This window comes from Alosa pseudoharengus, unplaced genomic scaffold (genome assembly GCF_046254945.1).
Source record: "Alosa pseudoharengus isolate Yale_2024_CS ecotype anadromous, Long Island Sound unplaced genomic scaffold, YU_APseudo_1.1 YU_APseudo_1.1_scf_23, whole genome shotgun sequence".
Classification (NCBI taxonomy): domain Eukaryota; kingdom Metazoa; phylum Chordata; class Actinopteri; order Clupeiformes; family Clupeidae; genus Alosa; species Alosa pseudoharengus.
The window spans coordinates 28,829,830-28,901,918 of record NW_027468685.1 but is presented as its reverse complement, the minus strand read 5'-3'; the positions used below and the strand labels follow the sequence as shown (position 1 = coordinate 28,901,918).

The window sequence follows — 72,089 nt, the reverse complement described above, 5'->3', positions numbered from 1 at the left end:
AGATTAAATGTATCTTTATGATGATGCGCCGTTAGTAGGCTACGTAAAGGCATGCTGCACACATTTGGTTGGGCTTACGAGCCGGCCAAAGATAGGTAGGAAAGGTAGTAGCCTAGGCTGATGCATTAGTTGTGTGCCACCAAAGATTTTTTCACCGTCACTTGTTCTGTTATCAACATTCCTCTTTGGCTGCTACTATTTGTGATGCACTCTGCTTTCGACACTCATTTACATTAGATTCCATTCTTTTCAATACAACTCCGCACACCAGCATCACACTTTGCCGCCGTGTAAATCACGATTCAGTTATATTTGGCAAGTTTCTTATTTTCAACTGAACTCAAAGATAATGAATATAGTATGAATATAATATTTTCTGTTTGTTATGCCCTTTATAATGTGTGTAGGCCTAAATTTTGTGCATGCACTTCTGCGGTAGCATTTATTTCAGTTTATATCAGCTATATTTCTGAAGAATATATTGTGTTGCCTCAGGTCTGCTGCATATCTTTTGAAATTTGATTTGAAATAATCAAATAGAAGTTAAGTTAATAAAGTAACTTGCTTTGCTTTAATTCGAATCCCAATCAAGATACACAATAATTGCTTTATTTTTAATATGGACTCCTGGAAAGTTCAGAAATGCAAAATAATAGAATTTTAATCATATGATAAAATATGTGATTAATTGTGATTAACTATAGGAATTCAGCGATTAATTGTGATTAAAAATTTTAATCGTTTGACAGCACTAGATTAAAGTAATGGCAAAATCTATCATTTAGCAATTATGTTTAGTATTTGAGCTCTAACAATTCTACTGTGTTTTCTGTAAAAGACCTAAACACTTAATGATCCAAACATGCATAATGTATGTATGTTTGTGTGTGTGTGTGTCTCCAGTGCCGTGCACACACAGACTTCTTGGGCACTTATTTCACAACATGGGGTCCCAACCTCAGAAAGTTGCTAAGTCAGCATGCCCCGCCCCCTCCCTGGAGAAAAATGTTGAGAAATAAATAAATTAGAAAGACGTCTGGCAGGTTTTGCACAGAAAAACTATTTGGTGGCATCCTAGACTCACATCATGGCACTACATCTCATTTTACTGAGACTGCCCCCCCCCCTTGCCCCCTGTGCACACATATGTGTGTGTGTGTGTGTATGCACATGTGCACGTGTGTATGTTTCTGTGTACGTATCACATGCATGTGTGTTTGTAGCTTTTAGTGTTAGAATGTTTGTAAGCATGTGTGTGTGTGTGTGTGTGTGTGTGTGTGTGTTTTCATATCTTCCCCTCTGATGCCTAAACTGTATGCAAAGACTCTCAGATGTCTGCCTCATTAGGAGACACATCAAAGTTATGGAGCGGAGTCACACAGCATGCCCTCACATGCACCCCCCCCCCTCCCCCTCTGCTCTCCGAGGTGAGCTCCCTGACTGACTAACCCTTATTAGCAACACACAACACCCTAGTCACAGCCAGCACCCAGGAGCCTGCGGCCAATTAGAGATTTCTCACCCACAGACGATATCCATGACGGCCAGCATTGACAGGAGGATGTAAAGAAAGTTGGATATAACCAAGTCATCATTTAAGAGTCAGGGGTGACTGTGTTTTAAGTTAAAAAAAAACCTGGATGTGAGGTATGGTTTTTAAAGTTTTACAATTTCTATTCCAAAGTTTCCTATTCAGCAGAAATGCTATATTTAAAAAAGCCATATTAGATGATATATGAAACTACTGGGGACAAAAGACCTTTTATGACCTAAATCTCTTTCATACTAAGATCATTCAGCATAGATAGACAAGGTGCAGCATGGCATTAAAATGGAAATGTTATTACCTGCCAGTCATCATTTTAAGAGTCAGAGGTGATTATTTGTTTTAAGTAAAACTGGGTGTGAGAGCTTATTTGAAAACAGGTAAGGCTTTCAAAGTTTTACAATTCCTATTCCAAAGTTTCCTATTAAGTGGAAATGTACTTACTATAAGCCATATTAGAAGATATATTAAACTACTGGGGGAAAAAGAGATTTTTATCTCTTCAACTTAGATAGACCAGGTGCAGCATGGCATTTAAATGAAAAAGTTATTACCTGCAAGTGATTCATTCAAGCCATTTCAAAGTGCACATTGACCACTTGCAAGGCAATCATTTTTCCCCATACTTATGGTGGGTGTCTTACTGCAGTAATGGAGCTTTTAACTAAAGTTTGTTGTGCATGTGCTTCAGTAAGTTCAATTTAGTCAAGGACATACTGGCAAGACTGCTTCTCTGCAGTTTTTGGGTGACTTTGAGAAACTCAAATGAGTTAATAATTAACAGTTGATTTCCCATTAGGTGTCCCCCACCAACGCACCGAAGCCATGACATAGTGTTGTCTAGGCAGCAATTTCACTAATCTAAACAAATCAATCTAACCATAGCGGTGACCAAAGCAGTGGCTTTCTTAATCTATTTAAATCATTTTACGTTTCTAAGACATGCCCATGAAACTTTCATGTGTGCACATGAAACACATGAAAGTTTCATGTGAGCACATGAAAGTTTCACGTGAGCACATGAAAGTTTCGCGTGAGCACATGAAACTAAACTTTAGCAAAACTTGTTTTATTGCTCATGTCCCCTTAGGGGCTCTGTAATATATTCATACACTACACACAATGCATAATTTATTAAGCATTTGTAAACTATTAGTAAATGATTAGTTAATCATTAGTAAAGTATTGCTCATACATTATTTCTTATCAATAAAGCATTTGCACAGTTATAAATCGTTTGCATATAGTAAATATGCCTATATCTAAAATGTGTTATCCCGATTCCGGAAGTAAGTTTCTAGTTATTTTTTCTTCCATTGAGAACTGGATTATAAGGCATAGAATTGTAACCACCCATGGTAGACTCAAAACCAGCTATGTCATGACCAAAAGTTCATGGGGCATCAACCTTGTTTTGAGAAAAATGTAATATGTTATTCGCGATTTAACAGAAAAGTACCACACTACCCAAAATCCTAACATGTAAAAGCCGGTAAAAGCAGAGCCTTGATTGGTAGAGATCACCGTTGCCATGGAAATGTTTATGCGTAAACTCCCTCCACTGCAAGTTTATTTACTTGCTTGTATTTCTCAAACCAAGATGGAGGTAGAGGCAGTCAGAAGCGATGTGTGGACATCCAATGAAAACAGATTTTCTTACCTTTGAAAGTTGAATTTACTCAACGTAAACGGTAGGAAGTTAGTAATTTTTTTGTCTTACATTCAAAAGGAAGCATGTATCGTTATCTGGAAAATGTTCGAAATGTATGCTTTCACTATGGCTGATGGGATGAGTAGTCCCTATGCTCGGAAATTAAAATATGTACAAAGTCTTGTACCTTAGCCTTTTTTTGTTTTCTTTGCTTAAAATGAGTCAAGTCATGGTCAACTGGTCAACCTTAGGCAGGGTCTACAACTCTTTATATATATGGATTTTTCCGACGTTCATTGGAGAAATATATGGGAAACTACTTCCGGAAACTAAGCTCTCTCAGAGGAGGGGCAGGACTGTTAAAGAAATTCATTACTTTGATTCCTTCCCTCTCAAAAAACTTTCCTGCACATATGTACATTGCAAAGAATAGTTAATTAAAAATGCATAAATTGTATCTATTCTCAGTCTTTCTGTCAGTCTAACTCATCCATGTCAGATAGATATGGATAGATACACACACACACACACACACACACACACACACACACATGTGTATGCACACACAAACAGACAAAAAGAAGGACCTGATAACGATACCCTCCATTCCCTATCATCAGTGAAACAGTAAGTGAGCTCTCCAGACTTTAGTGATTAGCTGATAGCTCTACAGATATTTATTATGGCTTGGGTACAGATTAGAGGATTAATCTAATCACCGTGACACAGCAATACCTCCTTGTGTCAGCAGAATTCAAGTTATCTTGGATGTTGTTATCTCGAGTGTCACTATTAACCCAAAGTTTGGCTGAACTCCTTCATATGAATACTGAGTCTTTTTTGAGTCATTTGCAGAACTGGATTTTCTGAGCAAACAAACCAAAAAAAAGTCACAAAAGGGGAAGTGTGGCTCCTTGGCGATGGAATAAAACTTAGTGCTGACTGACTGCAGAGCGTGGAATTCACGCCTACCAGATGCTCTCTCTGTGCGAGTAAACACCAACAGCGGGCTTGCCCGGAGTCTGCCCATGGCTAAGCTCACAATCACTGCCATCTGACAGAGTGGTGTGTGTGTGTGTGTGTGTGTGTGTGTGTGTGTTTGTGTGTGTGAAAGACAGAGCTAGAATGTGCATGTGTGTGTGTCTATGCCTGAATGTGTGTGTTTGTGTATGTCAGTCTGTTTGAATGTCCTGTGTGTGTGTATGTGTGAGTGTGTGTGTGTGTGTGTGTGTGTGCGTGCATGAGTGTGTGTACTGTATGTGTGTGTGTGTGAGAGAGCGAGAGTGAGAGAGAGAGAGAAAAAAAAAAGAGAGAGAGAGAGAGAGCAAAAGAGAAAGAGACCGACAGGGAGGCTTTGTGTGTCTATGGATGTGTGTGTGTGCTCTTTAAGACAAATCTTTTTGCCAGGAGGTGTTAGGAACCACAGCCCGTGTTGGCAGATGGGCTGAGAATGTGTGTGTGTGGGGCAGTGACTGGAGCCACCAATCCACTTGGGAGGGGTGGGGGTAGGTTCCTTTCCCTTTCCCCTCTCTGCAGGGCATAATCCCAAAGACACAGTGCCCTCTCACTGTCTGTACAAAGGGTCAGCCTCTACGCTTTAAATCACCGGACTAATTAACTAGCCGTAACATTAAAATACCCTTACAGAGCAGGAGGAGAGGGGGAGGGGGTAATGAGAGCCTGATGTAGACGCATTTAGAGTTCACTCTCCCCGTCTGACCTGAGGCCAGTAAAATATGTCCTGTCTTTTGCTGAGTCAGTGTTTTGTATTGTAATTTATTTATTTATTTTCATGGGTCAGCTCTGTCGGCTAGTCACAAATTCGGTGACATGGTGTTGACATTGCATGCTTTCTCTCGCCCTGAGAGAGACCCACAGACTTTGCAAAGTCAGGCACGTGAGTGTGCGGAACGCTGCTCGGCTTGTGAACAAGGCTGTATGCTTGTTCCGTAGGGCTTAGCTCCATGTGCTCTGCAACACCGCCAGTTTTTAATGGCGCCATATAAATAAATGAAATGTCATTGAATTGATCGACAAAGAGACAAAAAGCCCAACAGGTCTGGCTTCAGAAGGCATAACGCATTAGCATTGTCTAGGTGGAGAGACAAAACAACACCTCAGCAGCCATGCTGACAAGGGCACAGAGGATGCTAAATGTAATATAGCTACGAGACACCCAGCTCTGCCCTGCTGTGTCTGCATGCACATCATTACAGGCCTGAGCATGATCAACAACGTACAAAGAGGAGCTATTTCCACCATCTCCCTTTGCTCCTGTGCAAATGTATCCCTGTTTGCTGTGTTCAAGAAACATGATCTTCCCCTCCTTTGATGATGTCTGAGAGAGGTCCTTCACTCATCAGAGAGGCCATCTTTGTTTGTTATTGTTATCATAGAGATGGACGAAATGGAAGTTCCGAGGTGACTGCATAGTGTTTGTGTTGGGGGGTCTTTGTTGGTCATTACGGTTCTGTCCTGTCCTCTCTCGGACCTCTTTCTCTTTCTATCTCTCGCTCACACTTGCGTCAGTCTCCGCCAAAGAGCTTTTAAGTGTCCTTAATATGAAGGCAGATATGCGCTACTATCCTTTCATCCATCCACATGTACACACACACACACACTCACACACCTACGCGCGCACGCACACACACACACACACACACACACACACACACCACACACACCTTTCACCGTAGATTGAAACGCCATCCCAGATGATGGAGGATGCTCCAGCTTGTAAATAACTGTCTGTTTATCTCTGACCAGCGGCCACTTTCATTCTCCAGGGTTTGGACACACGCTTGGGCCTGTGCCAGCTTCAGTACTTGCCAAAGCTATCACAACACTCATCACAAAACCCTGACACATTGCGAGAGATATATCGCCAGACACACACCCCTTAGCACAGACATTACCTAATCATGTTGCTATTGTGTAGCTTTTGTTAAGACAAACACCTGTTTTCTGTCAAATCTAACTGTCAACACCACCCAAAAAATAAATAATGGCAACACTCCATGTGGTTAGAGGTATAGGATTAAACCATCCATGCACAGCAGAGGCAGCAGGTGTTAAAGATGAAATAAAGCTCATTTTCCGTCCTCACCATCAATTATCATCCGTCACAGCAGAATAAACAGAAATCATATTAAGAGTTTCAACTTCAGAGACAGCCAGAGGAATTTGTTTACATGTTGTCTTAACATATTGACTTTATCTTAAAAAAATGGAAGTAAAATGTTTAGTATATTTTTCCTCAGATGAGAAAATAAACATTTCTCCACTTTTTCAAGTCCTTCCCCTCCTGTGGACGAAAAGCCTCTTCTGTCATAACTCTTTCTCGACCAGCAAAGCTTCAGACCCGAGCCCAAATAAATCCTTAATCCTTCATAAGGAGGCACCTTAATCCTACCACTCCATAATACCACAACGCTGACATTCCATCTGCCCTCAAACCACCATCCTCTCTCTCTCTATCTCTCTTACTCTCCATCTTTCTCTCTCTGTCTCTTTCTCTCTCTCACACTCTCTCTGTCTATCTGTCTCTCTCTCACTCTATCACTCTCTCTGTCTTTCTCCCCCCCTCTCTCCAATATGAATGTCATTCTAAGATGCTATTGCAGAATTGTTAAAAGTTTCTTTTCATCCTTTTCTTTCTGGTTACAGCTAGTCATTGCTCTATGATGTTTCTCTATACGCACAACCAAAGGAACATAACAAACCAACACAACAGGGACACACATGGGGAGTGTTTCCTTTACATCCTCCGGCCTTTGATGTCTGAGAAAGGACACCTGGAGCTGAGGAACGCTGCAGGCCCACACTGTGCACACCAACAGAATGTGTAGCACTGAGAGATGCTACACTAGCCTTTGACATCTCACTGTAGTCTGTAGCAGGTGAACATACAGACACAAAGAACAACAGTGTGGGTTTGTAGCCACACACTTATAGTAACATGAAGATAGATATGTGCTACTATCCACTGATCCATCCACATGTACACACGCACACATGCACACACGCCATACACAAAAACACACACACGGTGTGTTAGAGTCGAGGATAGTCCTATCACAGTTTTTCACAATTGTTAAAACACATTTTTTGAAACCTTCCACCCTTTTCACACAAATCCCTCTGACAACCTCTGCGAAACCGAACAATCACATCAAAACAGTTGTACCTCTGTGCTCCAAACCAAACATTCAGATCATCTCACAAAGCAGTCAACATGAAAAAACTACTGAACAGTCATTGAACACTACATCAAAAAATGGAAAACACAGTGTTCAGGGCAACTCGTATAGCTCCAGGAGAAATTGCCATTGTTTACAACAGGCTACATTTTGCATTCAAAAAACAAAACAAAGCAAAAAGATTCCATAACTCAGTGGATTTACTGTAAATCCAGTAAACATAATGTATTGAGAATGGGGGTTTGTGTTTACAGTTTTGCGAAAAGGGTGGAAGGTAGCTATTGTGGAAAAACTCTATACTGGAAAAGACAGGCATTTCAGTACTGTAAATGAGAAGTAGTCTACAGCCTACAATATACTCTGAATGCCTCACTGACTTTTTGTCCAGTGTTGATATGAACCTGCACTGCTCAGCAACCTGTTCACACTCTGAACTAGCTTATATTGGTTGTGTAACATCATTTGAAACAAGTGTGATCAATTTTGAGTTGTGGTGTTTAACGTATGGCATTTGTGCTTTCTTTGTATTTACCTTTTGCCACTTGGTTACCATTATGCATCACAATACAAAATGTGTTTTATTGCATGAGAATGTGTAGAGTTTTGCAAAAAGAGTTTAGACCTGCAAATTGTGTATTATATGTGAAAACTGTTTAAGGTTTTGCCAAAAGGGTGATTGATTCAAGAAATGTGTTCAGGCAACTGAGAATGTGGTTCATAGAATGTAGTTTAGTGTTTTAGCAACTGTGAATACTGTAGTGTACATATGCAGTGTCCACTGTGGCCAGATGGCAGATTTAGCTCAGCTCACCAGTGAAATGTCCAGTAGTGATCAGAGAGGTCACTTGGGGGGAAAGCCCAGTGGTGTTCCCACTTAGTCTTCACTTCCTGGATTTCCATTACTCTCTCTCTTTCTTTGTTCATCCTATCAAAATAAAAGCTTTTAGGTATACTTAAAGAGAGAGAGAGAGAGTGCAAGAGAGAGAGAGAGAGAGAGAAGCCTACTCATAAATTGACAGAGAAAACATAAACTCATAGAGAAACAAAGTGCCTTGCACTTTCTTTGCAAAGTGCTTAAAAACACATTTATGTTCCCATCACCATCCCAGACATTATACCTAAAAAAAAGCAGCAGGGTTTTAATGGCAGGAGATTACCAAGGTTACAGCTGTGCACTTGCTTGTATGTGGTGCCTCATACGGTGTGCAGTGAGCGTGATGGATGCCATCGTCACGTTTCTCTCTACACCCTAACGAACACATTCGAGTTTGAGAGCTGAGCTATGTTCATTCACAGCAGCTATGTTTATTGCATGCAAAGTGGTTCATCTCCATCCACTACCTCAGACGTGAAGTGCTGTAACAGGTGGCTGTGAAGGAGAGTCATGTCATGCTGCAGCCTCTATGGTCTAGACACTATGGTGCTCAAAACAATGAGGCTGAATGGAAGCAGAAGATACACAGCGGTTAGTGCCTATGACAGAAATAAAATATGATGCGACGGAGAGACATTACAGGATGTTAAGCTGAACATGCACAAAAACCCCCAACAGATGGCAGAAGATAGATAGCGGAGGTGAAAAGATAATTCAAAAATAATATTGGTGCAAGCCAGGGTCCAGCAGAGGTCTTGCTAGAGGTTGATCCTTTATGATCTGCATCTAAAAGTAATGCAAAAAGGCCTGGCTATGAGCCCAGATAGGCTATACCAGGTCAGATTATTAGACTGAAAGACCATACCAATACAGTCACTCAGCTAGCAGAATCTGCTTTCTTAGAACATTCTAAATGATGCTATCTTTGATAAGATAAATGCACATACATGTGTAAATGTATGTATGTTAATACATGTATTAATATACATGTTCACTGTACCAGTATATAAGTGAGTAAGAGTGTTGTGTGTTGCATCCAATGTATTCTCTGTCACTCACTCACCAAAACAAATGTCTCCATTTTGAGACAATAAAGGTTAATCTGATCTGATCTAACTTGTGTATCTGAAGACCTTTCTCTGACTCACAGGCCTATGTAACAATATCAATTGTGCCCAGTTCAGTGTTAAACCTCCCCTTGTGCATGAAAGGTCCAAAACAATAGATGAAATTGGTGTGAATTATATGTTCAGTAAAGTTCTGGGTATTGCTTGGCCTGAGAAAAACAAATCTTCATTCAAAATCACAAACTGGGCACTGCACCATTCACTGTGCCCTGCATATGTCTTCTCTGCAACAAGACGATGGTGTTTGTTTGTTTGTTTATCTATCTTACAAATAATAATTTCCGACCTCTACTGGATTAGTACAGAGAGTACATTTGTCTCAGTGTGTCTGACAGTGTGTAGAATAACAGCCCTTGGATTCAGTCCTGATAGACAACAGATGGGCTATAAGCAGTAGCCACATTGCACTAGTATCCTGCTGAAACTGATGTGACTGTCAGTTGTGTCGTTGTGACTAAGCAACAATCTGTACGTGCATGCAGGCTTTCCAGCATGTCTCCGACAACAGACAAGCAATGATGTTAGAGCAAAATGCTTGGGCCTTGTAATTTGACCCAAGAATATATATGGAGTAAGTATTGTACCATTTTAATGTTTTTGGAAAGTCTTCAATAAATCATTCACATCTACATCATAAGCTTATCTTGCAGGTAAAAAGAAATAAACACTTTTAGAAGTATGTTTTCTAGGTTTCAAACCCTTAACCTGTGTATTGCTGGCTATTTGGTCTACCAGTTAAAATACCCTTCTCTAAACTAGTCTAGTCTGGTCTTTGGTAGTCTTTAATGCTGGTCCATAAAGCAAGTCATGTGGGCACTAGTAATGCTGATAATGGGAACAAAGACAGCACAGTTGTAATGTCTGACGTGTGTATTTTCCAACGCTTGTAAAATTGGCAGAGTGGACGTGTGTGTCACACACCCTTGCCAACAGCAGGTGGAGAGTGAACGCAAAAGCCTGCAACACCATATGGCACCAGAGACACTCTCATCTCGCTCTCAGAGTGGACATCCACAGGTAAATGTGTGTGTGTGTGTGTGTGTGTGTAATTACAAATCCAATGCTGACTCCCAATTAACATCTTTTACCCACCCATGACACCTGTGTGTGTGTGGGGGGGGGGAGAAGTTTACAAGTTTGAGGCAGTTTACAAGAGTGTAAAAAAGACAGTAAGGAAGTGAGAGGTTGAACAAGAAGAAACAGAGAAAGGGAGGGAGGAAGGGAAAATGATTGAAAAGGAAAAGGCAGACACATTGAGAAGAGTGACAGACATGCAGAGGGAGGGATGGAGGGAAAGAGAGCCAGAGAGAGGAGGGAAAAAGAGGGCTACGTGCCCTCCAAATGGCTCTTTACAGATCATCGGGGCAACAGGCTCATTACCTGCCCCCGTGGAGTAGGCGGAAAGTGGCCAGGTCAGTGGTGGAGGCGGGCAGAGGGTGGCTGAGCGGCGGAGTATGGGCGGCAAAGAGGATGCAGCGCACCACATAATCAGATGATGAGTCGCATGATGAGCTGTCGGAAGAAAACAAGAAAGAAATCACAAAAGAAAACAGGGGGGGGGGGGGGGACCTGACACAAATAGCTTTTCATCTCTGATTGCATTTCTTGTCTCTTGTCTCGTCCATTAAACCATTAATCAAATCCTGCATTCATTGTGAAGGACCTCAGCTCTTAAATGTCTCACTGTCTCTTGTGCATTGGAAATGAGGAAGGCTGGCAAGTTCTCTGAACTGTGTTGATATCATAATTACGGCTTTTCAAATGACATGAAAGATTGGGGATGGTCCCGTACTTATCACATAATCACAACTGTATGAAAGAATTCAAATCAAAACATGAAGAGATACAGAAATAGCATTGGGTGCACCAAACATGTAGTCAAATTAACCAATGACCCCACGTACCTCCACATTAACACCATGCAAGTGATTTTGTCTGAATTAATTTACAGTGCAGGAAGTGAATACATGTATTTTTGTATTTATTTTATTAATCCTGTTAATACATTTTCCCTTTATTTCCCTGATTGCTGCCTTCTGCATGGTACAAACAACTGATCTATGGAAATGTGTTTATTTGCATTAGGGCTGCGACAATTGATCAATGAATCGATTAGTTGTTGACTATTAAATTAATCGGCAACTATTTTGATAATCGATTAATCGGTTTGTGTCATTTTTTAAGGGAAATACATTAAATTTCTCTGATTGTAGGTTATTAAACTTTTCAGCCACTTACTCCTCTCTGACAGTGACCTAAATATCTTTGGTGTGTGGACAGGACAAAGCATTGGCAGACATAATCTTGGGCTTTGGGAAACAACGATCAACATGTTTTCACCATTTTCTGCCATTTTATCGATTAGCCTACTAATCGATTAATCGAGAAAATAATCGGCAGATTAATGAAAATAATTGTTAGTTGCAGCCCTAATTTGCATATGCAGCTGGGGGGTAAGATCCACCACAGTGGTCAGGACCCATGTCAAGACATTCTAAAGTGAACTGCCCATTCAGTATCTTTCGCTGCATTTGGACAGAAAACCAAGTCCAGCTGTTGTATTGTTGTGTTTCTTTTGTGTGTGTGTGTTTTGGTGGTACTTCTTCTATTCAGCATATCTAGTTTGCAGCCAGTTTCACTGTGCACAATGCAATAATCTGCCTATAAAACTATTCCTAAAGTGGCATGGATCTGTTAAATTAGTGTGTGCTGTGCTATCTAACAGCATATATGCATACGGTCACAGTAGGCTTCAACATGTAATTTACAACCTAGCTCACTGGTGCAAATATTTAGGATTTGTTGCCTTGGACCCACCCTATGGAAAAAAAAACATGCCATGACATGCTTAGCTAGAAATTCCTGGTGTTTATGTGCCGTTGACAGTCAGTCTCATGCTAATAAATCGTTCTGCTAATCTGTAGACGTGTGTGGACATGAAGGTTAAGGAACCGTGCACACATGCTTGACTCCACGTCTCACTCACATCGATCTTCATGTACCCACATGAGCCCGTACATGTGATAGATGGACAGCACGCATCACTCATTCATGACAGCTGGTGCCTTTCCATACATCAGGGATGTCAAAGTCAAATACATTAGAGGGCCAAAAAAACTAATTTGCTACAAGCCGAGGGCCGGACTGGTTCAATGTTTATTAAAACATATTAAAATGACTGCACGTAACCTATTGAACCAAGATGTGTACTGTATTTTATTTAATGATTAAATGAATAATGACTGTGACTGAAGTGCGGGCAAAGTTTGCACAGAAATGTACGATTTTTCCCATCCTCACCGACCTTGTCATAAAACTTGTTTAAATGATCATACGATGCCTCCTTGCTGCTTTGTCGTCTACATCAGCCTTTCTCAAACTTCTTTGACCTGAGGCTCAGTCAAGGCATACTTTGGGGTCATAGGGCCCACCTACATGAACCCACCCCCTCCTCCCACCCCCCATCAAATTATCATAATGATATCACAATTATTATTATTTTTATACTATATTGCTATACATGCACTTCAAAACAGTCAATGTTTAAAGTGCTAAGATTGTTCACAAAAGTTTGTGAAAACATGCACATCAGAGTACTGCTTTACTAATGTAAAATATAATTAGGCCTACAATAGTTTCCTTGTTTTTGCATTGTTGCATGATGCTTGCATGAGAAATACTTCTCAAAACAACAGCAGTTATATGGGTGCCGTTGTTTTGGGATGTTTCCCTCATGCAAGCATCATACACTGATAGAATATTTATATGCTAATTACATTTCATTTGAATGCCTGAATGTAAGGATTCAGGAAACACAATACCAGCTTTTGTGAATGGTAAATGGCGTATCAGATCATGCGTAATGTAAATCACTGATCTGGAGATCTTTAACTATCTTTAACTAAGACTAATTAATAGCTTTTGGCTGATTTTAATACTTAATGCCAAACAGTGTTTTATATAGTCTGTGCTCTGTTTTTTATGGAAGTTGCATAAATCCACGTCGTTCTATTAAATGTCGTTTCATAATTAAATAGCCTTCCAATAGGTTGAAGCTTAGCTTTGCTACCCACGTGCACACGCATGCATTGAATAAACGCCCATACCACGACTTAATTCTATGCCTCTATGTTTGATGACACCAAACAAGTATTTCCTACTAATTGCAGAAATGTTTGTTTTCTTTTTCTGTCCGCGGCTCCTTGATCAATTGCGCAGCAAATTATCAGACGATGGCCCGGGAATAATTTCACTCTGCAGACCATTGTCCACATTGCGGACCGCGGCCCATAGTTTGACAAATGGTGACCTGCATGCTGCCATATCGTTTTGCTTTACAAATTAAGTAGTCACTTCTGTTGCTATACAACCCTAAACAAATGCTACGTGGTCTGTTTTTAACATTTCTCTAGTTTTATTGCATTGTATTCAGCTCCAAAAGTCGGTTCAGTCACAATTCGGCCGTGTGTGTGTTTCTGAAAATAAAACAGATAATAAGTACGTGCATGACTACGTTAAATAAACCACTGCCTATTTAGAGCATGTTACATGCATCACTTAATGACAGTTATCTGAAGAAATGCGCCTTGTAGGCTAAGCTAGAAGCTAAGAACAGCGACTTTGCTAACGTTACACCAAGCATCACATCAGCTAACATGAATTTGATAAAATCCCTTCCCTAGTTTGTAACGTTATACATTAACGTTAAACTCAAAATGTATGTGCTACATAATTCAGCACATTAACGTTAAACTCAAAATGTATGTGCTACATAATTCAGCATGTCTGAATTATGTAGCACATACATTTTGAGTTTAACGTTAATGTGCTGAAAAAGGGTTGTTAACGTTAAACTCAAAATGTATGTGCTACATAATTCAGCATGTCTGAATTATGTAGCACATAGCCTACATTTTGAGTTTAACGTAACAACCCTTTTGAATTATGTAGCACATACATTTTGAGTTTAACGTTAACAACCCTTTTCCCAGTTTATGAAGTTGTGCGTCTATGAGCCAAGTAGACATATGGTTCTACTTTGCTCATAGACGCACAACTTCATAAACTGTATGATATGTTGCCTTAGACTACGGTAGGCAGCTACTGCTAGAGACTAGATAGATACTTTAGTCATCCCCAGACGTGTAACGTGAAGTCGTGCATGGATGTGATGTCTCCGTCCTGCAGGCGGTAGCCAGAGCGCTCTCAACTCTGCCATGTGTTAAACCAACGTCCTCCCATCCCGGTATAACGTTATTGTCGGGTCCTTAGGAGGTATTTGAAATGACCAAATGCAAATGTCATCCGAGGGACCTGACGGTGACGTCCCCAGAAAGTCCTGCACCGGACTTCACGCAATAACCCGATAACTTGCTCCAGACGTCAATAAGGTCACCTGAACGTCCGCTAGAGAACATGACGTTCGGGACCAATCGGGGACGTCGTGAATGTCGGCATAAGGTCCGGGGGACGTCCCTTGTTTGTCGGGAAGGCCTTTTTACGGTGTGTTTTAGCCGGGTTTTCGCGTGGAAGGCTCTGTAGAAATCTGACACCCTATTCAACGAAGTTAAACTGAAAGAGCGTGCAGTTGTTACATAACTGGCACCAATGTTAACTGGCTGCGTCAGTGACGTTTAACGAGTGATGACGTTTGTTTGACAGATGTGGGCTTGCAAATTTGTCACTTTCTGGTGGAAACTGGAGACGAACAAATACAAATATGCATGACATATTTAAATGTCAAAATTGTCTGTAGTACGCTACATGCACTGGACCATGAATATGCCACCAAAAAAATAAATACAAATAGTCTAACAACTCGTGGGTATCGAACCTGCTTCCTAAATGAAACCATTTACATGATAACCATACATCTATGTACCTGCGCCACAAACCAGCTGATAAGTCATTGTGAAATGTAATTGACTTAGTCTATACAATTTGAAGAAGTCAGCTGGCAATTGTAGCAAGTTAACACTGCTGATGGTACATGTTGTCTTGCTACAGCAGTTGCCCAAGCCAGTAGGTCTTCAAAGTATCATGGTTAAGTTTTCACTGACTGCTGGTCAGGCTCTCTGTGGCCACCTAGTATATGTAGCCTAAATTGAGGAAGCGTTGCTGGTCTAAAAATAAACTAGATGTACCGCATAGCGGTACAAAATATGACCGCCGCTCAGTCCTGTACATCCGTTTCGCGAAAATAAATCACACTTCAATTTGTCTCCATATTTTACTCCATCCCCCACTCTTGAAACTTTTGTGTATGCTTGTTTGGCATGCCTGAGTGTGTGTGTGCGGCTGCACAGAAAGTAGCCTACTGGGGCTGAAAAGGTGAATAGATTGTAGAATAGCCAAAGAAGATGTAGCATTGTTATAAAACCTTTAAAATCTCTAAACAATCACAAGTAGGGCAGTTCATCACAGTTCATCCATTGCAACTGGATTGATGAAAGGTCACTTACACCTGTAGGCTACATTGTATTTGGGAAAAGCAAAAGGTATCAGCATAATGTTATTTATTTATTTATTTATTTATAAACAAAAACATCTCTGTCAGTTCCATGCAGTTTTCAACAGCTATCAAAAACAAAGGTAATTTTTGGATGGATGGATTTTTTGTGAATGTTTCTTCTTCTACATAAGATTTTAGTCATCTTTAGTTCATGTAATACTTTATTGTCAATGCACAAATTAAGTAACAGTAGTCTGAAACGTGATTGTTAATGCAGAAATTAAGTAACAGTAGTCTGAAACGAAATGCTGTTTTACATCTAACCAGTGGTGCAAATAACTGACATGTCCAAATGGGCCTTGATGAAATGCGTCGCTAGACTGTTCATACACATTTTAACGGGCCAAAGTTGAAGAGGTGTCGTCCATTATTGTTCGTGCAAATATAGGCTGATTCATGTTCCCTTTGCACTGTGTAACTGAGGTCCATGGCTAGTCTGGCTTTCAACAGACCAAGCTCAATCTTTTAAGAAATCAAAAAAAAAAAAAGATTTTTTTTCACCCAGCCTAGTCCATAGGCACCCGATATTGTTTAATTTTCCGATTGAGATATCCACGCTCTGGCTATTCTAAATGCAAAAATGCATCAGGGAGTTATGACAAAACTGTAACTAACAAAGTAGATCCTAATAGAAAGCTGTTAGCTTCCCTAAGCTACAGGTAGGCTTATAAGGTAGGCCTATTTACAACATAAATTGTCAATAGGCTATGCTGGCGACACAAATAAAATCTCCTTTGGAAACCAATGGCTTACGCCTTACAGTATCAAGCGGACTTAAACTGCCATATCGTGGCGAAAAGTTGTAATTCACGCAGCTCCATGAGTCAAGGAAAGCGCGAATGAAGTAGCCACTTCTAAATGGGACCCACTACACAGTAGCTTAAGGTGTGTTGCTAAAGCAGCCATAATGAAATGAAGGTGTCATTGTTTGGATACTTCACACACACGTGCTTTTTAATTTCACAGCAAGGCCGTAGTCATGATGTCAACATTGGGGGGGACCAAATCTGTGGTGGGGTCTGAGGGCCATGCAAAAAATATTATTAAAAATCACAAACAAGTTGTTACGTCGTTTTTTCCAACTTGTGTGCCGTCGCCACATTTGATTCCTACGTTTTGCCTGCATGGATGCGCGATCGAGTGCGCATCTAAATAATATGCAAGATGCAACAACCATTTCTAAGAGGCCTATAAACAGGGTAATTCCTGGCATTAGTACCAGCATATGAATGCATTATTTATATTGTAAGACATGTGAAAGAAATGAATGACACAGGCTTGCACAAATTCATCATTTAAAATAAAACTTTTCACTTTCGCTATCATTGCGAGAATAGGTTACAATATGGAAAATGTTTCAAAGTTCCCTTTGAGTCTGATCGGCTCCAAACATGTATGGGATTTCCTTAGCCTGTGCACCTTTCCAACAAGTTTTGTGAGAATTGTGAGCTTTTGCGATATTGTTGCCAGCCCTACCTCACCGCAGTAGGGTCAGAGAGGGTTAAAGCGGAGCTAGTACAGTAATCAAGGATCTTTGGTAGGGTGCAGCAAATGGAAGCTTTTGATAGCGCACGCCACTAATGAAAAACTAGGGTGACCAGATGTGCTCTTTTTCCAGGACATGTCCTCTTTGAGACCTTACAAATCGTCCAGAATTTTGTTATTCTAGAGCCTCAAACGTGTTTACAGCGAAATTGCATTGCGTTTTTCCTCTGTCGTTCACAAATAAGTTCAAAATAGCCCTTTGAGGCAGTGTTTTCTCTTATGTCCTCTTTTTCACAAACTAAAAAGAGGACACAATCAGGTCACCATAGAAAAACGGAAAACCACCAGGACAAACCACTCAGGGGTGTAGGCTACTCTGGAACCATCACTAGGTCACTAATTTGTGCGTTATTTATGTTTAATTACATTTCAGATGATGGTGGTTGTTGGTTTCCTGTAGAGTTTTTTTTCTTTATTTATTTTTCTATGTCCGTATATTGGGGGGGACATTTTGGTCATATTTGAATATTGGGGGGACACGTCCCCCTCAATGTCTATGGTGACTACGGCCCTGTTTCACAGACAACTACCAAGCTGGAATCAAAGCACATCGATTCCCCTCTCACACCCTGCACACACTTAAAACAAAATAAACAGGCGTCTCAGTCTCACGCATGTATAGGCAAAACTGTATCAGACCGGTGTAACGTTGGTAAATCTTCCATTGCACAGAATGATTTTTGTAGCACGTGCAACAAATGACAGTCGAAAGATACAATTACAGTGCTGCTATCAATTTGCTTGGTATAACCGCATTTATAGTTTTCTACAAATGCAATCAATCAAATTGGCCTCCATCACTCAACCAACGCTAACGGTAACATTACCTAGGTCCTTATTGATATTATAAGATTAACGTACCTGCAGTAAAAACCAAGCATGTCCGATAAACATCCTCAGATTTATTTCGGCTTCAAGAAGAAATGGGAATTACATTTCATGTGAACATCATCCTATCCTTATTAGACGTTCTCTGCGGTAAACTACAGTCCTAGGAAGCGTCCAACCCACTTTTAACTTCCAACAAAATTATGTCTCACTGCAACGATGCGCCATCTAGTGGACAAACGACTACTTATCGCCAATACTGGAAATGCAGCCATTATGATGATGATGAATATTTATTTTGGCTTTCTTTTAATCCCACTGAATTTGTAATTATGTACCGGCCGTTCTAATACCGATAGTATGTGGGTGCCTGTGTGTGTGTGCATGTGTATATGTGTGCACCGCCATCTACAGGCCAATGAGTGTACAGTCACTAAATGTACACATAACCTCATTTTTTTTAGACCCCCCCATGGATGAAATTCTACGAAACTTGGCATACCCCCAGAGAATGCCAGGTCAATCATACACATAAAATTTGGTGCAGTTCTGAACATCTTAACTGAAGATAGGGGCGATTAAAGCAGAATAATATTGCATTTTCATTTTTTACTGGGGGGGATCAAATCACAAATGAGTGATTATGGGCCAGATTGATGTGGGCCCTTGAGACCAACATACCATAAAAGAACACGTAATGGGGAGGATTGAACCCATGTCGACTGCGTGAAAAAGCAACATATAGGCATTAACCTGTTGTGCCATAGGAGAAACACAAATGTGTGAATTGGTAGGCTACTGTAAATAAAATATCAATAAAATATCAAACCCATGTTTACATGTCAGCAGCATTAATGTTAATAGCCTATAAGCCTAAGAATTTTGATTCTCCCTGTGCGCAAATTCTGTGTAAAATATGGACACGTTATAGACTTCTCCTGCCCATTGCAGTGTGGGTTTCAATGCCTGTGTTTCATGAACTGAATTCTTAAAAGAATAGGCTGGACAAAACGATACACAATTAGGCAACACATTTTTATTCTGATTTATTTGCTGATTTATTTGCTCTACAGACACTTCAGGTAGGGGCGGCCACAGCCTAACCTCAGTGAAACGTTTGTAAAACTTAACCATGATACTTAACCATGAAGGCCTACTAAATGGCTTGGGCAACGGTAGCATGATAACATGGTAGCCAGATAACATGAACAGCTATGTTAACTTGTTACAATTATCATAACGTTAGCTGACTTCTTTTAATCATACAACTGAAGTCAATTTCTGTGAGTGCTGTCAGCTGGCTCGTGGCGCAAGTTGATAGACCTCTGATTAACAAGCAAACAGGTCAATTTATTCGTGGTTCGATACCCACGTGAAGTTAATTTAGGTGTTTATTTTTTGGGTGGCATATTCATGGTCCAGTGCATGTAGTACTAAATACATTTTTGACTTTTAAACATGTCATGCATATTTGTGTGCGTCTCTAGTATGTCAGAAAGTGACAAATCTGCAAGCGGCCACATCTGTCAAAGACTCGTCATCAATCATGAAACGTCATCAACGCAGCCAGTTAACACGGAAGCCAGTTGCCATGTAACACCGTTCACAGACACCAGAATGAACGAGTTCACAGTAACATTCATCAGGCAGTAGTAGGCTAATACAGTACGTTCAGTTCACGTTCGCTCAAAATATGAGTGAGTTCATGAACTTTCGTTCAATGAACGTGTTCAGGCACAACACTGGGGAGGGGGGTTAGCCTAGAAATCTAGACGCGCCCCTATGCTGCCAGGGCTAGTCTAGCAACTCTCCGTTGGCTTGTGAGCTCCAGATCTCCAGACTTCGTCGGGCCAATGAAATCGTGTATAGAGTCGGTAGGTGGGCTTAACATAATGATTGATGGCAGAGTTGCAATGGTTTGGCTTGAATTCCCTGCTACTTGAAAACAAATAAGATGGATGTTGCTGTTGACGGTGTGACACGAGTTAAGCTTTTATTAAGTTGGCAAACGTTTGAACTAGCCAACTAGCTCCGCTGGTGGGAAACGCATGGGACTCATAGCGCTGCCGCTGTCCTATTGCGTGCAGAGGGAATTTGAAAGACAACTGATTATCCCGCCCCTCGGACTGAGCACTGCGAAAGGTGAGTGTCCAGACCCTACATGTAAATGTGGGTCTGGCTCGCCAGGCTAGAGGGGGGTAGCTGAAAGTTGACATCTGCCCTGACTTAATACTGATGAATCTGCATCTGACTGAATACTGATGAATAATGAAGCTGAGGCCCACTTGCGGCGCCGCAGTGAGTTCGTGGGCTACAGTTGCATGGTGGGAAATGGTTTATTGGTGCGTGCAAAACTGCAGCCGGCGACTGTGGCCTGCGGGCCGGTTCTAATATTAATCAAATATCATCCCGGGGGCCGTAGATAATTCTTTCGAGGGCCGGGGCCTTGACTTTGACATGTCTGCCATACATCATTCTCTTACCCTGGAGTGGAGCGGGCTCATGCGCGCTGGGCCCTTCAGCTTCGCTTCCTTGGCCCATGGCAACAGTTGCCGTGTGTGGGGTGCAGGGACCTCGAGACGGAGAATGACAAGCTAACGCAAGCTCTTAAAGTGGGACCGAGAATGGAGAAAAAAGCCTCGCTTCTGCTCTCTAACCCAGACAGACATACGGGTGACCTGGAAATGGAAAGGTATGCACACAAAGGCGAAGATTGCGCCGCCTGGGCCGGACAAGGCTGAGTGACCAAGGCCTCCGATTGCGCTGTCAGCAGGACGGGGAGTCTGACAGGCAAACAGGACACTGCCACAACAGAATGAGCGCAAGAGAGAGGGGGGCAGACAATGCGCACGAGATGGTGGTGGAGGTGGCGTAGGGAAGCTAGGAGAAGAGATAGTATAGTGTGCGTGGAGATGGTGGGTGGTGGTGGTTGAGAGGGGGGGGGGGTGAGAGAGATGCGAAAAAACCCTAATTTAGCAAGTGTACAAAAGGAAGGTCAAAATCACTAATGTTGCAACCAATTGTGCAGCTGTCTGTAAAAATACAACAAGACTACCGATACAATAGTTGTATCAATGTATTGGCCAATATAGCCTATGCTTGCACAGACTTTAGACCATAATGTTACTTGATAAAAATGGCATCACAGCCTGTACTGAGACGCAGTAGATATGCTGTGCGCCCATCACGCTCTATAGGCCCAGGGTTCAGATTACCATAGGGCTCGGATGTGCTCGGCCCCCTGAGTTCTAGCCAGGCACTACTAGTTCCACTCAAAATCTTGGGGGGAGTTCAGCGCGCCTAGCCTAGAAATCTAGACGCACCCTAGCGGCAGCTAGTTTAGCAACTCTCCGTTGGCTTGTGAGCTCGAAAAATTTAACTTCTATCAGGCCAATCAAATCGTGTATAGAGTCGTTAGGCGGGTTTAACATAATGATTGATGGCAGAGTTGCAACGGTTTGGCTTGAATTCCCTGCTATTTGAAAACATATAAAATAGATGAAAATTTGCTGTTGGCGAATTATGTGACACGAGTTAAGCTTTTATTAAGTTGGCGAAAGTTTGAACTAGCCAACTAGGTCCGCTGGTGGGAAACGCATGGGACTCATAGCCTGTCCTATTGCGTGCAGAGGGAATTTGAAAGACAACCGATTATCCCGCCCCTCGGACTGAGCACTGCAAACGGTGAGTGCCCAGACCCTACCTTTTAATGTGGGTCTGGCTCGTCAGGCTACAGCACGCCTGCTTCACCAGATTATTTTTTTAGGCCTACATTCCATTGCAAAAGAAATAAAACAGCATAATGCATTTAATAAACCTCATTATCACAATCATTAGCTAGGCTACTAATAACACCCACTCCACCCCCTCCCCCCGTAACCCACCAGGAACGACGGGATAATTCGAACACTGACTAGGCCTGTCAAAGTAGCCTATACACATGGAGATCATGTTGAACAGTGATGTTCACCCTTATCATTCACCATACTGCCACGCTTATCATTCATCACACTATACCACAGTGTTACTTGCCATGGTTGGGGGGAACTAGAACGCAGGATTCTGCTCTTTTGCAAGTGTAATTTCACAATGCATTTGAAGTTGACTGTGCGTTCCTTTTGTATCTAATTTCCATTTATATTTTATGTTTTCCCTTACATAATATCCTTTGTTGTTACATCAAACACAGCTGTGGCCCAATGTTATTAGGTTGTATATTTCCAATAAATGTTCCCCGTTCACCGCCCCCTCGGCTCCTTTGCCTCCTATAGCTAGTGGAAGAGTGGTGTTCTCTTTTTGTGAGATAAATGCATTTAATCCTGTGAGAGCTAGTCAAGTACATGTATAACATAAATGTTGTTTTTTTCTTCTCTGTGTGAGCTTTCCATTCAAGTTATCACCCGTGGCTTCAAGCAACTGCTTGTTTTTTTTCGGAGCCAACAGCGCCGGTTTGACGTCGACAAGCTGTCGTTTTCCCCCCCCAACCTGGAAATCTGGACGCACGTATTACAGCAGCGCGCAGAGAGCTTTCTGTCCGTTCGACATCCCTCTCACATTCCCGAGTTATTCTTAGAGCTATATGCCTGGTTAGACCAGACGTTAGAATAGTAACCTCCTCCGAACTAGTCAGAAGTTTGCACGTATTTTTTCTCTTGCCTCTGCATTACACCTGTCCAACCTGAAGCGTTTTCTTTCTGTTTCAAGTTATACGGCCAACATGCTGTGCTGTGCAATTTAATTGCACGCTGAAATTATCCGTGCGTAAAGAAGGCGTCACTTGGAGAGGTTTGTTCATTGCTTGTAGCACCAGCTTTCAGCACCCAAACAAGAGGACAGCGACCATAGCGCTGTAGAAATGGAGCCTTCCACGGCACCCGATGCTGATCTCTCCGATCTCTACTCCGTGATCCCATACAATGTCACCTTCCCCGACGATGCCATGGGGTTCGTGCCCGCTGGAAACTATTCGGAGCCGAACCCAACCAGAAGTCCTGCGGGAATCATAATAGCCATCTCCATAACGGCTCTCTACTCCGTCATCTGTGTGGTGGGACTGCTCGGAAATATACTCGTTATGTATGGTGTAGTAAGGTAATTACTTATGGGGTTTTTTTTTTCAGTAAACTTGTCATTGGCGTTATTTTGCTTGGGCTTCTGTCTTTTCAATGGCAAACCGATAACAAAAGCATATTTAGGCAAACAATATAATTTTAACAGTAAAACTGAAAACTGACATCAACAGTTGATTGCCATCCGTGCACGCTTTTGCTGGGGTTGAAGTCTGTCTAGAAGCAAATATCTGGATCATATAAGTAGGCTAATGGATGGTAGTAGAGGGATACACTGCGTATTCTCTTTTGACATAAGTTTGGCTCAATTAGTGGCAATCGGACAAAATTCCATCACAGAAGAAGCAGAAATCGCATTATGCACTCCACAAGCAGAAAAAGAAAATGATTTATGGACCCACTGAGAATGGTTCTTGCACATTTATTTTTCTTGTTAAAGTTGAAGCTGATCGTCCGAACTCTGTCGGCAACCAGAAGAGTGAGAGATAGAGTGAGACAAATGGGGTTGTGGTAGTGGTGCTAGCTGGTGGTTATATTTCAGGTTTTTATTAAAAGTTATTCGATTTCGATATTCACTACACTACAATTTTGCCTTTCTTTGCTAATAACGTTAACAAGACAGCATGACATAGTCTAGTCTGTAGCAGGAATTCCAGAAATAGGCTATACTAAACTCAGCGCTCCGAGTCCTAGACAGGCAAGAAGACCGATTTTCCATATCATACGAATGAGACTAAGTTATTCCCGAATGAGCCTAAGTTATTCCTGATCTGCAGTTGCAGTTGTAGCATAAAATGGCTTTGCGCGTGCATGGCATTCTGGTGCACATCAGAGAAAGAGAGTGACTCCGAGACCCATCGGGGGAACGGAAGGGAGGGGATTAGCAGTGGGAGGGTTACCCAAAGAACCATCGCACTCCAAGTCCGATGTGACTCGAATGAACTGGACAGAGTCTGAGCTGCAAAATGAGAGCCTACTGTGAAGTAGAGATATAGAATATAACTAGTGATAGGAATAGAAATTACTTTGCATCTTGCATCATTGTAAAACCCACATGCTACCACCCCCCATAATTTTGCCTGCTGCAAATGTTGACGCTTGGGCCAAGCTGAAATTAATAAAAAAAGACATTCTCGCTAGCCTTTACTGGTTCCAGTGAAAAAGCATGATGTTGCCATGACAATAGGGATGGCTGACCACTGACAGCGTGGCGATGGTGATAGGTAGTTTATTAATCTGTATAAAACATGCTAATTGCGCCTTAATGGATTATGCCCTGTGTGTTCTCGATGGCTGAACCCAGGCGAAAATTACTTTCCTGCCACAGCTATTAACAGTTATCATTGGATGGCATAATATGATAATTTAGTCATTTGAGCAAGGGGATGTTTTAAAGGGAGCGCAGTTGGATATTATTATGACCGCCGCGCAGCGAAGCGGCGGTCATATAGGTTTAGTCAGATTTTTTTTTTTTCTTCTTTTTTTTTTTTTCTTTTTCGCATGTCCAAATTTCCGTCAATGATTCCCGGGACACTGAAAGACCGGGGTAGACGAAACTTGGTGGGCATGTAACCCCATATGGATAGCATGGAACCATCATTTTTCGTTTTGATCTGTAGCCCCCCTGCTGGACTGCACCCCCCAAAGGAGGGTAGGGCAGACACAGTTTTCTGGGAATATCTCGAGAACCGTAAGGTTTAGGAGGACCATTTTTTTTGTATGTTGATCTCAAGGGGCCATATCAACCCATTCCATAACCACTCATTTCATGTATAGCGCCACCTAGTTAAACACAAAAAAGTAAAAATGAGGTGTTGTAATCGCAGGTATCTGTGACCTAACATAGTCAAAACTGCACGAAATTGGAAGTGTAGGATCATTATGACACCCTCTGAATACACGCCAAGTTTCGTGGAATTCCGTTCATGGGGGGCCACACAATAAATTAATTTATGTTACTATACACCAACTGGCCTGTAGGTGGCCGGAGACAGTTTTCTGTGAATATCTCGAGAACCGTAGGGCCTAAGAGGTCCACCTTTTTGTTGTATGTTGGTCTTAAGGGGGCATGTCAACCCATCCCATTACCACTTATTTCATGTATAGCGCCACCTAGTTAAAAATTAAAAAGCAAAAAAATAGGTGTTTTCATCACAATATCTCTGGCTCGAAAATGCACGAAATTGTAAGTGTAGGATCATTATGACACCCTCCGAATGCATGCCAGGTTTTGTGAACTTTCGTTCATGGGGGGCCTTACAATAAAATAATTTATGTGTACATTTAGTGACCATACACCAACAAGGATTCCCGGGACACTGAAAGACCGGGGTACACGAAACTTGGTGGGCATGTAACCCCACATGGATAGCATGGAACCGTCGTTTTTCGTTTTGATCTGTAGCCCCCCCGCTGTACTGGACCCCCCGAAATTAGGGTAGGGCAGACACAGTTTTCTGTGAATATCTTGAGAACCGTAGGGCCTAGGATGACCAATTTTTTGCGTATGTTTGCCTCCAGGGGTCATGTTAACCCATTCCATGTGCACACATGTGCATAAACAGATACACACGCACACACATGCATTCACAGTAATCATACTCACACAGTAGACATATGTACGCATGCATGCACATGCACAAACACACATATGCAGGCAAACACACAAGCACGCACGCACACACACACACACACACACACACACACACACACACACCCACACACATAAACATAAACATGTACACGCATACATGCACACAATTCAAGAATTTCTCAGAATTATGAACAGGCAAGATGGGGGTGGGGTTGTATAAAATGAATTTTACATGTGAAATCTATGAACTAATCATGTTTTGGTACTTGTTGTCTAGCAGATACCAGTGAGAAATGAGTGTGGCTAATGCAATTTAGTGAGACAGTTAGAATCATATAGGCCTTTCAGCGTGATTTATTTTTATGGAAAAAATGTGCTGGACTGGGCGGCGGTCATATTTTGTACCGCTCTGCGGTACATCTAGTTGAAGCTATGACTAGGCACAATGAGGACTTAATGTTGAAGACATGCATTTATTATGGTAAATGAGGCTTTTATATGGATGGAAAACCAGCTGCAGAAATTGCTTCCATACAGAAAGCAATTTCTTCTCTAATTTCAAAAGGAATTAGGTGGGGACAGGCAAATGATTATGGAGTAGAATACTTGTATTGGTCACATGGCTCTCCCTATGTAAATATGTAAAATACAACCAAGCACAATGTCAAGCCCTCACACAAACACAGAACTATAAATTCCATCCATATAAAAGAGAACAGAATAAGACACTAAACACAATCCAACTAAAAGCACCACAGATCTAGTCACAAAGAGTCATTGTGAAAAACATCCAACTTGAATGAAGGTCAGTTTGCTTCCGAAGAGCTTGCATGTCTATTAAACAACGTCAACAAAGGGCAAAGATTCCCTAGATCCCCATGAAGAGCTATGCAGGTAGAGAAGCTGAGCCATGTACCTACCAGCCTGGCTAAATCCTGACGTGCTGACACCAGTATGCTAGCCTGGGAGGACCAGACCCAATCTGAAAGATTAAGGGTCTGGCTACAAGTAATGAAAATGGCCCAACTCGAGGGACGGCACCAAGAATGCATTTGGAAATATCACTGCACGCAATTGGATAACACTACGACCAATGTTTCCGGACATTGACGTCGCAGCGCTGTCGTCATCTGTTTAGCTCGCCTCTGGCCCACCTATATCAGATACACCGATGTCATTGGTGCAGCTCGGTTTCATGAGCATAGGTAATGAGCATCATTACTCGTCGCCAGAGTCACTCTCTTGCAAGAACTCTGGATTTCCAGGGTACCAGTATGCATGAATATAAACACTATTTTCAGCTCCATAGATGGAGTAGGTGCAGTACTTGTTGTGAACATAGCACTTGAATTGGTGTCTTGTGAGTGGTCTGCCACACGCACAGGCCAAACAAAGCATTCTCCAACAACTTCTTACACAGAGTCACAGAGCCAAAGCAAAATAAATGATTCTTTTTCACCTCTGCAGGCACTTTCAACTGACACCTGATTCAGTGAAAAGGTTCAAAAATAAAAACGCAAGAAGTAAATGTCATGAGAAATCATGCATATTTTGCTGTGGGTGAGATGAATGTCAGGTCCTTTTAGAGTCTTCTGGTTTGATGTGTGTGTGTGTGTGTGTGTGTGTGTGTGTGTGTGTGTGTGTGTGTATGTGTGTGTGTGTGTGTGTGTGTGTGTGTGTGTGTGTGTGTGTGTTTGCATCAGCATGTGTTTCTATTGCACCAGTGCAAGCTTGCGTGTGTGTGTATGTGTGTGGTTTTGTCAGCATGGATATGCATGAGTGCCAGGGTGTGTGTGTGTGTGTATGGTTTCGTCAGCATGGATATGCATGAGTGCCTCTGTGTGTGTGTGTGTGTATGTGTGTGTGTGTGTGTGTGTGTGTGTGTGTGTGTCTGACTCACCAAGGCACGCTGTGCCTCCCTCTGTGTTGTCCCGCCTTAATCAGCAGAGTGTGTGATTTCCACCAAGCCCAGAACTGCCCCCACCCCCCCACAAAACCTGCCCCCTCACCACTACAGCAGGGCCAGAGGCCAAGACAGACAAGACTGCTTCAGTTTTATTGTCCAAAAATCCCCTTCACTCCATGTTAAGTGTCCCTCACTGCTTGAGAGTTCTGAAGGGGATTTAGGTATCATTAGGGATTATTTTTTAATGAAGCATTAAGCGCCCTGTTTATTATATGAGAACATATTATTAGAAGTATCTGTGCTTCAGACTGGGGTTAGTGAGAAATACCTGGGAGCATGTCCATATATGACCTGTATATTAAACTCAATCCCTTAACACAGCGGTTCCCAAACTTTTTTTCCCGCATACCACGTACCACCACCTACATCCTGACTCGGCTCACGTACCCCCACTATCCGACACATAAAAACGTTATTGACGCACTCCAGGCATCATGTTTAATTAGCCGCCCTATATGATAACAAATAACCGAATCAAAATGTGCAACTGGTTGATGAACTCTCACACTAAAAAAACAGTGTGGAGAACAACATTATGAAACACAAAGAACAAAGAGAACATAGGCTTAAGATAAAAAAAAAAAACATTTTGGACACCTTTCCGACATTGCCCTTTTTATCTCGCATACCCCCTAGTGGAAGCTCGTGTACCACCGGTGGTACACGTACCACAGTTTGGGAATCCCTGCCTTAACATAATCAACAAAGGAACAGCACACACAACACTGATACTGCATGTAGAACATGTGTCACTCACTGCTTGAGGAACTGTTGAACAGCTGTAGCGGTAAGATACTGTTCCTACATTACTTGCCTCATGTGCATTATTGCCTTTATGACACAGCTTCCTACCAGTATTCAATACACAGTATGAAACTGATGTTCTACATTCATGTTTTTGGATGCCAAGGACAAACTGTGGTTGTTAGTCCCATTTCAACACATGTCACTCCATGGTTAGTTCCAGACATTTTGCTAGCAGGTCAGTTGAAATGATCTGAATTCCAAATGTATGTCAAATGTAATGACATAAAGCAAGACATAAACGTAGGAACTAATATAATATACTGTATGTATGAGGACGTTTAGTATAAAAGGGCACTAAAACATTACAGTTGTATCTGTATTATTTACACAATATCATGCATATTACAGCAAAACCATATATACTGAAGGATAGAATAATAAACCTATCACACTAGGTTGCCCAGACTATTTGCTTTGTAGAATTGTGTTCGGGGTCTAAGAACCCTGTGAATGTGAGAACAGCTCTCTGTCTCATTTCCTTGTGTGTACTCTGGGGATTCTATGTGCATGCAAGACTGCCATTTAGAGAGATTTGATAATCAAATATGGCCTCCAATGATTTCAGTACTAGTTTTCCTTTTTAGCCCGTTGGTCTCTCCAACTTGGATAATATGTCTATGTCTGGAAGAATTATTTATACTTTATATCAATAAGTATTGATATAAAGTATACGGCTGCCCCTGTCCACCTTAAAGGATCAACATTGAGGAACACAATCAGGATTGCTGTGACTGCTATGGTTATATGTTTGTGCACTTACAAGGCTTTTCTGTGGGATTTCAGGAGAGATTTTATCATATCAAAAAAAAACCTTGGTATGCGGAGTAGAAGAACCTCTCTGGGTGGAAGCTCTGCACGTCTGAAAGCTTGACTTTTTCACACAGAGGAATATGGTCTCTATACCTAATATCTGTCTAACACAATTTTGCATTGTTGTGTTGTTTTGTGTGTGTGTGTGTGTGTGTGTGTGTTTGTGAGAGGGCTTTTATTTTGTTTTGACCATCTAAATTAGCGACCTTCAGATGTTTGGACAGAATAGATGAAGGTCAAGGTGCCAATCATTTGAAGATTTTTGGTGGCGCAACAATTTTGGAGGATGAACTCTGTGCCACTGCCTACCAACCATTGTGCCAACCAATCCCGCTCTCCCCTATACCTCTCCACCAATTAGCAGCCAATGTGATCTCAGCTCTCAGCTCTCACCAGTTACCTCCACAGGATGGGTCCGCGCATACTAAACGGGCCGTGAATGAAGCATCCACGATGGACGATCAATCCCTGTCTGCAGGGTGTTGGTCTGGATCAGGTGCTGCTACGGTATTGACGGGCCTGCCTCCTGCCAGGGCAGAGGGTTTTGTTGAGGCTCCTCCAAGCGTCAGCGCTTTAGAAGAGAGCTGCCTCTCAGCTGTCTGCACGCAGTGGGCGGTTACAATTTTATGGAGCTCATCGTCATGAATGGCACTCTCGTTCAATATTCTCCTCTGGCTAATCGTTAGTTATGATAGTCCCTCCAGGAATTCGCGATGTTGCGATCGCAACAATTAACGCAAATTCAGCAAATCCTCGTGAATTCTGGGCGACCTCGCAATTTTGTCCAAACACCGCAACTTTTTCGCAAATTTGACCAATCATCATGGTTTCCCCGTGAAATTTCACCTACCACAACAGTCCCTCGTGCAGAATATTAAGTCAGATGCCACACTCACTTCTGCAGACACCAGAGACTGCCCTATGTTCACTCCTCTGCAGTTTTAATGACAATAAATAGAAGGCTAACGTTAACAGTTCTCAAGTTTTGAGCTCAGCTTGGAGTGAGATTTTTTTTTGGGGGGGGGGCACTCACTCACTAAAATGTTTGGCTTGTGTGCTAAATCGTATGCTCATTCAATGAGTGTAGAATTTAATAAAGTAAGTGCACTCTTTACGAAGATGAGTGCACCATGTACTAAAATAAGTGTGTAAAACTTGCAAATATAGCAAAAGGTGTGTACACATACGGATTATCAGCCAGTGGGCCCCTAGGCACAGATGTGAAAAGGGCCCCCCTGGCCACTTCAAAAGGTTGGTAACTCAGCTTAGTTAGGGTGGTCTGGGGGCATGCTCCCCCAGAAGACATTTTTAAAAAATAACCCTTTAAATATAGACTTCTGGTGAGTTCATTATGTTTTCTTAATGACCTTTAGTTTAGTTTATGAATAAAACAGCCATAGGCTGGTTTACTAAATGACAGACAGTTGAATTTGGTGCAGTTTTGAAATCTTAAACGTGTAACCCCACATAAGCGCACAAGCATAACGTGGTTGCAGGGAGGGGATGTCCCATTTTGGAATTTTACCCGGATACAACGAACACTATTTTTTGATTGGATGTCGGTGGCTATTTTGTTTTATTATTTGGCTTGTGAGTGGTGCGCTAGTTCTGAACCCTGCGAGAAATCCTCTGGTATCCTTGCGCCTCTAATCATTATGCAGATACCTTGACATCCCTAGTAATATTTCTGCGTGAGACAAACAAGGTGTGGCGTGTGAGTGTGTGAACTTGTTGAATTGCGTGTGTCTCGAGAACCCTGCGTTAATGATCTGCTTTACTTGCGCATTTCTCAACCTGGTGTTGCTAACCTACCTAGGCTATGAAAGTAAGTTAATTAAGGCCTACTTTTACTGACATTTGAGTAGACTACAGTATGCAACCCATTGGCAAACGTTTACACCTGGAGATGTCTTTTAGCTCGTGTCATGTTTGCTAGCTTGTGGGCTCAGTTGTGTAGTGCTACCAAAATCATAGAAACTAGATGTACCGCATAGCGGTACAAAATATGACCGCCGCTCAGTCCTGTACATCCATTCCGCGAAAATAAATCATATTAATGAATTTGTCTCCATCTTCTACTCCATCCCCCACTCTTGAAACTTTTGTGTATGCTTGTTTGGCACACAAAGTAGCCTACTGGCACTGCAAAGGTGAATAGATTTGTTTCTGGGCCAAAACATTTGTAGCATTGTTATAAAACCTTTAAAATCTCTAAACAATCACAAGTAGGGCAGTTCATCACAGTCCTTCCATTGCAACTAGACTGATGAAAGGTACACCTGTAGGCTACATTGTATTTGGGAAAAGCAGAAGGTAGCAGCATAATGTAATTTATTTATTATTAAACAAAACAATCCCTGTCAGTTCCATGCAGTTTTCAACAGCTATCAAGAAGAGAGGTCATGTCACGGATTTTTGTGAATGTTTCTTCTACATTCAAGTTTAGTCATCTAGTTCATATGATATTCAGCTTTATTGTCAATGCACAAATGAAATACCAGTAGTCTAAAACAAAATGCCGTTTTACCCAGTGGAGCAAATAACTGACATGTCCAAAAGGGCCTTCATGAAATGCGTTACACATTTTAACGGGCAAAGTTGAAGAGCTACTGTCCGTTATTGTTTGTGCAAATAATATGCTGATTCATGTTCCCTTGCATTTTGCAACTATGAGGTCCATGGTTAGTCTGGCCTTCGCCAGACCAAGCTCAATCTTTTGACGCAATCTTTTGATTTTCACCCAGCCTAGTCCATGCTAGGCGCCCGATAGAAATATTGTTTAATTTTGCGATTGAGATATCCACGCACTGGCGCCCCCCCTGCGACGTGTTCGCCCCCCGGTTTCAGAGCTATTGTAAATGCAAAAATGCATAGAGGGAGTTATGACAAAACCGTGACTGTTAACAAACTATAAGCTATATAAGGTAGGCACAAATTGTCACTAGGCTATGCTGGCGACCCAAATAAAATCTCCTTTGGAACCAATGGCTTACACCTTATAGTATCAAGCTGCCACCTCTTGGCGAAAAGTTATGCATATCAGTAGTAATACATTTCAAGTAGCTGTGTGAATCACCGAAAGGGCGAATGAAGTGGACACTTCTAAATGGAACCCAACCCACTGTACAGTAGCTCAAGGTCTGTGGCTAAAGCAGCCATAATGAAAGCGTTATCATTGTTTGGATACTTCACACACACGTGTTTTTTAATCGCATAGACTACAACTACCAAGCTGGAATCAAAGCACATCGACTCCCCTCTCACACCCTAAACACGCACTTCGAACAAACAAAAAGCGCCTCAGTCTCACGATATAGCCATAGGCAAAACTGTATCTGACCGGTGTAACGTTGGTACTAAATCATTCATCGCAAAGAATTATTTTTGTAGCACGTGCAACAAATATGTGTAGGTACAGCCCTGCCCTGAATACATCTCAACGTGCGCTCTAAAACATCTGGTTTAAATGGAGATGTAGATCATCACGGGTGCGTTAATAAATCTACATTGCGGCGAGTTGACACAAATTATTCACTTTAACGAATTTATGTAGTGTCAGTTACTTTACTTTGAGCCATGCTCTTCCTTAAAAATAGAGTATTGAAGTAGCCTATATGGGTGTTTGGGAATGAACGTTGACTGCTTTTTGAGACTTCGAGCAGAAATGTCCCAGCCCGGTGTTTAGGATGCATCATAGACAGGTTATCTTTCAGGCCTATACATTTTCCATTAAAAAAACATCACGTAGCGAACGTATTGTGGCTAACTCACTTAGCTCCTGTTAGTAGCCTAGGTTATGGTCATAAGCAAATGAGATGACAGTCGAAAGATACAATTAGTGCTGTTATCAATTTGCTTGGTAGCCTATAAACGCATTTATGGTTTCCTACAAATACATCAATAATCAAATTGGCCTCCATCACTCAACCATGCTAATGGTAACATTATTTTACCTACGTTCTGCTATTGATAGGATTAACGTAGCCTACCTGCAGTAAAAAACAAGCATGTCCGATAAACATTCTCAGATTTATTTCGGCTTCAAGAGGAATTACATGTCATGCAGAAATCATCCTACCCTTAGACGTTCTCTGCGGTAAACTACTGTAGGCCTACTGTCTTGTCCTTGTAGGAAGCATATTGTCTTTCTATACCACTTTAGATTAATTTCCAACAAAATTACGTCTCACTGCAACGATGCGCCATCTAGTGGACAAACGACTACGGGACGCCAATACTGGAAATGAAGCCAAATTATTATTATGACCGCCGCTAGCGAAGCTAGCGAAGCGGTCATATAGGGATTGTCAAAGTTTTTTTTTTTTTTTTTTTTTTTTTTTTCCGTCATCTACTTCCTGAAATTTTGGTCAACGATACCCGGGGCACCGAAACACCGGGGCACATGAAATTTGGTGGGTATGTAGCCCCACTAGACTTTTACGGAAAAATTTCGTTTGGTCCCCGGGGGCCACTCCCCCTCCGCGCTGGGCCCCCCGAAACCCAAAAAATGCAGTTTTTCCTAAATAACTACCTGAACCGTGGCACCGAGGATGAAGAAATTTTTATGGTATGTTGGTCTCAAGGGCCCACATCAACTTAGCCCATAATCACTCATTTGTGATTTGCACCCCCCCGGTAAAAAATGAAAATGCAATATCATTCTGCTTTAATCGCCCCTCTCTTCAGTAAAGACGTTCAGAACTGCACCAAAGTGTATGTGTATGATTAACCTGACATTCTCTGGGGGTATGCCAAGTTTCGTAGAATTTCATCCATGGGGGGGTCTAAAAAATTAAGTTATGTGTACATTTAGTGACTCTACACTCATTGGCCTGTAGATGGTGGTGCACACATATACACATGCACACACACACACAGGCACCCACATACTATCGGTATTAGAACGGCTGATACATAATTACAAATTCAGTAGGATTAAAAGAAAGCCAAAATAAATATTCATCATCATCATGGCTGCATTTCCAGTATTGGCGATAAGTAGTCGTTTGTCCACTAGATGGCGCATCGTTGCAGTGAGACGTAATTTTGTTGGAAGTTAATCTAAAGTGGGTTAGAAAGACACTATGCTTCCTACAAGGACAAGACTGTAGGCTACAGTAGTTTACCGCAGAGAACGTCTAAGGGTAGGATGATTTCTGCATGAAATGTAATTCCCATTTCCTCTTGAAGCCGAAATAAATCTGAGAATGTTTATCGGACATGCTTGTTTTTTACTGCAGGTAGGCTACGTTAATCCTATCAATAGCAGAACGTAGGTAAAATAATTTTACCGTTAGCATGGTTGAGTGATGGAGGCCAATTTGATTATTGATGTATTTGTAGAAAACCATAAATGCGTTTATAGGCTACCAAGCAAATCGATAACAGCACTAATTGTATCTTTCGACTGTCATCTCATTTGCTTATGACCATAACCTAGGCTACTAACAGGAGCTAAGTGAGTTAGCCACAACACGTTCGCTACGTGATGGTTTTTTAATGGAAAATATATAGGCCTAGGCTACCTGAAAGATAACCTGTCTATGATCCCGTGATGATCTACATCTCCATTTAAACCAGATGTTTTAGAGCGCACGTTGAGATGTATTCAGGGCAGGGCTGTACCTACACATATTTGTTGCACGTGCTACAAAAATCATTCTTTGCGATGGATGATTTTATACCAACGTTACACCGGTCAGATACAGTTTTGCCTATGGCTATTCCGTGAGACTGAGGCGCTTTTTGTTTGTTCGAAGTGCGTGTTTAGGGTGTGAGAGGGGAGTCGATGTGCTTTGATTCCAGCTTGGTAGTTGTAGTCTATGCGATTAAAAAACACGTGTGTGTGAAGTATCCAAACAATGATAACGCTTTCATTATGGCTGCTTTAGCCACAGACCTTGAGTTACTGTACAGTGGGTTGGGTTCCATTTAGAAGTGTCCACTTCATTCGCCCTTTCCGTGATTCACAGCTACGTGAAATGTATTACTACTGATATGCAAAACTATTAACTTTTCGCCAAGAGGTGGCAGCTTGATACTGTAAGGTGTAAGCCATTGGTTCCAACGGAGATTTTATTTGGGTCGCCAGCATAGCCTGGTGACACTTTGTGTTGTGTAATAGGCCTAGCATAGGGCCTACCTTATATAGCTTATAGTTTGTTAACAGTCACGGTTTTGTCATGCAATGTCTATGCATTTTTGCATTTAGAATAGCTCTAAAACCGGGGGGCGAACACGTCGCAGGGGGGGCGCCAGTGCGTGGATATCTCAATCGCAAAATTAAACAATATTTCTATCGGGCGCCTACCATGGACTAGGCTGGGTGAAAATCAAAAGATTGCGTCAAAAGATTGAGCTTAACCATGGACCTCATGGTTGCAAAATGCAAGGGAACATGAATCAGCATATTATTTGCACAAACAATAACGGAGAGTAGCTCTTCAACTTTGCCCGTTAAAATGTGTATTAACAGTCTCGCAACGCATTTCATGAAGGCCCTTTTGGACATGTCAGTTATTTGCACCACTGGGTAAAACGGCATTTTGTTTTAGACTACTGGTATTTAATTTGTGCATTGACAATAAAGCTGAATATAATTTGAACTAGATGACTAAACCTATGCATATGTAGAAGAAGAAACATTCACAAAAATCCATGACATGACCTCTCTTCTTGATAGCTGTTGAAAACTGCATGGAACTGACAGGGATTGTTTTAGTTTAATAATAAATAAATAAATACATTATGCTGCTACCTTCTGCTTTTCCCAAATACAATGTAGCCTACAGGTGTACCTTTCATCAGTCCAGTTGCAATGGATGGACTATGATGAACTGCCCTACTTGTGATTGTTTAGAGATTTTAAAGGTTTTATAACAATGTTACAGATTTTTTGGCCCAGAAACAAATCTATTCACCTTTGCAGCGCCAGTAGGCTACTTTGTGTGCGGAATGTGTGCAAACACACATTCCAAACAAGCATACACAAAAGTTTCAAGAGTGGGGGATGGAGTAGAAGATGGAGACAAATTCATTAATATGATTTATTTTCGCGGAATGGATGTGCAGGACTGAGCGGCGGTCATATTTTGTACCGCTACGCGGTACATCTAGTTTCCTTTAATCCTACTGAATTTGTAATTATGTATCGGCCGTTCTAATTGCCGATACTGATGGTATACATGCCTGTGTGTGTGTGTATGTGTGTATATGTGTGCACCACCATCTACAGGCCAATGAGTGTACAGTACAGTCACTAAATGTACACATAACTTCATTTTTTAGACCCCCCCATGGATGAAATTCTACGAAACTTGGCATACCCCCAGAGAATGTCAGGTTAATCATACACATAAAATTTGGTGCAGTTCTGAACTTCTTAACTGAAGAGAGGGGCGATTAAAGCAGAATTATATTGCATTTTCATTTTTTACCGGGGGGGTGCAAATCACAAATGAGTGATTATGGGCTAGGTTGATGTGGGCCCTTGAGACCAACATACCATAAAAATGTCTTCATCCTCGGTGCCACGGTTCAGGTAGTTATTTAGGAAAAACTGCATTTTTTGGGTTTCGGGGGGCCCCGCGCGGAGGGGGAGTGGCCCCCGGGGACCAAACGAAATTTTTCCGTAAAAGTCTAGTGGGGCTACATACCCACCAAATTTCATGTGCCCCGGTGTTTCGGTGCCCCGGGTATCGTTGACCAAAATTTCAGGAAGTAGATGACGGGAAAAAAAAAAAAAAAAAAAAAACTTTGACAATCCCTATATGACCGCTTTGCTAGCTTCGCTAGCGGCGGTCATAATGAATAACATTGCAAGACATTTACCTCTTCTGTGATCCAAGAATGCTTTCATTCGAGTTATTTTTTAACATTTATTTTAACTAATGACATAGAAACATCCCGAATTCCATCCACATATCGTAATGCACTATGCAAAAAGTTATTTCCACTCCTAGCCAAACACAGTGAGATGCAAGCCTTCCAATCCACTTAGAAATGTAATTACGCTACTCTCACGTCCTTAAAGTGGCAGGCAGTCAATTAGACGTACACACCACCAATGTAATAACATTAAAGAAAAGTGTAGTCTAATAGTTTAAATCAATATAAAACTACTAGATACTTAGTTGGCTATTAGTAATTATGCAAGTCACAGAATATGAATTATTACAAATATATCAACTTAATATGAATTACAACATATATGAATGTAGGCCTATTGAAACATGACATGATGCCATCTTTTTAGGGGGCTGTGTTTTTTGGACAGTTCTACGAAAGGTTATACTGCTTTGTAAATTACTCCAGTCAAAGTATTTACACAAATAAAGTAGGCCTACCTTGATTTTCTGTAACCCTTACTATTTACCTTTACTTACCCCTTTTAATAAGCATCAAGATAATCAGTGTGATTTTCGTCTTACTAACCTTAATTGCCCTCAATTAAAAAAATAATAAAACAACTATTTTTGCAATTTTCACTTCCTCCCGCAATTTCTTCGCAACAAACAGCTAAAAACACCGCAACTTCCATCGCAATTTTATAGAAAAGTTGTCGCGAAATCAGGCATTTTAGATCGCAACAATCTCAAAAATCCTCGCGAAATCCTGGAGGGACTGGTTATAGTAGTAGGCTATTTCTAGATGAAGAAGACAGTGCTATAAGGGGTAACATCAAAACAATAACAATGTCCCATTTTTGGGTTTTGTATATCACAGCAGCCATACAACATTGACCTAATTCATTTCAATTCAGATTTGTAACTGAAACAAATAGTTTACGAAAAATATATTTATTTTCTTTGCTTTGTTATTTCTTTCTCTGCTCTCGCCTTTCGTGGTCCCATTGACCCCCACAGCGAAGCCTTCAGCATCCTACTGTTTTGTCATATTGCATTTGTCACCCTCCTGTTTTGTCGTTAAGAGTCATTCATCACAGCTCAGCTTGCAGCCCTTTTGGCACAAAGTAAGAAAACACACACATCAAAACACAAGAAAGCACATATATGTACACTCACACAGGACTGTCTACTTTAACACAAGAAAGCACATGTACACTCACACTGGACTGTCTACTTTAACACAAGAAAGCACATGTACACTCACACATGACTGTCTACTTTAACACAAGAAAGCACATATATGTACATTCACACAGGACTGTCTACTTTAACACAAGAGAGCACATATATGTACACTCACACAGGACTGTCTACTATATATGTACACTCACACAGGACTGTCTACTTTAACACAAGAAAACACATATATGTACACTCACACAGGACTGTCTACTTTAACACAAGAAAACACATATATGTACATTCACACAGGACTGTCTACTTTAACACAAGAAAGCACATGTACACTCACACAGGACTGTCTACTTTAACACAAGAGAGCACATATATGTACACTCACACAGGACTGTCTACTTTAACACAAGAAAGCACATATGTACACTCACACAGGACTTTATGTACTTTTTATGTACTTTAATACAAGAAAAGCTAAATAGCCTAAATAACCTGAAACAGGGAAATACACAAATCTGTGCTATAATACAATCTAACAAGATAAATACACTTAAGTTAATAAAAAAAACACAAAGGAAACGGGTAAATATTGAAATATCACACTTAAAATACTTATGTCAACTGTGACAATAGTCCTACCTAAACAGCAAAACAATAACATATCAAAAATGACCACATCAGGTCTGCAACACAATTCGATATTTCACACAATTCGGCAATTCAATAATCATATTTCAAAGAGATGTAATAATTTAATCCATTCCAAATTGACAGCAAAGCATTGAGTAACTGACTTTGAAATGGGAACCACAGAAACGTATGAAACGGTCTGAACCTTTGCTTAGTAGTGCTCTGCATTACACATCTTCTGAAGACAGACAGCCCTGACACAGTATTTATCTCCCCACCCCAGGGGCAACAGAACTGCGTGTCTAATCAGGGCCTGCCGTCTTACCTGTCCCAAACTGAGCACCATGCCCAGAGATGAGGGATGCGCTGTGTGCTGTCACTGCGCCTGTCTGCCAGGCAGGGAGATTGGTCAGCAACCCTCCCCGGCCGCCAGTCCCCAGACCCCCCCTCCTCACCCCTGTGTAACGTGTTACGCAACCAGCCTGACTATCCACGGCAAACACTTGCTGACATTGCAGGGACTGTGATGTAACGTTTCAGCAGTGTTTCCCTGCCCACCTAAAACAATCACTGCCCAAAACATCCCATTAGCCCTCACCGCAAATGGCCTGTGCATAAAAAAAAGCTTTTACTATAAGGTTACTATTGAAGAGACATTCAGAGGTTTCCACATGACAGACAAAATGCTCATACATTTCTCAAGAAAATAGACCTAAAATTGGCCTGTATGGAGCTGAGGCCAGGATTAGCCTTTTATTAGGCGCCAGTCAAACCCCAGCCTGGTACCGAATCCTTTTTCCTCTTTTGGTGGTGCACTGAGGAGTCTTTGTCCCATGTTGAGAACATGACCACTCTGGAATGTTTTGTGTATGCACAGGACGTCCACTGGCGCGGTGCCAGCGGGCATGTTTTTGGGTGAGGACAGAAGGGATGCAGCGCATCACTGAGAGTTAGTCTGGGCAACGGAGCGTAGAGTAGGCCAGCCAGTGACCGCACTAGAGACTGTGTCAGATTAGGATAGAGGACCGGAGAGGTCAAGAATGGAAAGGATGAGAAAAGATGAGAGGAGAGGAGAAGAGAAGAGAGGAAAAGAAAGAAGGGGAGAGGAGAAGAGAGGAAAAGAGGGATGAGGGGACAGGAGAGGTGGAGAGAAGAGAAGAGGGATGAGAGGAGAGGAGAGAAGAAAAGAGGGAAGAGAAGAGAGGAGAGAAGAGGTAGAGAATGGGGTGGGTAAAAGAAGACAGATAAGAGGAGAGAGGAGGAGAAGAAAAGAGGGATGAGAGGAGAGGTGAGGAGAGAAGTGGAGAGAAGAGTAGATAATAGGAGAAAGGAAGAAAGGAGATGGGTAGAGAGGAGAAAAGAGGAGAGGAGAGAGGGATGAATATCCATCCTGTGGTGTCTCAGTGAGTACAGCACATGCAGGCTGATTCATGGTCCAAGTGAATAAGAGCAGAGTCAGACTTGAGCTCAGCCGGCAGGAGGAGAAGAAAAATAAATAAAAAGTAAAATATTATTCATGTTGAATTATTCTTGGTCTTTCACTCTGTTGGGATGCCTTTTCCTCCCAACATTTGTTGCGTGTCCTGAAATAGCATTTAAAAAGCTGAACACAGAGGGACAAAATAAAGCTATAGTCACGTGGAACAAAGCCAACCCCCACATCAAAAGTCATTACTGACGCAGTGAAAAGGCAACAACAAGGCATCAGCAGAGATCAATCATAGTTAATGGCAGTAGTACTGTACGCTTTTGCACTGACAAAGCTATAATTCAAGAATTATATGCATACACCTGAAATCATATAATGGCCTCTTTTTGAATGACAGCAAGGTGGTTATGAAAAGCCTAATTATATGTGATGTTGGCACATTAGAGATGTGAAGTCTATGTAGGCTACTGTAAGGCGGGGATTACATTATCCAGCGGCAAGCGGCAGGTTTCCTATTGTTCTCTATGGTTCGGCAGCGGAACGGTGGCAACGCTGGCGTAACGCTAGCATTGAGCAAGCTGAGCATTGAACTTCAACTTTCAAAGCGCAATGCGAGCGTATTCAAGTGACAAACCGTTTGTGTTACTTAGGAACAAAACAAAACTTATTATGGTCTGAGCGTTGCGTTACGTTTGCTGCTGCCGCCTGCCGCTGGCTAATGTGATCCCCGCCTAAGTGTGTCATTCTGCTGTAGACTCTAAGGTGGGGATCTCATTGGCCAGCGGCAAGCGTAACGCAACGCTCGTTCCTATGGTAACACAAACAATTGAAAATGCACGCGTTGTGCTTTGAAACAGGGTTCTCAAGTTTTGAGCTCAGCTTGGAGTGAGATTTTTTTTTTGGGGGGGGGGGGCTAACCTGACAATAGCCAGATGAATTTCGCTCCGCCTAGCTCCACTCATCCATCTGGAACCGATCCATTGAAGTGTTGCTTCAGAAGGCTGGGCCTAATCAAAAAATGCTTATGATTGAATAAGCCACTTGTCCGTCATCTATTGACGTGCTACTTCAACCACTCACATCGAAGCCAACGCTGATAACAGTCTCACAGTCGCTTCTACGCTATGTCACATCTATGAAACTCCCGCCCTGCGTCCTGATTGGCTGAACCATAAAGTCGGTTGCAGAAATCACTCTCAAAAATACACAATACACACAAAAATAAATCACGCTGAAAGGCCTATATGATTCTAACTGTCTCACTTAATTGCATTAGCCACACTCAATTCTCACTGGTATCTGCTAGACAGCAAGTACCAAAACATGATTAGTTCATATATTTCACATGTAAAATTCATTTTATACAACCCCACCCCCATCTTGCCTGTTCATAATTCTGAGAAATTCTTGAATTGTGTGCATGTGTGCGTGTACACGTTTATGTTTATGTGTGTGTGTGTGTGTGTGTGTGTGTGTGTGTGTGTGTGTGTGTGTGTGCTTGTGTGTTTGCCTGCGTATGTGTGTTTGTGCATGTGCATGCATGCGTACATATGTCTACTGTGTGAGTATGTGTCATACGTATGATTACTATGAATGTATGTGTGTGCGTGTGTATCTGTTTATGCACATGTGTGCACATGGAATGGGTTAACATGACCCCTGGAGGCAAACATACGGAAAAAATTGGTCATCCTAGGGCCTATGGTTCTCAAGATATTCACAGAAAACTGTGTCTGCCCTACCCTCCTTTCGGGGGGTCCAGTACAGTGGGGGGGGCTACAGATCAAAACGAAAAATGATGGTTCCATGCTATCCATGTGGGGTTACATGCCCACCAAGTTTTGTGTACCCCGGTCTTTCAGTGTCCCGGGAATCCTTGTTGGTGTACGGTCACTAAATGAACACATAAATTATTTTATTGTAAGGCCCCCCATTAACGAAAGTTCACAAAACTTGGCATGCATTCGGAGGGTGTCATAATGGTCCTACACTTTCAATTCCGTGCAGTTTTGACCATGTCAGCCAGAGATATTGTGATGAAAACACCTAATTTTTTGCTTTTTAATTTTTAACTAGGTGGCGCTATACATTAAATAAGTGGTAATGGGATAAGTTGACATGCCCCCTTAAGACCAACATACAAAAAAAGGTGGACCTCCTAGGCCCTACGGTTCTCGAGATATTCACAGAAAACTGTCTCCGGCCACCTACAGGCCAGTTGGTGTATAGTAACATAAATTCATTTATTGTGTGGCCCCCCATGAACGGAATTCCACGAAACTTGGCGTGCATTCAGAGGGTGTCATAATGATCCTACACTTCCAATTTTGTGCAGTTTTGACTATGTTAGGTCACAGATACCTGCGATTACAACACCTCATTTTTACTTTACTTTTACTTTTTGTGTTTAACTAGGTGGCGCTATACATGAAATGAGTGGTTATGGAATGGGTTGACATGGCCCCTTGAGATCAACATACAAAAAAAAAATGGTCCTCCTAAACCTTATTCTGTGAGATATATAATGGTCCTCCTAAACCTATATCTGTGAGATATTCACAGAAAACTGTGTCTGCCCTACCCTCCTTTCGGGGGGTGCAGTCCAGCAGGGGGGGCTACAGATCAAAACGAAAAATGATGGTTCCATGCTATCCATATGGGGTTACATGCCCACCAAGTTTCGTCTACCCCGGTCTTTCAGTGTCCCGGGAATCCTTGACGGAAATTTGGACTTGCGAAAAAGAAAAAAAAAAGACAGCTTCGCTGTGCGGCGGTCATAATAAGTGCGTAAAACTTGCACATATAGCAAAAGGTGTGTACACATGTACGGATTATCAGCCAGTGGGCCCCTAGGCACAGATGTGAAAAGGGCCCCCCTGGCCACTTCAAAAGGTTGGTAACTCAGCTTAGTTAGGGTGGTCTGGGGGCATGCTCCCCCAGAAGACATTTTTTAAAAATAACCCCTTAAAAGACTTCTGGTGAGTTTTTTGAAAAGAAGCATTAACCCTTTGAGACCTTTAATTTGCCATTGTATCTACAGTAGGCTATACATCCATCCATCCATACATTTTTGTTTATTTTACAGGACAGTCTGGGATTTGTACCCATCTTGCATGTCTCTTATGTCAGCCTTTATATCAAAAGGAAACCATTTGTGTTATGTCACCAGGAAGCATGTCAGTAGAAATAACTTTTCATATTTAGGTGGGATAGATTGGAATCTTGAAATATAATAATCTTGATGGTGGGATATTCTATGGCTCACCAATTTACGAGATATATGTAGGCTACTGAGTGAGACAAATATTTTATTTATTAGGCTAATTGCTTTATTCACTTGAGTAGCCTATTGTCACTGAACCATTGGACCAAGAATGTGCATGCCAAGACCAACTTTTTATTTTCTTTTTTTAACAGCAAGTTCATTATTTTGGGTTGCTATTATGATGGTTGGCAGCTCATTGTCTGCAGCAGTCCTGTATCTTTAGAAAAAAATTTATGTGTAGCATACTCGCTCAAATTGATAACACTCATTGATAATAAGCTAATTTTCATTCATTGTTGACATGGTCCATAAAGGCTCAGACGGGTGCGAAAGTTGCAGCCGTGACGACAGGGAAAGTGCAGGCAGCCACGAGAGTGATTGGTGGTATAAAATGAACGTTGCTGATGTCTGGGTTACACAAAGCTACAACGACACAATCATTATGTTTTCTTAATGACCTTTAGTTTAGTTTATGAATAAAACACACTGTTAAAGTGCCATAGGCTGATTTACTAAATGACAGACAGTTGAATTTCTGAATAAAAATAATTTTGAGCAGTTTTGAAATCTTAAACGTGTAACCCCACATAAGCGCACAAGCATAACGTGGTTGCAGGGAGGGAATGTCCTATTTTGGAATTTTACCCGGATACAACGAACACTATTTTTTGATTGGATGTCTGTGGCTATTTTGTTTTATTATTTGGCTTGTGAGTGGTGCGCTAGTTCTGAACCCTGCGAGAAATCCTCTGGTATCCTTGCGCCTCTAATCATTTTGCAGATACCTTGACATCCCTAGTAATATTTCTGCGTGAGAAATGCAAGGCGTGGCGTGTGAGCGTGTGAACTTGTTGAATTGCGTGAGACTTGAGAACCCTGTTTGAAAGTTGAACCAAGTTCAACGCTCAGCTTGTTCAACGCTAGTGTTATGCCAGTGCTGCCACCGTTCCGCTGCCGAACCATAGAGAACTTGGTTCAACTTTCAAAGCACAATGCGAGAGTATGCAGGTTTGTAAATCCCAAGCCCAGGCCGACTGATTGTCAGACGGCGCTGATCGCCACTGCTGCTCCACCACGATTGCTGTGAGCTAACTGTGTCACATCATCCACCCCTCCTCCCTCCCTCTCCCCTCCTCTCCTCGATGATGAGGAAGACATTTAACTCAGTTTGACCTTTGACCCCCAGCCTCTGTGTGACTGATACAGCTCGTCATGGGATCAATAGGCATGGCAACAGCCTCACTGGCAGTGTTGAAGACACCACAGGAGAAAGGGACGAGGGAAAAAAGTAGCAAGGCCTGATGATTGCATGATTAGACCAGCATTCTTTAGGAGTTCTTTGGGGATGGTGTCCACTTTTGATTGCTGTGCATGGGGTAGTGCTTGTCATAACTGCAATATGAATAAGATCATCAATAATTCTGTAAGTCACTCAAACTGAATTGAAAATGGGTGGAAATCTTTTGCCCGGTAAAGTGCTTCAAATGAAGAATGTCCAATCTCTGGTTAATTTAAACGAATGGACAGCATTTATAGACTCTTCTGGAACTGACTCAAGAACAGTTCTGTCCCTGATCAACCATGCCTGCAAACACTGCTGTTAGAGGGGTAAATGCATACGGATGGAATGATACCACTTTTTCATGCCCAATACCGATGACCGATGAGTTAAAGAGGCGATATTATATGTAATACCAATCTAATTCTGTCTCCTTTCACTCCCTTCTGTCTTCCTATGTTGAAAGAACAAAGCTGTTCATCCATTTGTCTGGATGCATGCTGAAAAGGCAACAATAGGTTAGCTAGCATCCCCATGCTCTAAAAAAAAAACACTGTACTTCACATTCTTTTTGACCCTAAATGACACCTGTAGCATACCCTTGTATAGTCTCTTGATGCAAGAGGGAAAAAAGCCATAATAATTTTGGTCTTAATCGGACCGATAACGATGCTAAGTATCTGATCGACGAATCCCTAATAGCAACATTAGTATTCTGGACCATACCTTGAGCACTTTTATAAAGGCCATACATCTTACACTGAACACCAGGAATGATTTCTGTCTACTAGGACATTAGCCCCTGGTGGTCAGTTCATTGGCTCTGCATAATTGTGACTGAAAGTCAATAGGAGGTGTAGTGCAAACAAGAGTGTTTTCTTACAGTTTTTCTCAGTCGCTTTGGTGCTTTTCTCACATCACTATTAACATTTGCACAGCAGTTAGTGCATTTCTCAAAACAATTAGTGCAAACTGCAAAACCTAGTGGATAACCTGCAAAAGCACGTCACTTGCTCAAAATGGATAGTCCATTCCTCAAAAGCAAGTATTTATGTCAATGAAACTGCCAGTGTCATCAAAATGAGAAGTCTTGATACCATTGTTTATGAACAAGATAGTCAAATGGCTTTGTCATGTTTTCATTACGAATGTTTATGCTCTCAGGTCAGAACTCGGTGACCACTACCTGAAAATGCACAAGACAGCACTATACAGTACTTGTACAGCTATTTGAAAACTACAGTAAAGTTACAAATTGCTTTAGTTAGGGGAGTAACTGAGTACAAGACACTGAATATGTACGTTTCACAGTTTTACTGTATATGCTCTTTGCAATTCTACAGCATTGTGACAGAATTTGATAACTAGTTCACCAATTTTGTATGTAATGACTCAAGCAATGAAATGAAGCAATTCGTTTTATTGGGAATGACTATTCAGCATCCATAAGTATAGTTAATTTTGACTGACAAGACAAAGCAACTGATACATGTTCAAAAGCATTTGCAATTTGTTCAGAGGAAGGAGAAATTGCTACTATGATGTGCACAAATGACTAAATGTTGTGGAGGTTGAACTAATAGTTATGAGAATTTTCATTCAGATCTGAGAAAAGCACCAAAGTGACTGAGAAAAACTGTAACAGCTGGGATTTACCTCTTCCCAGTGGAATGCATCTTAATTCCCCTTTGATGTCACCCTGCCTGCATGAGTTGTTTGAATCCTGTGCAGTCAGCAGACACCTCTCAAAGGCCATAAACAAAAAAACATAAAAAACTTTATTGGGACGTCCGCACCACGAGCCTGCTGTTGGTCTGATCATCACCCCTCTTGGACTGTTATTGCTGCTCCACCAGCGAAGCGAGTGAGTGCGGGCAGACGCCAAGGCAGGGCTTACGTCTGTGAAAGAAAAGGTAGAGAGATGGAGAGAATGAGACGGTAGAGGAAACAAAGCAGTCACTCACACTCCTCACCTCTCGACTGCTCCCTACTGCAGGGCCAGCCGCAGAGAGAATAGCACAGGAGGAGGGAAGGAGACCCAGGGACGAGCAGAGCTGAGGAGACCAAGGAGAGTTTGACATAGAAAAAGGAGATGGATACATACGTACAGTAGATAGAGACACATAAAATAGATAGATAGATAGATAGATAGATATATGGACAGATAGATAGATGAACAGAGAGATACAGTAGATGGACAAACATATATATAGATATATCATGGCTTAGATGTCAAAAAAGACAGAGGTACAGATCTAGGGATAGATAGATAGATAGATGATGGCTAAGAGGTCAAAAAAGAGGGAATGAGAGATAACAGTGGAACAGCTGCTAAAAAGTAGAGGCAGGTAAACGAATCACAGTTTTATAGCACCCTTTCTGGGATACCACCCTCTGATGCCCCACAGAACAGCCATAAAAGGCGCATGTGACAGGAAAGCTCTCATTTACAGGGGAAGAAAGTGCAACCGGCGACTTGCATCCGAGCATGATGCAGTAAACATCAGTTTGAGGCCCACAGAAAATAAAACAATAACTAGAAATGCAATTCTGAGGAATTACACGAGGGGATGCAATCTGCTGGTTAGGGTGTTGGTGGGGCTGTTGAGCTTGCTGCTAGCTGGTTGGTAGGGTAATTGTGATACCTGCAAAGGTGCTTTTGGAGTAACCAAATTTGAATCTGGTGTGACATGGCATTCTTGAGATATCACACTCAAGGTGTTTTTGACCTTGACATTTGACTTTCAACCTCCAACATCAACTCACTTCACCTTTGAGTCCATAAAAACACTGGTACCAAATTTGAAGCATGTACGTCAAGCCGTTCTGGAGATATAATGCTGAATGCATGAGATATGGCTGGGACTTTTATTTTGACACACAGGAAACACTTTAACAGGATGTGTAGTTCAGGTAGAGCTAGATTGTATCAGAGCCTGTCTACGGAGAGCCTGGCCACTCCGTATTAAGTCCCATTGTACCGAATTTTGGTTGTAGTTCCACCAGATTTCCACTGGGGGCGATCGCCATGAGTGCAGAATGAATGGGAGTCAATGGAGCTAGATGGCTAAATTTGTCTCTTTCACCTGATTGTCGTTGACAAATCTCAGATTTGATTGTAGTTTGTATAACTTCAACATAGGTTATAGGTCAAAAGTTGAATGAACGAGTACTTATGTCCTTTTGTTTTCTTACAGGTTGGGTCGTTGTTGCCCATAACACGCTAGCATTGTACTAATGAGTGACGTCATTAACACGTTTGAAAGGTTTTTTAGAACAATTAAGTGACTTTAAAAAATATAATACTCAACCAAGTGTATTTTCTTTTCCTCCCCTTTCAAATACAATATTCAAATGACTTGAAAAAAAATTATATCCTGAGAAAAGTGGATTTTGAGGGGTACAGCTCCATAGACCCCCATGCATCCTGCACTCGTGGACGAGCGCCCTCATGTGGAACCACAGAAGGAACTGCAACCAGTTCAGAAACCGGAAGTTTTCCGAGAGTGGCAGTTCTCCCCTTATTAGACATTCTCTGATTGTATGCTTAGAAGCTGAGACAGTTGGATTTCTCACAGGTGACACCTGTGCCAGTGTTCTGATTAGCCTGGGAACTGCTCTGAGAACGAGCGCAGCTGGCTCTATTATGACATCACAGCCCCCATTCAAGTCTATGGGGGGAAAATACACTTTTAATTACAAATATCTCAAAAAGTATAAACTTCTCAAAAAAGAAAAACAGATAGGACGGTAAAGCCTTGGAAGATCTACGGAACGGTGTTTGAACCAAATTTGTACGTTAAGCGGTTTGGGCTGAATAGCGCGCACAAAAAGGTAAAAAGAAAAATAACTAGAAAATGTAATTTCGAGGAAATTACCAGTGCATGAAAATATAAACATACTGTATATTAACATAAAATGCCAAACAAACTTTTATTTGGAAACAGTTGGCAGGAGTCATAGTTGATAACAACTGACAGTTGAAATGGCTGAACAGTTAAATAGTTGTGTAGTTTAAATAGTTAAATTATTTAATAGTGAATTATTGTAGTGAGGACATTTATTTTGAAACAGTTGTGGGCAGAGGAAATAGTAGTCTTAAGAGAGCCAGATTGTATGCTTAAAGCCTGAGACAGAGTATATAGTTTAAAAGTTGAATGTAGATAGTGTAATGGATGTTGATAGACAGAAAGTTGAATGGACGTTGATAGGCAGATTGTTTGTGGATAGTTTAATGGGTGGATGAGTGAATGGTTTGAAGAGGATGAATGGATAGAAAGTTAGATTGATTGTGCCTTATATCCTTGTAGAATGGAGAGACACAGAGAGAGGTGGCCTAGTTAAGCAGAAAGCAGTTGATACAGGTGCAATCCGTTTAACTGGCCCTTTGATGGGTCCTAATTATGAGCAGCTGGAAGTTGATACAGGTGCAAATCAAGTTAATTAGTCCATTGTGATGTCATAGTGCTAATGCAAAGTCTTGTTTTTTATTAATATCTCAAAAAGTATAAAGTTTACAAAAGTGAAAAATACATTCCCCACGTGTCCTTTTCAAGACCTACGTTACAAAGTTTGAACAACGTTTCTACGTTAAACGGTTAAAGCTGAATTAGACGCAGAAATTTGGTGGGAAGAAGAAGAAGAAGAAGAAGAAGAAGAAGAAGAAGAAGACTTCGGATAACAGAACAGTGCATTTTCATGCACTGTAATAATAATAATAATAAGTCTCCGGATTTCAATAGAGGGGATGCATCCGCTCTAATAACTCAGAGATCCTCAGAGGAGCTGGGGCAGGAACAAGGCTTGGCTCGCCCCAGCGGCATTAGATCCCCCTCCCTCATCCTGGTTGGACACGCTTAAAATGCTTTGTTGACCTTCCGGAGGGGTCATCTCTGTAACTGGAGCCTGAGCTGTGAGAACAAGACACACTGAAAAGACACACACATTTAATCTGTCCAGCGACTAATGCAAGCTTAGTTTGCTAATCAAAGCTACAAGTCAAAAGTGTCAGACTGTCTGTCAGAGTTGGTCAATTTCTCAATTAATTGAAATTCTGTCAGATTGATTTGATTTGATTTGATTTGAGAAGATGTAATTGACCAAGCATACTGTCTCAGCAAACTCTGTCTCAGCAAACTCTGGTGCATTGAGAGGAAAGCTCGCCAACACCATTACCCATCACATTTTTATATGTCATTTAGCTGACAGATAGAGCAACTTACAGTAAGCCAACTGCAGGGACAGTCCCTCTGGAGCAACTATGGGTTAAGTGGCTTGCTCAGGGGCACAACGGTGGTACTGGGATTGAACTCACAACCCTCTTATGGTCCATTTGGAAACCCAGATCCTTTAATCTCTACAGCACCACCAACACATATGGTCATAGCCAACTTCATTGTCTCCAGATGCAGCAAGTGCATCAAGAGGAAAACAGTCTTGTGTCTTTGAGCATTTGTTGGCATGCTTGGCATGCTTCCTTTTCAACCAGAGAACAATGAAAATCAATTCTCCCCTTGTGTGTGTGTGTGTGTGTGTGTGTGCAGGTACACTAAAATGAAAACGGCCACCAACATCTACATCTTCAACCTGGCTCTGGCCGACGCCCTGGCCACCAGCACACTCCCCTTCCAGAGCGCCAAGTACCTGATGAACACCTGGCCGTTTGGCGAGCCGCTCTGCAAGGTGGTGATCGCCATCGACTACTACAACATGTTCACCAGCATCTTCACGCTGACCATGATGAGCGTGGACCGCTACATCGCCGTGTGCCACCCGGTGCGAGCGCTCGAGTTCCGCACGCCCGCCAAGGCCAAAATCATCAACGTGTGCATCTGGATCCTCTCGTCCGCCGTCGGCGTGCCCATCATGATCATGGCCGTAACCAAGGTGACAGACAACGGTGAGTGATGGATGCGTGGTGTCTGGCGGCTGGCGGCAAGGTTTGTTGTTTGTTTGTTTGTTTGTGAGTCACTGATGGAAACAAAATAACATAAAGGAGAAGAGGAATGAGAGGAGAGAGGTGCTGCTGCACTTTGATTTAATCATCAAAATGGCTGGAGCAACACTGCTGGATTTTTTAAGGCTGTCAGGTTGTATATATATTTTTTAATTAATAGTTCATTTCTGAAACACTATACAGTACATCCCAAATAAAAATAAACTGCTATACATTTTGGGTTTTGTTATCATGCTTCTTACAGTGAAATAAATGTCAGTTCAGTAAGGGATAATGGCTGCCTAGGTGTCTCGATACACAGAATTAATGTACATTGTACATAATGGGACACCTTGAAGGCCATAATCCCGCTTATCCCCGGTGACTGCTCATGTAGGCAATAGTCATGCCTTTATAGCACACAACAAAACATGCGGTTCAGTTTAAAAAGAAGCCAACTAGTTCAGTTTGATGTACTACTTTCTTTACTTACTGACAGTGGGTAGTTAGCTTACATTATTTACAGCTTTCTAGTTCAACCGTTGTTTACTATGGTTGTTAGTTACCATTCAAAAGATCTTTGGCCGTTCCAGATCTCTTTCATAGCTAACCCGAAATACAGAATTAACAGCCAGCTTGTCAGCCAATCAGAAAATATTGTCTCTGGAAGAAATAAAAGGGATATTTCATCATTATCATCATCTAGTCCTTATCATCATTATATTTCATCATTATCATCACCTAGTCCTTATCATCATTGTCCTTATCATTATATTTCATCATTATCATTATCTTGTCTTTGATATTATTATTATCATCTTTGCTGTCCTTATCGTATCATCTTTATCATCTAATATAATTTCATGGTTTTCACCCTGAATAGTATTTGCATGGTATATAGCAAATAATTGACTCATACGTCTTGTGAACTCTGTTCACAGGGAAGATCGTCTGCACTCTGAAGTTCCCTGACCCTGACTGGTACTGGGACACGGTGACCAAGATCTGCGTGTTCATCTTCGCCTTCGTGGTGCCAGTCCTCGTCATCACCATCTGCTACGGCCTGATGATCCTGCGTCTGCGGAGCGTGCGCCTGCTCTCCGGTTCTAAGGAGAAGGACCGGAACATGCGTCGGATCACGCGCATGGTCCTGGTGATTGTGGCGGCCTTCATCATCTGCTGGACGCCCATCCACATCTTCATCATCGTCAAGACACTGGTGGAGATCGATCAGCGGAACCCCTTCATAATCGCTAGTTGGCACCTGTGCATCGCGTTGGGCTACACCAACAGTAGCCTTAACCCGGTGCTTTACGCCTTCCTGGACGAGAACTTTAAGCGCTGTTTCCGCGACTTCTGCCTGCCGTTCCGTACCCGCGTGGAGCGCAGCAGCCTGACCCATGCTCGGAACAACATCAACGCCAACAACCGCGAGCCCGTGTCTGTCTGCGCCCCCTCGGAAGCGGGCGGGAAGAAGCCGGTATGACTAGGCCTGGACCGGATCCCCTATGGCTCGCGCTCCAGGAGGGTCCAACAAGACTTGCAGTCAGAGGTCACCCAGATCTCCACCACTGAGTTCTAGTGATTCACCACCTTGAGGGGATGATGTGAAGCTGTACATCCGCTGCGTCATTGTTGTCGCCATCCCGAGTCATGCCTGTGGCCATCAAATATCTGCTGAGTCATTCTACCTAACAAATGAGTGTGAGTATATATGCCAACTTGATCATGACTTCATGGATGAAGAACAACATAGCCAATCATAAGACTTTTACATGTCTCTCAAGGAGACAGAGGAATAGAAACAGAGGGTCTTTTCGATGGACTGTGACAGAGAACCCTTTCATTCAGTTATCTGTTGTGAATTCTAACAAAGGAATGATGTTAGTGTGGACTTTCTCAGAGTAGTGCTATAGTGCCAGTGTTTGGAACAATGACTGCTTTTCTACATTTTGTGAGACATTACTAGATGACGCAGTTCTGCCTTTTTTCACCATAGATATCTCATTCAGTGTCTTATTCAGCGGCCACTCTAGCATACCTGTGAATGAAGCATTCAAAACAGGACAAGATCAATTCATGGGCCATCTACAGCATGTTTAGCTTAAAGGACAATACCTCTGTAGACATAATAGACAGAAATTCACAAAAGAAACCAGAAGACCAACAAGACAGAACGAATCTATAAATCGGAGAAGCCGAGAATGGACTTTGATAGGCTTCCTGTCACAGTCAGTGGTTATCAAAAGTTCAAGAGCTCCTTTGAGCACAGTGGACTCCTTGGACACTAAGCCAGAAGCGACTGACAGCGACTGACAGCAACTGACGGAATGCCTTGTCGGAAAGTCTCTATGACATGGCAGGCTTCAGTCCCAAAGGAAAGATCCTCTGCTCTTGTCCGACATTATACTTCAAAGGCTGCACAAGCAGGAGCAATTTTGGGCCCTTCCGTTCCCCTTCTACTGACGAAGCACTGAAGCGTGAGGCAAAATAGCAGGGGATCCTTTGTGACAGCCACATTATAGGTGCAGCCCTCCTGCGCTCAGTCAAGTATAAACCCTAAACGCTGCCACACATCTTTTCACAGGAGATGAATTGGGCGTGTGGGTGTGAGGGCAGTTTCTCTTGCACTTATCCGCAGGGGAATCAGACAGAAGTATCCCAAAATGCCCTTATTCTCTCTCTCTCTCTCTCTCTCTCTCTCTCTCTCTCTCTCTCTGTCTGTCTCCCTCACTCTCCTTCTCTCTCTCTCTCTCTCTCTCTCTTTCTCTTTCTCTGCCTCTCTCATTCTCTCATTCACTAACTCCAACACAATAAGTGTGAAGAGACACTGCTGGGCTAATCATTGCCGATTCTTCTGCTTCAGATGTGATGATTGACAAACAAAAACAAGGAATGTGGCTTTTAAACACCTCCCAATAAACAGTGTGGTATCACCTGACCTGTCTCTCACCTAATGTAGGGTCCTTGTAGGATACTACACAGCATGAACATTTTTTTTTTTAAAGGAAGGAATGCTGAATTGTCAATGCCACAAAACCTGGAGCGATTTGAGCGATTGAATATTCAGATATGGACCTTGAATTCGAGGTTTGAGGAGGAACCATAATGAATTTTTATTATAAGAACTAAATATTATTGCTCTTCTGACATTCAAGGTTTAAATGGAACATTCAACCATGTGTATCATTCACAAACTAATACTGAATTTTCTCATTTCTCAAGGCTTCTTTCAGAACTCTTATAGACAGGCATATAACCATAGCCAGTCCTCTTAGTAGGAATGTCCATGTCTGTGTGTCACAATGAATCTGTAGCACCAGTGGTCAGGGGTGAAGCGAGGTCTGGCATCAGGTCAGTTATGGCACCTTCAGCCGCATCAATCATCAGCTACAGCCATCAACAGCTACGCCATGCGCCATCATTAAAATGGAGCTGCCGCCTGTCGCCAGAGGAAGCTTTTCAAGAACACTGCTCTCATCTGCATAATTCACTACGCAGATCAATAACTTTAAATTAATGTTCATATATCTTAAGATGAAAAAAAAGTCAAACTGATCACATCAAGTGTGCTCAGCTGTCAACCTGAACGTGCATGGGTTGATGTTAAATAGCAGACCACGAGAGGGTTTTCTGTGTGTTTTCTAGGAGCAGCATATCTGGGTGTATAATAGATATGAAATAGGGGGGTCGGGGTAGCCTACGCACTGTGGTAGAAGGGGGGGGGGGACAAATAGATGCCAAATCTGATTGAATGTATTTTAATTGTGAACAAGTATGTGAAGCAAAATTCAAAATAAAGCATTTTGAGGAGACGAGGTGAAGGGAGAAGTGAGAAATAGATTGTATGTAGATATTTTTTACCATGCTTTTTCTATTACCTCCTCTTGATTTAGGCTGAAAACTAGCAAAGGCCTCTGAATATATGTTTTCTGTTGTGCTTTCAGGTAATTGCTTGCTGTTTTTTTGTTGTTGTTGTGCTGATGGGCTTTTTGAAGCCAGTAGGTGACAGAGCTCCGGATGTTTTGTGTGGGGCCATACGTCTATGTGACGGCCCTAGATAGAGACGATATACAGTTCTTTTGTGCTTTGTAGACATTCTGCATCCTGTGGTGGAGATTCTATTCATTTTCCCCAAACAGTCCTGCTGTCAAACTGCCACAGGACTATTAGATCAATGTTTTTTTTTTCTTTTCTTCACTTTGTGTGACATTTAGCAAACAATTTCTCAGATGTCTTTAGTGGTTATTGAATGGACATTTATCTTCTCCAGTTTTGCTCAAACACCTGCAGAAGAAAAGGTGACCTGCTAAAATCTAACTTAAGTTCTCCGCTGTTCAGGACTCTAACCAGTGGATTTGTTCTAATTGCCTTTCATTACCGAATACTTTTACTGAACCATTACTGCCTTATCCTCTTTCACTCTACTCTGTGGATTGAACTCAAACTACATCATTATCTCTGTTCTTGGAGTTTAGTGACATGTTTTCTTTCTAATGCACCCACTGTTTTCATCTTAACACAGAGTCGCCTATAGTGCTCTTTAACTGACATATACATTTTCTGCTGTCATTAGGTGACTATTTTCAGACTCAAGCGGTCGAAAAACAAGTCGTTCATATTTTGCGCAACAATGCTACGAGCTGTAAATTCAAAGCTGTGTTTTTATTGCTGTAGGAGGGCTCTTGTGTTGTTTGGCTGTTGCTTTACTGTGAGCCGGTGAGGCTTTTAGCCTTGTTGTTAGTGTCTTTTTTTGTGTATGGACCTATAAAAAATGAAAACAAAAGCAACAAACAATAAAGCCAACACACAAATGTGTCATGTTCATTTACTCAAAGTCTCAAACATGCTATGAGTGTGGTCAGATTCTTTGTTTATCATTCTAGATCAGGTCCATATTCTAAGATGGCTAAGATTCATCTGGCTCCTAGCCTACAGTATACATTTTCTATACAGCAATTTCTGTATGTTGATGTTGATGTATTTTTCACTCCCAGATGGAATTTAAGACAGCGTTGTACATCTGAGGTCAAGTGACTGACACGGAGAGATGGCTACATGGTTTTCACATTACAAATAAATCTATAGCCCATGGATGTTGAAAGACACATTGAGTAGTCTACATTTCCCAGTAGAAATGGAGAGAAAGAATTTGAACAAATAAGGCGAATATAAGGTCTCTGTCCACCTGTGGTGAAATGACTATTAGGGAGAGGAAAAAAGAAGGCCTACCAGTTAACGTTTTGAAATGAGTCATGAAATTCAATCTTAACTGAATTTGAAATGGCCTTATCCACATTAGTTCTCTAGACTGCCCCTGGGCATCAGTGCACTCAGTAACCGTGTGTGTGTGTGTGTGTGTGTGTGTGTGTGTGTGTGTACAGTATGTGTGTCTTTGTGTGTCTGTGTGTGTGTTTGCCTGTAGTATGTGTGTGCGCCTGTAGATTGATGTAGTGTGTGGTTTGTGTGTGTGTGTGTGTGTGTGTGTGTGTGTGTGTGTGTGTGTTTGTGTGAGTGGATGTTTCTGCATGATGATGAATGTGTGTGTGTCTGTCGAGTGATGTTGCGTGGTTTGATTAAGTGTGTACTTTGAATTATTTACTTGTGTGTGTGTGTGCTACATGCAGCTTTTGCTCACTCTCAATGTGCGTGTGTGTGTGTGTGTGTGTGTGTGTATATGTGTGTGTCTGTCTGTGTATTGTATATTAGCAGACACCACTGTACCTTACCGGTCGTTGCCTGGACCTACAGACTCACACAGCCTTGGAGAGTTCCACGGAACCGCTGCCTCCAGGGTTTCTATGGAAACTGCCCATATGACAAACCCCACACTGGCCAGATGTGGCTGAAGTGTTTGACTTTAATTAGGGATGTTTGTCTCCTTCCTCTTGTTCTCGCGTTCTGTTTTATGGTGTCCTCTTCAAAGCTGGCTTATTAATTTGCCAAAGCAATGAATAGCCGGCGAGTGAAGACTGGGAACCTAATGGCAGACTGGAGAGAAATCAAACGAAGCAAATACACAGGATTCGAGAACAAATCCCAGTGGGCAACCGACAAAAGTCAACAGACAAAAAATAAATTAAAGGCACTTAGTATGATCAATACTAATCAAAAATCAACCTAGTTTAAGCTAAGTGGGTTTCACCAGAAGGTCATTTGGAATCACAGTTGTGCTGACATCACGGAAATTTCCACAGCACAGGTAGGGAGACATGCTGACCGTTTCTGAGGCACAAACAACCTTCTCCTGGAGGCAGAATCATCAGTACACAGCAGACTAACGACCGTGAGTTGCTAGTCTGGTGCTGCAGTACTGTTTCATCAGACCATCGTTACTATTTCCACACATGTGTACTTGTTGTAACTATATATTGTATGTCAGAATGCACCAATACACACAGTCAATGAAAGTATAAAAAAAAATGGTTCAATCCAAATCAGAGAGCTCTGCTCCCTGCCAAATGGGACTTGTAAACAGGGCTTTGGAGAGCTGCGGTTATGAAATATAGATGATTGTGTCTGGTTGTTCAAAGTGGGAGCCTGGAGGGACTGGGAGGAAGAGGAGAGTCAAAGGACAGACGGAGGCCAGGGCAGAGACGGGGCTAATAAGGGAGCAGAGGAACAGGAGGAGAGTGGAAACGAGGGATAGAGAGAGAGAGAGAGAGAGGAAGACGAGTCCTGCGTTCTGAACATCCACATGAGTATCTTTTTCTTTTTACTTTCATTGACTTTATGTGTGTACACAAACGAAGGAGTGATGATTGTGTTCTGCAATACAGGCAATCACAATCTGCCGTGTACTGGTGACACTGAATTTTCTTTTACTTTTTCGTTACTCACTGTGTGGTGTACTATGTAGTGAGTAAGTGGATATTTTGTTGGCAGCCAAGGAGTATTCCCAGAGGCCATAGACTGAAGGATATAGGCCTACAGTATGATCGATACCACAACCACATCCATTAAATATTAACTAACGTTTAGAAAAGTGACACTCAAGAAAATGTTTTCCATATAATGCAAATACAGAGACACTCAGAGAGAGAGGGAGATGGAGAGAGTTTATTGAACCATCCCATGGATCAAGGAGTCCTATTCAACTATGGGGAGAACGAGAGAGAGAGAGAGCAGAAGATAGAATTCACGTTTGCTTTTATCTTACAAACAAAAAAAAAGCGAAAAGGAGAAATCAAATTTCTTCTGAGCTTTGACTGAAGAGACATCTTCAAGAGCACTTTGGATGAATGGTGAAGATTTGATTGTACCATCGATCCAGGCCACATTTATTCAAAGGGCAGGGGTCATCTGGGTGGTTGTCAATTTGCAACAACCCACATCCAATCGGAAATCCGCCTGTACAAAGAAACACACGGATGGTCACACACACACACAAGTAAGCACCACATCTGTTCAAGAGGTTGCAGTTATCTCTATGATTGTTAGTATGCACACACAGACAGAGAGAGAGAGAGAGAGAGAGAGCACAATATGTTAAGTACAAATGACATTTTTCCTCTCTTTCCCAACTTGTTCTTTGCTGCCATCCTGAGCCCACTCAACAGACAATGTGATTAAATGAATTACCTCCTCTCTCCAATTCTTGAGTGTCTCACAGTCCACGGCCCTGAGCATCACACCGTTTGAATCGCGCCGCGTCGGACGTGATTGCAATAAGTGATGGTCAGCCCTGGGGCCTGTGGCCTGGGGAACCCCCACAGCGCTGCATGCCTAGGGCACTTTTCACCACCGTAAACCATCCTGATTGGCTTCATCGGATACCTGATTGTCTCCATCATCAGGCCCTTCGAAACGCTTTCTTTTGGTCTTCAGATGGCTTTATGCTCTTGATTGGGCGATTGCGCCCGATCCAGGCAATCACAGACGTTGATTATGTGATGTGTTTAATTAGGTAAACATCCACAATAGGGAGCAGCAGGGGGTTCCCCTAGAGATGGTTCTTGGTTGAGACAATACAGGAATTCATCATCTGAGTGTTTTTTCCCCTCCATTTTCATAATAACAATAATTTATTCCCAATAGCAGCTGCTGCTTGATACTGTAGAACAGGCCTAAAGGCTTTATGCCCTGTTAAGTGCTTTGACACAATCTCTATTGTTAATGGCATCACACAAATCAGTAAAACTCAATTGAAATGGAAATGAATCGTGTGCAGGTTAACGGCACTTCTGCTGGGGTTCTCTCAGGAAGCCCCAAGCCTCGCCAGTGTCAAAATAGCAATCAAATTAGCTCCAGAAAATTCCCCACTCAGTCATCGCATACATAAAATTGCATTTTACATGTTCAATACTTGCATGATAAATCAGTGTTTGCATATACCCAAGAGCTTCATACTGAAATGGCATAATGCCTTTCAACATTTAAGCCAGGTCATATATAAAAAATGTATGACCAAGGGCCATACAGTAAGTATGTGTGTTAAGTAACACATTGATATCTTATGTGCGGTATAGAAATGAACATAAATGACTTCCTCAGGCTTTTTCCATATATGTAGGACCCTGTGGCATTTTGTTTTAGTTTAATCTATTAAGCAGGTACATGTAGGATAAGTATAAGTAGTATATATACTCTTTTGATCCCGTAAGGGAAATTTTGTCTCTGCATTTATCCCAATAATCTGTGAATTAGTGAAACACACTCAGCACACAGTGAACACACAGTGAGGTGAAGCACACACAAATCCCGGCACAGTGAGCTGCCTGCATCAACAGCGGCACTCGGGGAGCAGTGAGGGGTTAGGTGCCTTGCTCAAGGGCACATCAGCCGTGCCAGTAGGCCACGGCTGCCCCTTAAAGTCATACAAGTCACGTTAGTCATCATAGCCCGGCAAGAAGCTCACAATTAATTCAGTTGTCTTGCCACGATCTGTGGAGCTTACAGACAACGTTAGGAGCTTACAGACAACGTTACGGATACAGAGAAGGAAAGGCCAGTTTAGACACTTAGCACTTAAAGATTATTTAACATTAAAACCAAGCAGTTCAAGAAAAATATGTCCGACATTACTGACCTTCTCCTTGTCAACCCGACCGTGATCAATGGAGGTCTACTTTTAGAAATCTGCTACACTTCAGTTGCTACTCCAGGAAGAGAACTGTCAACAACCACAGCACGGAAGGCTTTCTGAATAACCCAGAGCAGCTCTTGTGCCGTGCATATTTACACGTTGTCAGAGAGCATAACGTGAGAACTCGGGCAACATGTCAACACTCACATCAGCCTCAGTTGAATTTGTGACTTGTGGGCCATAATACAGTCATAAGTCTCAGTTCTGAGCATATATATTAATATATTAACGATATGTATGAGTTCTGTGTCCCTGACCTCCACTGAAGGACGTTCTATACAGACCATACAGGCTTTAATTCGTATTGTTGCATTCTGTTGGTTCTGATCAAAAACATACTCCAAGACGTCTCTTCCTCTGTGGTGTTTTCCTGTAATGAATTCCAATCACCTCTGCAGGGCTGTTATTACTTATTGGAGCTAATGCCAGCTAAACTCAAATGGTTGTAACTGGAGCGTGAAAGAGCAGATCTGGGAATCAGAACTCACACAGCACTCTACCCCTTATTTATTTTCACACACACACACACACACACACACACACACACACACACACACACACACACTCCCTCTCATTCTATCTGCCTCTCTGTACTCCATTTCCTATTTCTCCCTTCTTCCGTCTCACTCTCTCACCCACCCACCCTCTCTATCTTTCTTTCCCCCTCTCTCATTCTCCCTCTCCAGTTCTCTTCAACCCTCCCTCTATCTCTCCCTACCTCTTAATGGCCCTCTCTCTCCCTTCCTATTGCAAACTCCCTCCACCTTCCCCTCTAGCTTCTCTGTTCCTCCCTCTCTTTCACTCTCTCCCTTTCTCCACAACCCCAACCCCCCCCATCGACTCTCTTGTGCAACTCCAAAAATGGCGTCATTACTGTATGTTGTGTTGCTCAGTCCCAGTCCCAGTGAGCGCTAGCCATATTGCCAAGAAGCCTGATGGTGTTTACTAATCACCAGCTAGCCAAATGATATTTCAGCTGGACAATTTCCACAAATGTTTACTGACCAGATTTTTCCAATAATTTATTTCACTCATATGACCAACTGCTAGAGAGTGTTTTTATGCCAGTGCATGCGAAGTGGAGTACATCTAAAAACTATTTATTTATTGACAGATCGCTGCAAGGCATCTGATAAAAGGCACCAATTAAGTGCTATACCACTTATAATTCATTCATTAGCAATGCATTAGCAATGCATTATTTACATATTTATCGTTTTTAACTATCATATTCTCTTTATATTTATTTATCCTGTTTCTAACATACAATTGTTTTGGTATTTGAAGATCCAAAAATAAAATGTTAACAATGACAATGAAATAACAAGCCATTACGTAATTGTTAATAAAACTGAAATTGAGTTTATGTTTTATTTATGATTACTAATGAATATATTCAGATCTTTTCATTATTCAGTTGTTAAATGGATTAACATGAATAATTATTGTGCTTGTGCCCTGTAATGACTACCTCCGCCTGTAATAACATCAGTGTAGCATAATGTAGGTTTGTGCCATGATAATGTTTTTGTAGATAATTAACCTTATTAACTTCCTTTCATTCCTTTTCACATGGTCAAGTGAAGGAGAAATAAACAAAACTTTAATTCCGACTATTTACCCATACCAGGGTGCTTCACTCCGTAGTCTTGTTTAGACCAGGTAGCCTTTTCATCATCGGCAACAAGGCTGTTCTTGGTGCGTGTTTCGCATAACAAATGTTTCTGTTTTTTTTTGCTTTAAACTAGTTTATGCCCTAGTTTTAGACAAACATCGTAAAGTACCTCTTTAATAAACCGAACATTAAGGTTTCTGTTTGTTGCATGTGTCCAGACTAACTGAAAAAGATGCTACAGAAGAGGAAGTTAAATCCTGAGGAAGTGGATCATTTCTGGCCAGTCCTCAGATTCTCCTGTGCGTTTCTATAAGCTGGCTTATCAGTGGCAAACAGAATTGTTGGTATTCAAAGGTGTGTGTGCCTGTGGGCCATGATAGCAAGGGATGGCATAAGTGAGTGGCAGAAATTGTGGCACACAGACACACACAAACACAAGCACACAGGTAGAGAGAGAGAGAGGGGGGGGGGGGAGATAGAGAGAAAGAGAGAGACTGTGGACTGGGAATTGCTGGCAGCTACTTGCTAGCCCAATTTCTTAGCCACAACACCACCCATTAGATCACATTACCATATCCCCCCCCCCCACACACACACACACATCTCTCCATGTCTGAACCCATCTATAGCACTCGAGCCAGACTGCACCTATTTTCCCAAATTAAGCGCATTTCAGTTACACTAATTTCAATTTCCATGTTTCAATTTCCAGAAGTCTGGAGCTGATATAGAAGCCCCCATGTCCTCAGGTGCCTGCCACCCATATTGAAGTTGAGGTTGTAGCCAGCTATACCGCATAAACTATTACAGTACAAGTCAGACACTACCAGTGTAGCTCACACAACAAAGTGACCTATGAAGTCTTTTCCCCCTTTCTCCATACCTGCATTAGAGTGCTTTTTACTACAATATTACGTTTTCATTAAGGAGAGACCAGGCGTTACCTATTCCATTAAGAGAGATCTTGACGGAATATTGGCTGATTTGAGACCGAGAGGATAGAGCTTATAAATCAATGACCTCAGTCTCAGCTAGTTTTTCGCTACAATGATAAAAGTCTGTGAGAAACTGAGCAGCAGGTGGCCCGATAGCACAACAGACCGACATATAAATTGGTGCTTCATGTGAAAATTGATTTTTTTTATATATATATATAAGAAAATAGGCTGCATCTTCCATATTCTGTTTCTATGCCCACTGATGGAGTTTTTTGTTGATCTACAGTCCGGTTCTTTCTTTTTGCTCTTTATGATCATTGTGAGCACATGGATGCTTGTAATGGTTTGTAATTTCAGCCCTGCATTAGACCTGCACTCTGTGACTCTGAGTTTGCTCAGAAGCATCTTTTGGTTCATGGGTTTGACACCCATGCAATACACAGTATATCTGCACTATTCCGCATATTGCTTTGAATGAAAGGGTCTGCAGTAAGTGAATAAGCTATAAAATAACTTATACAGGTGCATCTCAAAAATAGCAAGGAAAAGTTATTTTTAAGAAGTGAAACTTTTATATAATCTACAGTAGATTCATTACACATAAAGCCTTTTTGATTTAATCTTGATTATTGTAATCTTGATGATTACAGTTTACAGCTCATGGAAATCAAAAATCCATTATCTCAAAATATTACAATAAGGAATTTATAATTAAAAATGTTGACCTGAAAAGAGCTCTAATTAACTAATTTAGTCAAAACACCAGCAATGGTTTCCTGAGCTTTTAATCACACAGTATGAGCAGGCCAATATACTTTTCCACAATATTCAAAATTTTTAAGATGCACCTGTATATTGTGCTGCATGCCTGTTGTGGAATCGTTGTGATTGACTCTGTCTGTTTCATTGTACCCCGCGGCTTTGCCTACGTGGTGTGCTGCAGGGTGCTAAACTGGCCTAGCTGACAGCTGTCAACCGTGAGGCACATTTTAACTGAGACATCCGTCACCACATTTCACAATCACGCGCTTCCTCCTTTACGACAGGCTGACATGAAGGATACCTTTGTAGAGAAATACTTGTCTGGCAAATTGGTAACTGTTATACAACGTAGGACATTCTTAAGGACATTCTTTTTTTACATGAAATCAAGCAGATATTTGGGCATCTGCAAGTACTTCACTGCTGAATGCAGACTTTGTGAGTCAGTGAACTAGATGGTGTCAAGGCCCACCAAGCTTCGCGCAGCCCAGCCTAGTCTTTCAGTGTCCCAGGAATCGTAGACACAAAATTACTGAAAGAATTAAAAATAAAATAAACGCTGGTCATGATTACCTTGTCCTCCAATTCAACCTGTAAAGCATTTACACCTTCACATGTAAAAAAAGTCTACAAACACACTTTGCAAACACACTGAAGAGCTACAGGAGTAAACGATGGAGAGAACTTGGGTAGTGTGCTTTATTTGCTTAGCATTTCTATGCAGTACATCTAGTTTAATAGGATTACTTCACAATTATAGTACTAAGTATGCAGGTAGCATAATCATGAACGAATTAGATCGCATTAGTGGTTGTTTGCACTTGCATAAATCTTTCTTAGAACTGGAACATTGTTCAGTGAGTTCAGAGTTTCACTGTGGTGAGTTACATTAATGGACTTAATGGAGCAGTTGCAGTGTAACAACAAGGGAATAAAAATGAAGTGTACTAAAACCATCCACCCTCAGGCCAGCATGCTTATGGTGAAGGGAATAGAGCTCTTTGCCTCGTCGCTATCTCCTTATTGTGTGGAGGCAACCAATAGAAACAGGAGAGACGTCAGGGAAATGGATCTGACCAGTGAGTCCATCACCCAGAGAGCAGCCTCATAATGGGCATCACACTGGTGGACACGATGCCAGACCCGACTCTGCTCTCTCTCTACTCTGCACAATTACACCCAGATATGTGTGGACATGACCAGACCTCTTTTCATCGAGGCCCTGGAAAATGGAGAGTCCTGGAGAGACACACGTAAGTGAAAGATGAATGGCGGTCACTCTTTTGATCTGGTGTCGGCGGTACGTGGCCCCGAGACTTGCTCCGCGGGCTCTCATTAACGGCACGGTGGTTCAGTGGAGACCTCAGGTCCCTAATGCAGCGTAATGAGGGGAAAAGGACACTGTCCACGCAATGAGGAGGACAAGGGGAACAAAGTTCACTCAGCCAGCCAGCCACACTTTTCACCACAGTGGAAAAAACATGGGGTGAAGAACAGGTGAAAAAGCCAGGAGAATGTTGTTTGTGGAGGTAGACAAATATATAGAAGACACAAAAGTATCACTATGATGTTTAAAAAATAAACATTAAATATGAAGTTCAGATGCAAAACCTAAAAAATCTAAATCCGTCTGACCAATTTTTTTTAATGAGGATTTTTTTATCAGGCTCCTATAGATTTTTGCCTACAAATCGATATTTAAAACCAGGAAGAGAGTGGTATTTTAAGCTAAATTATTTGAGTTAATTCAAAGAGAGCATTCACTCACCATTGTTATCAATTTTTGATGGAGCGTTTAGAGGCTTATGCATCTAAACTCTTCATATGGTTAGACATTACAACTCAAGTCAAAGACAGCAGCAGCAAAAGCAGTGTGTAATTTATACAGTTTCCATAATATCAGCTCCCTACAGTCCGACAAGCAATCCATTCCGTTTATAACCATAATAAATTATACAGAATTAATGTGGAAATTAACTGAATTCTAACAGTGCAACCAGTCTGGGTCCTCACAGCAGTCTTTCATGTGCAGTAAAATGTGCTACATCTTGGGAAGTAATTGCAGAGCTTTTATGAACAGCCTGACAACTACTCCTCTCATAAATATACATGGCAGCCATTGAGCTCTCTCCAGATCTGCTGCAGAATGGTGTCTGGATGCACCCGTCCACTCAGGCATTTTGCGTCTCCCTTTTGGTAATGGTCAACAGTTCAGGTGAAGCGGAGAGTGACATGGGGATATGGGAAAAAATTTAGAATAAAAATAATTGAAAAAAAAGTCAATTATATTTTTGGATTGAGCAATCTATGCAGCGAGGCATATAACAATGCTCCCTGAGAAAGAAATTTCAAGGAAGTGGAGAGGGCAACATTGGGTGTGCCTAGTGGGAGCCAAGCGAGTCCCACAGACACACACGCACGCATGCATGCGCGCACACACACACACACACACACACACACACACACACACACACAGACAGACAGACGCACACACACGTACACGTAAACACACACGCACACGCACACACACACACACACACACACACACACACACACACACACAGACAGACAGACGCACACACACGTACACGTAAACGCACACGCACACGCACACACACACACACACACACACACACACACACACACACACACAAAGACATGAAGCCTGGCAAAGCTTTTCAGGGCTATTCAGGATATGCCTGCCTGCTTTGTCCTCCCCCTCCCCCACCCGCACCCTCTCCCCACTGTCCTCCTCTGACCGCAGAGCTGTCCTCTCTGGGCAAACCTCTGGCTAGCTCTGCAGGGATGCTAACAGGTGAGGGGTGAAAATAATGACTACATCCTGGCCAGACCCGGGGCTTGTGTCTGTGTACTGTATGTGTGTGTATGTGTGTGTATGTGTGTGTGTGTGTTTGTGTGTTTGTGTGTGTGTGTGTGTGTGTGTGTGTGTGTGGGGGGGGGGGGGTTGATTGCCCATTGCCCATTCGAACAGCATGGAACTGGGAACTAAAGAGTAAATAACAATGCTGTCCATTTCATTACTTCATGGCCATGTTTTCATTGGGCTACTAGTGTGTGAGGTCATCTCAGAGTTCCTAGTTGGTGTGAATGCAAAAGGAAAAAAGCCCTAGGAACTGTGTAGTTCTAGGTGTAGCCTTTCCAGTTAGTTGTTAGTAGAACTGTCTTCCCAGAACTTCCTAGAACTTTTGTGTCTGCGTCTTCGGGTTTCTCTCCATCAGAGAGAGCAGGCCTAGGCTACAGATGCTACATTCTACACATCCCAGAGCCAATCAGAACGTATCCTGAACTCAACAGGCCTCTGACTTCCGATTTGTCTGGAATGTAGGTGTGGCCCGTGATTCTCAGAGTCCCCCCACTCTCCTTGGATTTGCATGAATCACATGCGTAAGTGACCAATTTAGGCATCAGAAAGGTGAGTCTCGTCTTAAAGGTGACCAGTTTATTATGACCGCCGCGCAGCGAAGCGGCGGTCATATAGGTTTAGTCAGATTTTTATTTATTTTTTTTTTTTTTTTTTTTTTTCTTTTTCGCATGCCCAAATTTCCGTCAATGAGTCCCGGGACACTGAAAGACCGGGGTACACGAAACTTGGTGGGCATGTAACCCCACATGGATAGCATGGAACCATCGTTTTTCGTTTTGATCTGTAACCCCCCCGCTTGACTGGACCCCCCGAAAGGAGGGTAGGGCAGACACAGTTTTCTGTGAATATCTTGAAAACCGTGGGGTTTAGGAGGACCATTTTTTTTTGTATGTTGATCTCAAGGGGCCATGTCAACCCATTCCATAACCACTCATTTCATGTATAGCGCCACCTAGTTAAACACAAAAAAGTAAAAATGAGGTGTTGTAATTGAAGGTATCTGTGACGTAACAAAGTCAAAACTGTACAAAATTGGAAGTGTAGGATCATTATGACACCCTCTATACGCACGCCAAATTTTGTGGAATTCCGTTCATGGGGGGCCACACAATAAATTAATTTATGTTACTATACACCAACTGGCCTGTAGGTGGCCGGAGACAGTTTTCTGTGAATATCTCGAGAACCGTAGGGCCTAGGAGGTCCATCTTTTTTATGTATGTTGGTCTTAAGGGGGCACGTCAACCCATCCCATTACCACTTATTTCATGTATAGCGCCACCTAGTTAAAAATTAAAAAGCAAAAAATTAGGTGTTTTCATCACAATATCTCTGGCTGACAAGGTTAAAACTGCACGAAATTAAAAGTGTAGGATCATTATGACACCCTCCGAATGCATGCCAAGTTTTGTGTACTTTCGTTCATGGGGGGCCTTACAATAAAATAATTTATGTGTACATTTAGTGACGTGCACCAACAAGGATTCCCGGGACACTGAAAGACCGGGGTACACGAAACTTGGTGGGCATGTACCCCCACATGGATAGCATGGAACCGTCATTTTTCGTTTTGATCTGTAGCCCCCCCGCTGGAATGGACCCCCCGAAAGGAGGGTAGGGCAGACACAGTTCTCTGTGAATATCTTGAGAACTGTAGGGCCTAGGATGACCATTTTTTTCCATATGTTTGCCTCCAGGGGTCATGTTAACCCATTTCATGTGCACACATGTGCACAAACAGATACACACACACACACACATACATTCACAGTAATCATACGTATGACACATACTCACACAGTAGACATATGTACGCTTGCATGCACAGGCACATACGCAGGCACAAACACAAGCACGCACGCACACCCACACACACACCCACACACACACACACACACACACACTCACACACACACACACACACACACACACATAACATAAACATAACACAAACAATCAAGAATTTCTCAGAAATATCAACAGGCAAGATGGAGGTGGGGTTGTATAAAATTAATTTTACATGTGAAATCTATGAACTAATCATGTTTTGGTACTTGTTGTCTAGCAGATACCAGTGAGAATTGAGTGTGGATAATGCAATTTAGTGAGACAGTTAGAATCATATAGGCCTTTCAGCGTGATTTCTTTTTGTGGAAAAAATGTGCTGGACTGGGCGGCGGTCATATTTTGTACCGCTCTGTGGTACATCTAGTTAAATGTATTGTTAGTTTGCATCCCTGTCTCTGCCGTATGCCTCGTTCACACTAGATGCATGGCATGAGCGTGTTGGCTGTATTACCTGTTCACTATAAAGTACTCCTGTGGAAAGGTAAAATGAAAGATGGTAGCAGCACAGCTGCAGCTCCGAGAGCATCAGAGAGGTTTCTGGTGTGAATACACACATGCAAACACTCCGGAGCATGTGATGGAATACACACTCTGCAATGACCAGTGCAAATGAGCTTAAGGTAAGATAAGGATAACAAATACTTATACTACAAAATATTCATCCCAAGGGAAATTCAGTGTCACAACAGCACTGTACAAACAGACACACTCACACAACCACACTAGAAATAGATAGATAAATAAATAAATAAATTAATTAATTAATTAATTAATTAATTAATTTTGTAGAAACAAAGAGGGATGAAGTTGATGGCCACCATTCAAAAAGACCTTCTATGCCTCTCAGCCTAACAGTTGGGGGAGATCAGCCTGCCTCTGAAGGTGCTCTTCAGCTCAACAAGTCTGTCTCTCAGTGAGATCGAGATGAGGTGTTTTTAGAACGTTTCTCAGCTTGTCCAGCATTCGTCTCTCTGCAATCACCCCCAATAAGTCTAGCTTGTTGGCTCTGCTCTCTGACACAGGTTTAATGATCATCTATCAACTCTCTCTCAGCAGCTCCTGTCCCAACAGCATTAGCCTTAAGTAGAAGACATCAATGAACTTACATTAAAAGCTGGCACCATGGTGACCTGTGCTTATTTAACACTCATGTGTGTTCCCTCCACAGATGAGAAAAGCCAAGGTCCCGGCCCCCACTCGGAGGCCATCTTCTTGATAATGCACTCTGAGTAGTTATCGGGTAGCTATTTTCCTACTCAAGTGAATGAGGAGGAATAATTAAGGGAAGTCACATTGACATAAAAAGTACATTAGGCGAATCTGTGTTTTAATCAGATTTGTTTGAACGATATAAATATCTTCCCCAAATCACTAAAACAAGGTTAAAAAAGGATACAAATGTGGTTGGTTACTTACATTACAGGAAGGGGCAGGATATTTGTAGACAACTGTGTTACAAACTAACCTCATATATTTCTGTGGAAGATTCTTTGAGTGTTGTGTTTCCTCCTTAGAAAGTCTCTGGAAAAACACTCTACAGCCATCTTTAGTTTCATGCTCAGTTGAGTTCCAATGTAAATTGGCAGTACAAACTAATAACATGTAACGGGTTACATCACACAAATAGTTTCAGCTAAACACTATGTATTTAGTAGAGAGTAGAGTAGAGTATCATTTATTAATCCTGTGGGAAATTAAGGTGTCCAGTAGCATACATACATAAATACAGAATAAAAAAAATACAAAATACACTTATTTATTTAACTTATGACTTAAATTTTACACTTCCTTATCCTTTGGTGTAAGGTTCATCATAAGTAATTTGTTAACACGGTTATCATCTAGCTAAGGACAGAGGAGGTTTAAGGGAGAAAAAAGAACAAACTATTCTTTAGCCGACTTCAATCGACAGTCGATGTTTGTTCATTGCATACAGTATGACGTCTGTATTTGACACTTACTAATACAATGATTAAAGCCTGTATTGATTGCATTTGTGAATTCTAGGAAATTAACCAGATTGTGTGATATTGAATCCATTATTTAATATCGATAACAGACCCCAGTATTCAATTCAATTAAATTCAACTCAACTCAATTCAAATCAAGTGTAGAGACAGTGTCACACAGGACAATGAAAATTCTTGTTTTGTGAGTCCTCCAGCAATCATCCAATTGCAGTGGGGTATACAGAGACATTATGGACAATATCTTATGGTTGGCTTAAAGAAACAATATCCTATCGAATCGTAATTTACACCCCTAGTTGTTACTGACTCCAGATCAGGGACAGGTTAAGGCCAAAACCTAGACAGAATCTTGAATGTTTGTAGCTTTTTGTTCTGTCACCATTACCTTTTTGGACAAGCACAAGAGTCCTAAAACAAGCATTCATCAACAGGTTTGAGTGATGTTGCTAACAGCTTCATGCATGCATGAATAGGTTTGGGGTCAGCACACAAGATATACAGTATAATAAGAAGAAACAAACAAAGTAAACACAACAACAGTAACATTAGAATGTACAGCAAAAAGCAACATCTATAGGATGTATAATGTTTCCAAAATAGTTTCAGTGGTTCATCAACTCGTAACAGGGTGAACGGAACTTCTGCATTCACTTCGTGGCCCTCTATCGGCTATAACCGCACTATATGTAAGTTTGCCAGATCGGGTAGCGGATCTGTAGTTCGATGGAATTAGACATAAGAAACTACAAATTTGATGTGCTTCTGATGTCGCAATACATCATACTTTCATAAAATCATGCAACATACTCTACCTTGTCTGTGGACATGTTATTTGCAAAGCCAGTGCTGGATAAACTAGATGTACCGCAGAGCGGTACAAAATATGACCGCCGCCCAGTCCAGCACATTTTTTCCACAAAAATAAATCACGCTGAAAGGCCTATATGATTCTAACTGTCTCACTAAATTGCATTAGCCACACTCAATTCTCACTGGTATCTGCTAGACAACAGTACCAAAACATGATTAGTTCATAGATTTCACATGTAAAATTCATTTTATACAACCCCACCCCCATCTTGCCTGTTCATAATTCTGAGAAATTCTTGAATTGTGTACATGTGTGCGTGTACATGTTTATGTTTGTGTGTGTGTGTGTGTGTGTGTGTGCGTGCTTGTGTGTTTGCCTGCGTATGTGTGTTTGTGCATGTGGATCTTGCCTGTTCATAATTCTGAGAAATTCTTGAATTGTGTGCGTGTACACGTTTATGTAATGTGTGTGTGTGTGTGTGTGTGTGTGTGTGTGTGTGTGCGTGCTTGTGTGTTTGCCTGCTTATGTGTGTTTGTGCATGTGCATGCATGCGTACATATGTCTACTGTGTGAGTATGTGTCATACGTATGATTACTGTGAATGTATGTGTGTGCGTGTGTATCTGTTAATGCACATGTGTGCACATGGAATGGATTAACATGACAGCTGGAGGCAAACATATGGAAAAAATTGGTCATCCTAGGCCCTATGGTTCTCAAGATATTCACAGAAAACTGTGTCTGCCCTACCCTCCTTTCAGGGGGTCCAGTACAGCGGGGGGGCTACAGATCAAAACGAAAAACGACGGTTCCATGCTATCCATGTGGGGTTACATGCCCACCACGTTTCGTGTACCCCGGTCTTTCAGTGTCCCGGGAATCCTTGTTGGTGTACGTCACTAAATGTACACATAAATTATTTTATTGTAAGGCCCCCCATGAACGAAAGTACACAAAACTTGGCATGCATTCGGAGGGTGTCATAATGATCCTACACTTTTAATTTCGTGCAGTTTTGACCTTGTCAGCCAGAGATATTGTGATGAAAACACCTAATTTTTTGCTTTTTCA

At 41.8% G+C, this 72,089-nt stretch overlaps 1 protein-coding gene across 1 annotated transcript; it reads left to right on the top strand.

Annotated features, from left to right (window-relative positions):
- Positions 1-23,136: 23,136 nt before the first annotated feature.
- Positions 23,137-52,591, top strand: oprd1a (opioid receptor, delta 1a). The gene is made up of 3 exons (XM_076301039.1): positions 23,137-23,372; positions 50,714-51,069; positions 52,047-52,591. Exons 1-3 carry the CDS (start codon positions 23,137-23,139, stop codon positions 52,589-52,591), a joined length of 1,137 nt encoding a protein of 378 aa, XP_076157154.1.
- The last annotated feature ends 19,498 nt before the right edge of the window (positions 52,592-72,089 follow it).

Bases quoted from the DNA above. Each gene is read 5' to 3' on its own strand.
- oprd1a (XM_076301039.1), top strand. From the start codon at position 23,137: ATGGAGCCTTCCACGGCACCCGATGCTGATCTCTCCGATCTCTACTCC. The intron at 23,373-50,713 runs GTAATTACTTAT...GTGTGTGTGCAG, and splicing joins GTTATGTATGGTGTAGTAAG to GTACACTAAAATGAAAACGG. The intron at 51,070-52,046 runs GTGAGTGATGGA...CTCTGTTCACAG, and splicing joins AACCAAGGTGACAGACAACG to GGAAGATCGTCTGCACTCTG.